The following is a 72,089-nucleotide window of genomic DNA, read 5'->3' as shown; positions in this document are numbered from 1 at the left end:
GACAGTAAAATCATGAATGCATAATCAAAGTTATAAGTAAGCATAGCATAACTTAACATAAAACATAGCATAACTACACATAAAACATCTCATAACTGACATAACTTAAACTGAAACGTGAATTGAACTTGACTTGCTTGACATGAACTTGATCTGAGACTTAACTTAACATGAACTTGATCTGAAACTTAACTTCACATGCATTTGATCTGAAACTTGACTTAACATAAATTTGGAATCTTGCTTCTTTAACTGCTTAACTCAACTTCTTAACATGAACTTGAATTTGAATTGAAACTTAACTTAGCATAAACTTAATTTGACTTCTTTACTTAACATGAACTTGGACTTGAATTCTAACGATTAAAATGATTTTGCCAATCGTTTCGTCAGGAATAGTGAACAATTAGAATGATTCCACCCAGCATATTCTATTAGAGATACTCAAACAATCAAAATGATTCCATCATGAGAATTTTAAATCACGTACCCTAACAATTAAAATGATTACAACAGGAGTACTTAGTGATATTTTGACAATCAAAAGATTACATCACGAGTATTTTAAATCACGTATCCTAGTAATCAAAATGATTACAGTAGGAGTACTTAGTGATACTCTGACAATCAAAATGACACGAGTATTTTAAATCACGTACCCTAACAATCAAAATGATTACATTAGGAGTACCTAGTAATACTTTGACAATCAGAATGATTACATCACGAGTATTTTAGATGAGATACCCTAACAATTAGAATGATTACGACAGGAGTATCTGCATAACTGAACTTGAACTGAATTCTGACAATCAAAATGATTTCACCAAAAGTATCTTGTGTGAATTACAGATGGAGATGCTTAGAAATCATAATGATTACATCACGAGTATCCTAGACATAACTGACTTAAACGTAACTCGAAAGACATGACTTGAGACAAAACTATTTTGTAACATGACCTAACATGTAACAGATAACATACTTAACATGACATACTTACAACAGTGAATATTACATGACGTGACATACATGTAACAGATGAGATTCTTAACATGACATACTTGCAATGTATAGCAATATGTGACAGAATATCTTATATAACAAATGAATAAAATGTGACAGAAGAAATTCTGCATAATAGATAAATATGTAATGACTTGGCATGACACATATGATAACATACATAATTAAATTGTAGTTCCTTTACTCATCAACTATGCACAGTAAACTGCAAGTAAGTTAAAATCTAACTTATCTCGGTCTTTGCATTTTTTAAGCAATTTCAAGCACGATCACGAGGAATTAAAAATTGTGATTTTTAAAAGTTAGAAATTAATCACTAACAATTAAAAATATGAAAAATACTAACTGAGAGAAAAATTACTATTTTACTCTCTACATGTGAAAAAATGACCATTTTACCCCTAACTTAAGGATTTTGTATCCTAACTCCAAAAATTATCAAAATTTACATACCTCATATAAATTTTGTCATAAACTCAAATATAAAAAAAAAAAAATTTAAAACTAAACACAACTATAAAAACTCCATAGAGGCCGAAACTTGCATAGGCTTTTTCCTTGGTTTCTGTTGCAATTCTTCAATTCTCAAAACTCATGATCAAACCAAATTTTTGCAACAAAGATCTTCCTATCCTAGGTTTAAAAACATACTTAAAACACCCACTAAAAATTATACTAATTATCACCACCAAACTCTTTAGAAAAAGGATTCAAACTTTTTAACTAAAAATGCAAACCCTTGAATCAAATGATTTGATCTATTTCAAAGCATCTCCAAGAACTTCAAAAAATCCAACTCTTACTTCTAAAATTTTCATAACATATTTTTTAGAACAGCCATGTTTTGAATCATGAACAAAAGTTATCAAAATCACTCAAACCATACTTGAACTTTTCGGTTTCTCTCTAAGTTCAACTTGTTTTGATCAAAATTTTAATCCATGACTTATAAAGATGTGATATTTAAACCAAAACATCACATAATTTAAAAAGGTATCCTAAAATAGACCTAAGCTTCAATTTCAAGATCACATGGTTAAAAATCAACCAAAACATAAATTTAGCCAAGAACATTAACACTTTGGCCTATCCAAATATCTCATTGCATAAAAATTCATACATTTGAGTCTAACATCAAATATCTTCAAAATAATATTCTAACATGTATATAAGAGGTTTAGGGTCCTCCAATAAAATTATCAAAACAATTGGAATAGGTTTAAACCACAAAAGATTTAAACTTTATCAAAACCATTTGCTTAGTCAATAACTCTAAAATATAACATATCCTCCAATTTATCCCCTAGAATGACCTTTCTGGGGTGTAAACAATATTTTACTAACCAAAAGATCTTTGAAACAAATAAGATATACACGTAAACTAGAATAAAAAAGGAACAAATTTCATGAAGAAAACTTTGTGAGAAAATACTTACACAAGTTTTGAAATGGGTGTGCAAAAGAACTCTGAAAATCTGTCCGAGAGAATATTTTAGGAATGTGGGAAAAAGAGGTGGGATAATTATGAAATGGGTTGGAAGACTTCTTAGATAAGTGAGGTATGAAGAGAGGGCTGAGAGTGAGCTTGAGTGTTGCTCTTGACAACCCAAAAAAAAGTGGACAAAATTATCCTAAGAAATTTCCTCAAGGTGAAGTGTTGAGTTGAAATAATGAGGTATCTCTTTAGCTTATCCCTTTTAACCTTCTATGCCCCTTTTTGAAAGATCTGGTCTGCCAAGTGTTGGGGGGGGGGGGGGGGGGGGGGGGTGCAAAACTTAGCCAAAAAGCAATAATGGGTCTAAATCGAATGGGCCTCAATTTGGGGTTTTAAGAGGGTTTGGGTTGTTATCCAGTCCAAATATAATTTCTCTTAACCCAATCAAATATCCAAAATTAAAAAGGTTGGATAATGATGTTCTAACATAAATTTGAAGGATTAATAGCATGTGGAAGTAATTTAATCAAGTGATTAAACACAAAGTTAGAAATCGATTCAGTTAAGATTTTGAGGTCAACTTTAGAATTTGGATAAAATCGTTTAGGATTTCTGTTTTAACCATACTTTTGGGATTCCAACCATATAGGGTTTTACTAGGATATAAATTCTCTTTGGTTTGGCACAATTTGATTGGTCAGATGGAATAAAATTTTTGCTTAGGTGGCATGATCTCACACCTTGATTCCTTCAAATCTATCAATGTTTCTCATGGTACCAAGTGTCTAATACTATTCATCATGTGTGGTTAAAATCTTGACAAGTGTCCAAATAAAACTTTTCTAACTTAATTTGGACATTCCATACTGTGATTTTGAAAACACCACACTTAGTATGCTTATTGAGGTTACCATTCACTCCAAAAAAGTGAATAATAAAATTAGTACTGAAAATCCTAAATATTCATATGAACTTATAGTGAAATTTTTTTTATTGAAATTCAACCTCGAAGTATCCCTAAAAATAAATTCACAGTTTCGAACAGAAATTTCGTTCGAAAATATGAAAATGGGTTATTGTGCTTTAAAATCCTAAATAATCCACTGAGTCTAATGACACAGACCGTAACGTAATCTAACACTTCTAACTACTTCAAATAATTAAAATCGTATTTCTGGCACTGTAGTGAGTGATAACATTGACTATATTGACAGACTAAAATCTATGCGATTGATTGGTTAGTGAAAACTTATGGGGTTTTCACGATGTTACTAAAGTCAATAGAAATTTTACTATTGAAAAATCTTCAGTGCAGCCCCTACTACCCAATCTCGCAAGCCAATCTGGTGCAGATTTCTTCTCCCTAATCACATGTTGATACTGCACATTCATCTCCCTAAGTAGGCTACAAATTTCCTCCCGAAATTCCTCCAAATACCAAACATTACATCGACCTTCTTTTAGCCAGTTGAATATCAAAAGCGAATCCAATTCAAGGACAACATTATTAAAGCCAAACACATTACAACGTCGCAAATCAACGAGCGCCATCAATTCTGCTCGATTACTTGAACTGATACCAGCATATTCTGCAAACGCAAATTGCAAAATACCATCATGATTTCTTAAAACACCACCTGCACCAGATTCTCCAGGATTATTAAGGATGCTCCCATCCACATTTAATTTAAACAATCTTGGACTTGGCTTATGCCAAGAAATTGCATGCACCTGTTTTGAGCAAGAATCGGCAACTTCAATTCTTGCAAAATAGTAATGTCCCTCTTATTCAAATGATCGAAAACTTGTAGTCTAGTACCAATCCAACTAATCCAGTATTTAACAGACCACCATAATGCATCGAAAGGCTCCTTACGACCTTCCATAAGAGTAGAGCACCTTCAGGACCACAACCTCCAAGTCAGAATCATTGGAACCAAACCAACCACACTTCCCACTTGTGAGGACTTCTTGGTTCTTTGAAACCAAGCTTCCATCGACTAAGACCAAGAACAATTTTGTACATATGGAATACCCAAAAAATTTGAACAAGTCTTCCATAATTTAGAAGCATATTGACCCCCATATAAAACATGATTTAAATCTTCAATGGCTCCCTCTTCAAAACATTCACAATTGGACACCACATGTATTTTGATGCACCTTATACCATCATCCACACTCAAACTATGTGAAAAAGCTTTCCACATTGCAATGGAAAATTTCTTTGGTAAATCTGTATGCCATATCCATTTGGACCACTACTGTTTTGGAGCAGCTACACGAACCAAGTGCCAAGTAGTAGAGGTAGAGAACCTGCCACCCAAATTACCCAACCACATTAAAATATCAGAACCAATTTTTGTACCCCCTAACTTGGACCAAATCTTGTCCGATAATTCCCAACCCACAAGTTGCACTAAGAAATCCACATCCCAACTAATTTCCACCATGCATTCCTTAATTTTCAGATTCGGGAAATCAACAACTCTGAGCTCATCACATATCGGGCCTGACTCTAACCATTTATGTTTCCAAAAGGAAATCTTTCCATGTTTTACAAGCCATGTGGAACGCCTAAGCACAAACGGAATTGAAGCCATAATCCTCTTCTAACAATGGGTCCCCTTCAAAGGATTAACTAAGGAAATATATTGGTCCTTCACAAACTTGGCCTTAAAAAAATTAGCCCACAAGGAATTTCCAGTAAGCAGTTTCCATGCAAATTTAAAATGCAAGGATTTTTGAACCTCAAGTAGATTCCGTAGACCAACATCTTCCTCATCAATTGGTTTACACAATGACTCCCATTTCACCCTTTTTTTCTTTGGCTTCCCCTAAACTTATCCCCAAAAGAAGGTGCTAAACAGCCAATTAATCTTAGCAAAAACTGACTTCGGAGCTTGTAAAATAGCTAACAAATGAACCATCAAGCTTGATAAAACATGCTTTAAAAGGATTAACAGGGCCCCCTGAATACACAAGCTTGATAAATCCTCTAAATACATAATCTTCACCAACTAGAGATAATAGGGACACCCAAGTATTTTACCGAAAGCTTCCAGTAGTAAAACTTGTTAAGCTCCAAATTTCATGGTGTCGTGTAGATGAAATTCTGGAGGAGAAAAAATGGAAGATTTTTCTTCATTGACTACCTGACTAGACCAGCGAGCATAGACATTGAGAGTTTCTCTGATTGTCTTAACATACCTTTTACCACCATTAGCAAAAGTCACCATGTCGTTTGCATAGAGTAAATGGGAGATTAATGGACCATTACACGACTGGGAAAATAAACCAATCTGGCCATCCTAAAACTTGCAACGCAAAAGTTGTGTGAACACTTCCTTGACAAGAATAAATAAATAAAGTGATATAGGATCACATTGTTGAAGACCCCTTCTACCCTTAAAAAATCCTTTTGCTGTGCATTCATGACCATTGAATACGAAGGAGTAGTGAAACATTATTTAACAAGATTACAAACCTCAGCAAAAAACCCAAAAGCATGCAAAACTTGGAATAAAAAATTCAAATCAATTGTATCATATGCCTTGGCCATGTCGATCTTCATCATAATATTTCCACCTCTGACTGGCTTGTTAATAGCATGCACCAGATCTTCATCATAGTATACTTGTTGTTGAACATGACCTATAACATGTTTTGATTTGTTTTTTTTTTTTAATGTGATTAAGAAAATTGCAAATAATTTTAAATGTTCTAATTTCAGCCAAATTATAATTTTTCTATGATTAAAAATTCTAAAACTAATTGTATTAGGACTTATAATGTGATCATGTTAGTTAGGAATTGTAGTGAGATTAGTATAATTCGTATTTCAAGTAAAATTAGATATCCTATATTATTAGAATTCTAATTTGATTAGCATTCAATTAGGATTGGGAAGAAAAAGTTAAAAGTGTGATGAAATCACATGTTTTACGAAAATTGAAAAACTCAAAAATATGAAGTCACTACAAGAGAATTGGTTTTTGAAGACATAATTTTGTCTCAAAAAACTCAAATTTGGTCACTAGAAGTTTTTGGAGATGAAAAATTTGTCTCTAAAAAGTACTTTTAGGGATGAAATTGGGCAAAACTAGTTGAAACCGTTCGAACGGGATTTTGTTTTTTAGACAAAAAAATGTCATCTTAGAATCAAGTTCAAATGAAAAAATTTCTATTCAAACTTACACTTTTGTTCAAACAATATGAAATGTTTATTTGAACTAATAATCATATTTGATCCTGTTCGTTCGACCCAACACATTTTTCCAGTGACTTTTGTTTGAAGATAAATATTACCCGTTCGAACAGACAATTTATTTTCAAAAATCTTCTTTTCGAACGGAGTCTTGAAAAATAACGTTATTCGAATAAATATTTAATTGTTCGAATGGACGTATGAAATGTATTTCTCCGATACTGTTTGAATGGGTTGTTTTTGTTCGAATGAGTCTATTTTTGTTTGAATGGATGCATAAATGGTAATTCACCATTCGAACGAGTTATTTAATGTTCGAACGGTATTGGTCAAACATATCAACATTTAATTAAAAAGGACATACTAATATTACACAAATTGTAATCATATATACATTAATTGTTCAAATGTTTACGAACATCATAAATAAAGGCAATTAAAAAAATTAAATGAATTATGATTGCGGTGATGGTGGTGGCATAGAGTTTTGGGATATCATTGATTGAAATTATTCAAACATTTTTTTATTATTTAATTGTAGTCTCTCTTCTAATCTTGCCTCTAAATCTGCTACTTGATCTAATTGGGTCAGCAGCTCTTTTTCCTTCGACCTCAATCGTTCTATCTCAAGTGCAGCTTCCTCTAATTCCTTAGTCTTGTCGTCATTCGATTTGGCTTTAGAAGAGGATGATGATGTTGAGGATGGCTTCACAAAACGTCCTAAGCCCCTCAAATATCCAAAACGTGATCCAAGAACTTGAGAAAAGATTTGAGCATCTTTGATAAATGATTCATCAAATAGATCCGCAGCAGTTTCCTTAAGAGATATCATCTTGTCCTACAAAAAAATAAAAAACATTAAAATTAGTATAGGTAACAAAAATATCTTTAGACAATGGAGTTAAAGAAACTTAAACTTATATAATTTGCCTCTGCCTCAGGATTGCTCCAAACACCATCACGATTTTTATGTGTTTTAGCATACAATTGGGTCAAATCATAGTCAGCAGGATTTTCTTCTTGCTGAAAATGAAAATCTATATTAGAACTTAGATAAAAAAAAGTGTATATGTTAATATTTAATGGGGACTAGAATAACTTACTATTTTTTTTGACAAGCGATGAAAAGATCGAGAACCTGCATGATGATGTATCGTTAAATTTGATCTATTTGCTTTGTTCACCGTACTTTTTTTTTTTTGAAGTAAAAAGGTATTTGTATTAATCAAGTAATTGTTTTAGAGTTACAATTTTTTTCATTCTCTATGCATTCGGCTATACAAGCTGGTGTTTCTTCCATTCATATAACCTCTGTGTCTAGCTTTAGAGCCTCCTTAGCTAAACTATGTGCAACTCCATTTGAACTTCTGTGTATGTACTAAATCTTCCACCCCTCCTGTTGCACTAACAACTTCTTCACATCCAACACAATGCTTCCATAGAATGGGAAATTTGGCATCTCCTCATTGACAGCTTTGACTATTGTCTGAGCATCACCTTCAAACCAGACTCGGTAGAAACCAAGATCTCTACACAATTCCAAGGCTTTCCAAAGAGCTAAACATTCAGCCATAGCTGGAATTTGGACATGAGACCTTTGATCACAGCATGCAGTGAGAACCTCTCCCATTTCATCCCTTATAACAATCCCAAAACCAGCTTTACCTTTTTTTTGATCAAGAGCTGCATCCCAGTTGACTTTCACACTCCCTGCAGTAGGTTTAACCCATCCATCTTGTCTCATAAGACCTCTATTAGGATTTGGGTGTTCTGCCACAACTTGGGCCATCTGAAATTCTTTGAGCTGCTCTCTTGCTATATTGATAAGTTGCTTAGGTGGCATAAAACTGTTTTAAAAAACGAGCTGGTTCCTTCTTAGCCAGATCCTCCACATTACCACTGCTACTTCTTCCATTTCCTCAGTTGTTAGGTTCTGTGCCATCTTCTCTATCAAGTCCATTAGGCTCTCTTCCATTATACTCCATTTCTGAACTCTAACACTTGATTCGGTCCACACATCAGAGGATGCCACACACTGCCACAAAGCATGCATGACTGACTCCTTATGCACTTTGCAAACTGGACATAGATCACTTTCCATGACTTTTTTTAAAACCAGGTTGCTTCTTGTGGCTATATAATTGTTCCCTGCTTTCCATAAAAAAAGCTTAACTTTCTCTGGCACATTCAGTAGCCAAATTTTGCCCCATCTCTGATCTGCAATGGCTTCTGTTGAAGACTCCCCTCTAGTCCTTCTTCTTCTTTCCATTTCAAGAAAATAAGCACTCCTAACAGAGAAAATTCCTTTCTGTGAAGGGCCCCACACCATCTTATCTTCTCCACCCATCTTACTCAAAGGAAGGCTGAGAATTTGCTCCACTTCAGTTTCCACAAAGATCTCTCGAATTAGGGCCTCATTCCAGATTTTTTCCCCTTCCACGATCAACTCTTCCACCTTTGCCTCTCTTTGTAACTTTGATACTGGAGATTGTACACTGAAGCTAGTGGGAATATTAAGCCATTTATCTTCCCATATCTTTATGCTCATCCCATTTCCAACTCTCCACCTCATACCTTCCCTTATTAGATCAGAAGCCTTACAAATACTTTTCCAGATGAATGAGGGTCTTCTTCCCACTTTAGCTTCCAAAAAAGAGGACTTGCTGAAATATTTTTGCTTGAAGATCTGGGCCACTAGACTTGTAGGGTTAGTAAGAATTCTCCACCCTTGTTTGGCTAGCAATGCCAAATTGAATCCTTCCACATTTCTGAATCCCAACCCCCCTTTATCTTTTGGTTGCCCTAATCTGTCCCATCTAGCCCAATGCAAGCCTTTTTTCAGTTTTCTGATTACCCCACCAGAACTTGGCCAGCAGACCATTTAACTCATAACATAGTTTTTTTAGGAACAAAAAGACACTCATGGTATAAGTAGGTACAGCTTGAAGGACTGCTTTGATGAGGATTTCCTTCCCTGCAGCTGAGAGGAAGGCATTTTTCCAATTTGACATTTTTCTCCACACCCTTTCCTTAATGCCTCTGAAAGTGAGATATTTTGATCTCCCAACTACAGCAGGAAGCCCCAGGTACTTTTCATATGACCCCACCATTACTGATCCACCAGCTTCTTTGATTTGGGACTGCACTGTCAACTTAGTATTTGAGCTGAAGAAAATGGCAGATTTTTCCTTATTCAACACCTGACCAGAGGCCTTTTCATACACCTGTAGGAGCTCTTGAATCCTGAACCACTCCTTCATTGTTGCTCTGCCAAATAGAACACAATCATCTGCAAATAATAGATGGTTGATTCTAACTCCTCCCCTGCCCACACTCACCCCTCTTACATCCCCTCTCAAATCTGAGAAATTGAACATAGTTGAGAGTCCTTCGGCACACAGCAGGAAAAGATAAGGAGATAGGGGATCTCCTTGTCTCAAACCTCTTGAGGGATGAAAGATGGGACTAGGCTGCCCATTGACTAGTACTGAGTATGATACTGATCTCACACAGCCCATTATGAGGTTGATCCATTTAGCACCAAATCCCAGTTTCTTCATGACAGCTTCCAGAAAGCCCCACTCAACTCGATCATATGCTTTTGACATGTCTAGCTTGATGGCCATGGTTCCCACTCTTCCTTTTTTCCTAGCTTTCATAGAATGCAAAAGCTCATATGCTATCATTAAGTTGTCAGTTATCAGCCTCCCGGGAATGAAAGCACTTTGGTTTTGGGAAATAATAGCATTCAGGAACTTTTTCATCCTATTAGCTAACACTTTTGACATGACCTTATATATTACATTACAAAGACTAATGGGTCTATATTCACTAACTTTTACAGGGCATTTAACTTTAGGAATGAGTGCAATGAAGGTATGATTAATAGAAGGGGCAAAAGATTTACCATTCAGCCATGAAAGAACTGTTGTACTAACTTCCTCTCCAACAATAGACCAATGCCTTTGAAAAAAGCAAGCTCCAAAGCCATCAGGTCCCGGGGACTTGAATGGTGCCATTTGATGGATGACTTCTTCAATCTCCACTCTAGTAAATGCCTTGGTCAAGCTTTCATTCATTTGGTTGGTAACTTTAGTATCCATCTGAGCAATGCACTTCTCTACCTCTTCTGAGTTGGGATTTGTTGAAGTGAACAGCTTCCCAAAATAATCATTGAAAGCCCCCTCTATCTCTTCTTGGCTAGACCAGCTTCTACCATCTTCATCACTGACTTTTAAGATTCTGTTCTTGCTATTTCTTTGAGAAGCACAGCAATGGAAGAATTTGGTGTTTTTATCCCCTAGCTGGTACCAGTTTTGCTTAGCTCGTTGTCTCCATTTCAGATCCTTTTGTTCCAGCAGCTTTTCAACCTCCCTCTGCAGATTCTTAATTACTTGAATATTCTCTCTACATTCCTCTACTTGTAGCCTTTCTAGTTCTTTTGTCTTTTCTTCTAGTACCTTCTCTGTATTAACCCCTTTATGTCTACTCCACCTTATTAATGATATCTTACTTCTCTCTAAGAATGACTGCAGATTGTGATTCCCTCTATCTTTCCAAACTTGCTTCAGTACCTCAGTACATTCCTCCTCTAATGCCCAACTGGCTTCATATCTAAACATCCTTCTCTTTCTACCCCCCACCTTACTATCTTGGTTAATAAACCATAGTAGAGGTCTGTGATCTGAGCATCTAGCAGCCAACACCTCAACCCAGCTTTCCTTGAAACAACCTTTCCATTTTGCATTGACCAGGGATCTGTCTAGTCTTTCTTTAGTAAAGGTGTCATCTTCATGTCTATTACTCCATGTAAACTTATCCCCCCTCCAACCCAAATCAAACAATTCACACTCCCCTAACACATTTCTGAAGTTTGCCATTTGACTTTCCTTTCTTGGTCTACCACCCATTTTTTCATCATGTGTTACTATTTCATTAAAATCTCCAATTATTCCCCAACTTATGCTCTCATCTGGTTTGAGTGAGGAGAAAAACCTCCAAGATGCACCTCTCTTACCCACATCAGGTTCTCCATAGTAGCCTGTTAGCAGCCATTTTTCATGCTTATTCTCATTTAAGATCCAAAGACTTATATGTCTTTGTGAGTAATTGGCCACCTCAGCAGTTATAGATCGATCCCACAGCATGATCAAGCCTCCCTTCCTTCCCAAAGGTTCCACTACAAAGAACCCATCACATTTCAATCTTCTTTTAACAAATTCCGCTTTTCTATTTGTCAACTTAGTTTCCATTAAGAAAACTACATTGGGTCTCTTTTCCTCCACCATATGGTAGAGATCTTGAACTGTCCAAGGGTTCCCAAGCCCTTGGCAGTTCCAGCTAAGTGTTTTCATTGAGGGAGGTGGGGCTGCTTAACAGCCACCACCTCTTTCTTTTTTAGTCCTTCCATCTTCTCCCCTTCCATCTCTACTTCAATCTTTCTCTGTTTTTTCTCTCTACCCCCCTTCTCCTTTTTACATTTTCTTTTTCTTTCCTATAAACCAACAAACTCACCAGCTTCTACTCCTACTGCCATCCCCCTAGCTTTTCTCTTCCACTTCCCATACCCTTGCATATTTTCCTCAACTGCATTAGCTTGTATTTCCCCCTCCTCTATTCTATGTTCTGCTCGAACTATCACTTCAGCCTCTTCAACTATAACCTCAATTAATCCCTCATCTTGTTCCTTTTGTCCTTCTCTAAAATCTATCTCATTGGACTTCTCTGCTTCTAACTGGAAATTGTCAACAGACTCACCCCTAGCCTCCCTTTCTTTAGAATTTATATTGTCTGATTCTATCCCATTTGTCTCCATATGCTGACTAAATTCCTGCTTTGTCTTACTTCTGAACTTTGAGCCTCCTCCCCTCACACCAGCTCTCAGCCAGGTGCCAAACTGAACCCCCTCCACTCCTAATTTTTCCCCACAGTTTCCATTCTTATGGACAATACAACCACACACAAAACACAGATGAGGGAGTTTTTCATACCTCAAGGGGATCCAATACTTGATGCCCTTAACTGAAATAGTTCTTCCTCTTGCTAACGGTTTTGTCAAGTCCATTAGCAATAAAACTCTCAACACACTACCCCAGCCACTTCCATCTACCTGTGTCTCAACCTCAATAACTTCACCAATGGTATTGCCAATCCTCTTGCCTTCCTCTTCATTCATGCATACTAACGGCATCTCTAGCATTTGGATCCACATTCTTTCTTTCGAGAAATCCATTCTTTGAGGTGGAATGAATCCATTAAATGGCAATATTACAAACATGTAGCTGTCAAACGGCCATGGTCTGCCATCCAATACCCTCAACTTGTAAGCTTCATTAGCAAACTGTATAGCAAAGATGTTTGCTCCTACTTCTTGGAATTTTGCTCTTCGACTGATATGCCATACCTTCCTCATTGTGTTCTCCACAACCGCTGCACTCACTCTTCTATCCAGCCAGATTTTGCCAACCATGCTACACTCAGCCTTTCTCTGCAAATCCTCCGAAACTTCTTCACCTATTACAATGTCACTTGCTTCTTCTTCAGTAAGCCTCAGTCTGCCCCATCTCTCCTCTATCTCGTTCATTTTTCCTCCCAGAACCATCGTAGACCACTCTGGTTTGTCCCTGCAATTACCTTTTCCCTCCCTTAGCAACCGTTATTTGCATACCAGACCACCCCACTCCACTGCGCACCCTCCTTCCCACTACCTGATTCTGTTAGAATCTTGAGTGGACCCCACACACCTCCTCCTTTTCCTAGAGAGAAAAGGAGAGGCGACTCCTGAATCTTGCCACAGCTGCTTTCCCTTAAGTCTGCATTTAGTATTTGATTCTGATGTCAAAAGAAAGCAGCGCTTTGTTCACCGTACTTTGTTGTTAAAAAGGTATTATAATTATATGTTTAATACATCTATTATATATTATTAAAAAAAGATGGCAATAAAATTACTTGATAAGCAGGATCTTCAAACAGATCACAAACTTTCTCCCATTCGTTTGGTGGCATTGCTTGGAATGGACTTGGATGCGCCTCTGTCGTAGTACTGAACTTCTGATAGTGTGTATGGCATCGACCTTGTACCTCCATAATGCATTCGACATTAGTTCCTCAATCGTTAGTCGATCCTCTCGTTGGCCAAAATTTAGTTCAAACTTGTCCTTCAAAAAATTATAAACAATTAGTATAAATACAAAAGTTATTTAAATTAATATGTTATACAAAGTAACTTATTACCAGGTAACGATTTTTGATGTGATCTTTCACATCTTGGAGAACTTTAGCCTAGGAGGATGTAGCCATCGATGCATACGTGCGAGTAAGGGTACCAATGTAAGAAGCAAGCCAAGCTGCTGAATCCCCGGAGGCACTGGTGTGATCATCAGGTATATCAACTTTAATTTTACCCACTTTCCTTATTTTCTCTATGCAGACACCCCTTGTAATGCCTCTAACTTGGCGCTGGTTTACAACAGCTATATATACAATAATTAAGCATATCTTTTAATTAAATTATTTTATTTGAAAGATATACAGTGATAAAATACCTTGTTTTGGTTATGGTGATGTTGGTCCATCATTGTTGGCAGGTGAACGGGAACCACTCAGGGAGTTAGTAAGGGGTGTGCATGGCTCACGTGTTCTTTTGCGTTTAGGAGGCATATATATTTGAAATTATAATAAATTATTATTCGAACAAGATACATTATGGATTTTTATAAGAATTATACCTACACAAATATCTGTTTGAAAATCATTCAATATCAGTTTTGTTGGGCCAGTCCCTCTCATCCTCAATAGACACTTCAGTTGATTCATATTCTTCCGACATTTTACCTTCAATTACTTCGGGTTGAACATCTTCTTTGTGCAATGGGACCATGTCATATTGGCTTAGATCAACAAATAGATTGATGCCTGATTCATTTCTTGATATGCTTCTTCATGGTCTGGACTATCAACTTCTTCATGTGGTTTGTCTGCCTCTGGAATATAATCACAAACTTCTCGACTACTCACCATGGATTTCCATACTCCAAATCATCTAAATAAAAAACTTGATTTGCTTGTAAAGCGAGAACGAAATGATCGTCCTCATACCATTTGTGAGATGTATTGGCACTTACAAAATATTCATCGTTACGCACTCCCAACCTAGGATTTAAGACATCCCACTGGATACATTTAAATAACCAAACCACATATCCCCCCACATACTTTAACGCTATGATATCTTCCACAATTCTATAGAAATCAATATTATCATCCCCATGGCTTCCTTCGACTACAACCCCACAATTTAATTTTGAGTTTTCCTATATCGTTCTCTGTCTGTTGTGTGAAATCTATATTCATGCAACATCATGAATATTGGATGGCCCACTTAGATGGACCACATGCCAAAGCATACACTTCTGGTGAGATTTCACCTGAAATTTCACTATATTTCGATACAACCTACATCAATAAATATTATTCTACTTATATCAATACCATATATAAATATGGTGACATTCATGGTATGAAGTTCAAAGAAATTGTGCATGTTTTTTTAGTAATACCGTATGTTCAAACCACGTGGCAAATTCTTCTTCGTGCGTCTTTTCTATGTCAGTCATACCATTCGTGCGTAATAGTTGTATATGTTCGTTGCATATGTTAATGTGAATTATTAATTTGTATCAACATATACTAGATTTGTCACAACCCCACCCTAACAAGAGCGAGACCGTGATCCCGTACTTGTTCTTTTTTTTTTCCTATTATAATAGTAAATTTAGTTCTAAATGAATGCCCATATTGTTATTATTATTATTATTATTATTATTATTATTATTATTATTATTATTATTATTATTATTATTATTATTAATTTTTTTTAAAGATAATGCGTGACGATTCGAACGCATCACGCATAAATTCTAATTTCTAACTCAAATAAACATCTAATAGACATACCTTTACATTCCTTTACAAAGGACTCTCAGAGTCCATCATCCATTTATTTAAGATAACTTCTTTAAACAAAAAGGGACTCAGTCCCTTTAGTCATTACAAAAGAAAACTAACTTAAAGTAGGAGGGTTTCCATTATTGAAACATAAGAAACATATATCATCATAGAAGAAACCAAACTACCTAGGGACTACTAAACATCGGCCTCTCCCTCCTCAGTAATACTCAGCTCCTCAGTAGATTCGTCTGTACCTGGACGTTTAAAACATAAACACAAAGTGAGTCTAATACTCAGTAAGTAGTATACCATGCTGTTAACTTAAAAAGCATATAGTACTTTCTTTTGAAAACATGCATCCATAAACCAATACTAATTCTGACAATACTTCCATGCATATACTTTCTTTATAACATCATACATACACTTACTTCTTACTATCATGCATATACTTACTTCATACTTTCATGCAAAAATCTTTATTTCTTATTTTCATACATACTTATATATCATATCTTCATGCATACACTTCATTTAATCTTTCACTTTCTTGTGGCCAACACACTATTACGCCCCGTGTGTTGGGGTTAGCGGTCCTGTTGGACCTGGATTCCACCCGTGGCCACAGGTTAGGAACCCCTTTCTGTCAGGGAGCAGCACTGGGTGCACTACCAGTACTACTTACCCGGCATTGCAATCTGCCCATTTCTTTGATATCATTTCCTTTCATGTGGCCATTACATACTTTCATACATTAATTCATTCATTTTCTTTCTTTGAAATCAACATTTTCCATATCTTCCTTAGTTCGATGAATATGCTTTTATTTTGGAAAATAATATTTTATGTCATGCTTACATATAAATAAAATCTTAGTTATTTCAAGAAGCATGTATAAAAAAATTTCATGACTTAGGATCTACATGCATGCATTACCATATACACATACAATCAATTATAATCGATAGGATACTTAACAGGGGCTACCAAGAAAGGCTTGTACATAATATAAACTCATTTATTCTTTAATTAGAAGAACATTTGGAAAGAGATAGAGATATATTCTTCCACAAGAGAACTTGGCGTGGGCGCATGGTCATAGCTACTTACCTCAATCCGCTGAAATTCCTTTAACTTCAGAAAATCCTAATCCAATAAATAACAAGTGTGTTAAAACTCATCCAACATCCTTTAGATCCCCTTTTTAACGATGGCTAAAATATTATAAATCTAACGTCGTTTTCTACCCTTAATGTTACTTCAAATAACTACCATCTCGACAAATCCTTACAAGAGTAACATAAGAAGATAATTAATTTAGTTAACATAACATCAAAATAGCTTCATATATGCATTTAATCACTTAAAACAGAGCATAATTATATATATATACAAAACACAACATCAAAACAGCCCTATATATATAATTAATCCCTTAAAACAGAACATATATGTAGATATACAAAACATAACATCAAAACATAAACTAAACAATTTAGTTAGCTTCGAAAATCACATAAAATCATCTTAAACAATTTACCTTAAGCTCTTAGATTCTTTCAAGAGGTCAGGTGAAGGTCCAAAGCTTGAAGAAAGTGAGAGGATTGATTTCTTGAAGAGGAGAAGAAAAGAGAGAAGTGGAGTTGGCTAGTATGGAAGAGAGATGAAGAAGACTTGTTCTTCATTTGTTAGGTGTAGACCGATGGGTTTGAAAATGAATTTCTTCATCTATTAGGTGTAGACCGATGGGTTTGAAAATGAATTTCTTCATGTATTAGGTGTAGACCGATGGGTTTGAAAATGAATTTCTTCATCTATTAGGTGTAGACCGATGGGTTTGAAAATGAATTTCTTCATCTATTAGGCCTTAAAAATCATGTACTTAATTTATTTTAACAACCCACATAAAAAAAAAAAAAAAAAAAACAAAAACACACCCATCTAAAATGAAATAATAAAAATCTTTACATGAACATATTTAACTTAAGAAATAAAATAAAATGACGTAAAGACTCACGTAGTAAGACTAGGGTATTACAACTCTCCCCACCTTAAAATAATCTCGTCCTCGAGATTGAACGTACCTCAAAGAAAAAGAGTGGGATATTTAATCCTCACGTCGTCCTCATGTTCCCAGGTTGCCTCTTGCTCAGTGTGGTGGTTCCAAAGTACTTTGACCATCGGAATGGTTTTATTGCGAAGTACTCAAACCTCCCGATCTAAGATTCGGACTGGTGCTTCCTCGTATGAGAAATCTTTATGCACTTGGAGAGGTGCATAATCCAACACATGTGTAGGGTCATGCACATATTTTCGAAGCATTGAAACATGGAAAACATTATGCATGACTGAAAATTCTGGGGGTAGTGCGAGTCGATATGCAACTGCTCCTATCTTTTCAAGAATCTCAAATGGGCCAATGTATCTTGGTGTTAATTTGCCTTTCTTGCCGAATCTCATAACTCCTTTCATTGGAGCTACCCGAAGGAATACTTTGTCTCCTACCTCAAAGTGCAGCTCCCTTCTTCTATGATCGGCATATTTCTTTTGCCTCTCTTGAGCTAGGGCAAGCCTCTTTCTGATGATAGCTACTTTTTCTTGCATATTTTGAACTAAATCAGGGCCCAACATCTTTTTCTCACCAACCTCGTCCCAATAAAGGGGCGATCTACATTTGCGCCCATACAAAACTTCATATGGTGCCGCATTGATACTCTCTTGGTGACTATTATTGTAGGCAAATTCAACTAATGGTAAGTATTTTATCCAACTTTCCTTGAAATCCAAGACACATGCCCGTAACATATCTTCAAGAATTTGAATTGTTCTCTCAGACTGCCCATCTGTCTGAGGGTGGAAAGCAGTGCTATAAGTCAATTCTGTCCCCAAGTTCCTTTGTACGCTCCTCCAGAATGCTGAAGTAAACCGTGAGTCCCTATCCGATACTATCTTGGACGGAACTCCGTGCAACCTAACTATCTCTTTGACATATATCTCTGCCAACTTACTCATCGAGTAAGTCATCTGAATTGGTATGAAGTGGGCTGATTTCGATAATCTGTCGACAATCACCCACACAGAATTTTGTCCTCCTTGGGCTTTAGGAAATCCAGTTACAAAATCCATGCTGATTTCATCCCATGTCCAAACTGGTATTGGTAGTGGCTGTAGTGCTCCCGAGGGTCTTTGATGCTCAGCCTTAACTTGCTGGCATGTCAGGCATTGAGCTACAAAGTTAGCCACGTCTCGTTTCATTCCGCTCCACCAGTAGTGTTGTCTCAGGTCTCGATACATTTTGGTACTACCTGGATGCACTGTGTATAGAGACCGATGTGCTTCCCTCAATATTAGATCCCTTAGTTCCTTTTTAGCTGGTACACACAATCTTCCTTTAAACCGCAATGATTCATCACCAGAAATCACAAAATCAGGTTGTTTTCCTTCTAAAATATCCGCTTTGATCTTCTGGAGGTTAAGGTCTTCACTTTGAGCAGCTTTAATTTGGTCCAATATTGTTGGGCCAAGAACTAGGCTATTCAGCCTTGCTTGTACATCCATCACCATTTCCACTCCCAGCTTCTCCATATCTAGAAGAACAAATTTCTGGGGAGTATACATACTCCTGAGAGTGCCAGAAGAAGACTTCCGACTAAGGGCGTCGGCAACTACATTAGCTTTGCCGGGGTGGTAGTTGATATTACAATCATAATCTTTCAATAGCTCCAACCATCTACGCTGCCTCATATTTAACTCTTTTTGAGTGAAGAAATATTTTAGACTCTTGTGGTCCGTATAAATTTCACAATGTTCCCCATAAAGGTAATGTCGCCATATCTTTAAGGCAAATACCACAGCAGCCAATTCTAAATCATGGGTTGGGTAGTTGCGCTCATAATCCTTAAGTTGACGCGAAGCATACGCTACAACTTTTCCATGCTGCATAAGAACACACCCTAACCCTTTGTGTGGGGCATCGCTGTATATTACAAATCCTTTTGTACCCAAAGGTATAGTAAGAACAGGTGCCGTCACAAGTTTCTCCTTGAGCTCCTGAAAGCTTTTCTCACATTCTGTTGTCCATATGAATTCCTCACACTTTCGGGTTAAGGTCGTTAAAGGAACTGCGATGCGAGAAAACCCTTCAACAAATCTTCGATAATACCCCGCCAGACCAAGGAAGCTTCTAATTTCTTGAATAGTTTTTGGTCTAGGCCATTCCACTATTGCCTCCACCTTTGCAGGATCTATGGAAATACCATCCTTTGAAATTATATGGCCAAGAAAAGAAATCTCTTGTAACCAAAATTCACACTTATTCAACTTAGCATATAATTTCTTCTCCCGCAAAACTTGAAGAACAACCTTCAAATGCTTCACATGTTCTTCCGGGGTTCTTGAGTAAATAAGAATGTCATCAATAAATATTATTACAAACTGATCAATATACTCCTTAAAGACACGATTCATCAAGTCCATGAAAGCTGCTGGGGCGTTGGTCAATCCAAAGGACATCACTAAAAATTCATAATGTCCATATCTCGTTCTGAAAGCAGTCTTTGGAATATTCTCCGCCTTAATCTTCAACTGATGGTACCCTGATCGGAGATCAATCTTTGAAAATACTTGGGATCCTTGAAGTTGATCAAATAAATCATCAATCCGTGGTAGAGGATACCGATTCTTAACAGTCACCCTATTAAGTTCTCTATAATCGATACAAAGTCGCAACGACCCATCCTTCTTTTTCACAAAGAGAACTGGTGCACCCCACGGTGATACACTAGGGCGAATAAAGCCTTTTTCCAACAATTCTTGCAATTGATCCTTAAGCTCCTTGAGCTCTACAGGTGCCATCCGGTATGGCGTTTTAGAGATAGGGGCCGTTCCCGGAATGATATCTATAGAGAACTCAATCTCCCTACCTGGAGGTAAGCCAGGTAGTTCGTCTGGAAAGACATCAGGAAAATCCTTCACCACCTCTATATTTTGCAACTTAGGCCCATTTGGTTGTGGCATCACCAAACTAGCAAGAAATCCTGCACAACCCTTCCTTAACATAGTGGTGGCCTTTAATGCAGAGATCACATTCGGCATAATACTCTTAGTCGCAGCACAGAAACGAAACTCTAACTCACCTGGTAGTCTAAAGATTACTTCCTTCTTGAAGCACTCCAAGCTAGCATGGTATTGAGACAACCAATCCATGCCCAAAATCACATCGAACTCCTCCATATCAAATAATATCAAATCAGCAAGGAGATGTCGATCTTGTATCTTTATCGCGCAACCCTTCAGCACAAACTGACAAATCATGGATTTCCCGAGAGGTGAAGAAACAGACATCACTGGCTCAAGAGGTTCAGGTGCTCTCTCGCTCAGGCATGCATATTTACGGGATATAAATGAATGCGTAGCACCAGAATCAAATAGTACTAAAGCACGATGCGAAAACAGGGGAAGAATACCTGTTACCACATTAGGAGAAGCATCAGCATCATCAAATGTTAACGCGAAAACTCGAGCCGGTGCTGGATTCTTCTGTCCTTGATTCTGCACTTGAGTATTAGGGGCCACAAGCATTGTACACTCTCGTGCCAAATGACCTATCTTACCACATTTAAAGCAGATGTTAGTCCCCATAAGGCACTTCCCAGCATGACGTTTGCCACAGTTTTGGCATGCGGGGTGAGGCGCTGTTGTACCACGTTGAGGAGGTTTGACCACTTGGATTGGCTTGGGCATCGAGCTGTACATAGGTCTCTTGCCCTTATTTTGCTCCATGGCATAAAATGGCCTCTTCCTTTGACTGAATTCCCCTGCCCGGACTCGTAAATTCTCCTCAAGTATTACTGCTCTATCTTCCAAGTCCGCGAACTTTCTAATCTTCAATGCAAGAAGGGAGTCCATAATTCTGGGGTTTAGGCCTCGCTCAAACTTCTCGGCCTTCAGTGCCTCAGTGTGGACCAAGTGTGGGGCAAATCTCGACAACTCCACAAATTTTGATGCATACTGTCTCACTGTCATTGTCCCTTGTTTCAAGTCAGCAAACTCTCGGGCCTTGGCCTCTCGAATGGATACAGGAAAGAACCGGTCATTAAATGCCTCTTTAAATTTATTCCATGATATAGGGATAGCTTCGCCCAATTCCTGCTGAATAAATCCACGGGTGGCCTTCCACCACCCATTGGCCACATCAGCCAAGTTATATGCTGCAAATTCTACCTTTTGTTCCTCGGTACAGCTGATTACACTGAAAATTTTCTCCAAGCGCTCTAACCAATTATCTGCATCTAATTCCGTACCCTTGCCATCAAACAACGGAGGATGCTGTTTGCAGAAGCGATCAAAAGTAGTCAGATGTGGGACTTGTACTTGCATGGCGGTTTGCCCACTAGTGAAAACCTCTATAAGGCGAGTTGCCGCATCAACGAGGTTTTCTGAATCTCTAGGAGATTCTTGTTGATCTTCAGGATTACGGACACTGGGCCGCCCTCGACGTTTATTGTTATTGTGTTGTGTTGCCATACTAGAACATGGATAACAATAGCATTAGCAAGAACTCATACAAAGTAGCATACATAACTTGAAATCTCTTTACAAAATTCATATCATGCAATAAGAAATACCATTTGAACCTGCTGCGGAGCTTGGCATACTTTAGAGAGAGGGCCTTAGCCTAGTTTACCCCTAAAGTCTACAGGACTTCTTAACCTTTGCTCTGATACCAAGATTTGTCACAACCCCACCCTAACAAGAGCGAGACCGTGATCCCGTACTTGTTCTTTTTTTTTTTTCCTATTATAACAGTAAATTTAGTTCTAAATGAATGCCCATATTGTTATTATTATTATTATTATTATTATTATTATTATTATTTTTTTAAAGATAATGCGTGACGATTCGAACGCATCACGCATAAATTCTAATTTCTAACTGAAATAAACATCTAATAGACATACCTTTACATTCCTTTACAAAGGACTCTCAGAGTCCGTCATCCATTTATTTAAGATAACTTCTTTAAACAAAAAGGGACTCAGTCCCTTTAGTCATTACAAAAGAAAACTAACTTAAAGTAGGAGGGTTTCCATTATTGAAACATAAGAAACATATATCATCATAGAAGAAACCAAACTACCTAGGGACTACTAAACATCGGCCTCTCCCTCCTCAGTAATACTCAGCTCCTCAGTAGATTCGTCTGTACCTGGACGTTTAAAACATAAACACAAAGTGAGTCTAATACTCAGTAAGTAGTACACCATGCTGTTAACTTAAAAAGCATATAGTACTTTCTTTTGAAAACATGCATCCATAAACCAATACTAATTCTGACAATACTTCCATGCATATACTTTCTTTATAACATCATACATACACTTACTTCTTACTATCATGCATATACTTACTTCATACTTTCATGCAAAAATCTTTATTTCTTATTTTCATACATACTTATATATCATATCTTCATGCATACACTTCATTTAATCTTTCACTTTCTTGTGGCCAACACACTATTACGCCCCGTGTGTTGGGGTTAGCGGTCCTGTTGGACCTGGATTCCACCCGTGGCCACAGGTTAGGAACCCCTTTCTGTCAGGGAGCAGCACTGGGTGCACTACCAGTACTACTTACCCGGCATTGCAATCTGCCCATTTCTTTGATATCATTTCCTTTCATGTGGCCATTACATACTTTCATACATTAATTCATTCATTTTCTTTCTTTGAAATCAACATTTTCCATATCTTCCTTAGTTCGATGAATATGCTTTTATTTTGGAAAATAACATTTTATGTCATGCTTACATATAAATAAAATCTTAGTTATTTCAAGAAGCATGTATAAAAAAATTTCATGACTTAGGATCTACATGCATGCATTACCATATACACATACAATCAATTATAATCGATAGGATACTTAACAGGGGCTACCAAGAAAGGCTTGTACATAATATAAACTCATTTATTCTTTAATTAGAAGAACATTTGGAAAGAGATAGAGATATATTCTTCCACAAGAGAACTTGGCGTGGGCGCATGGTCATAGCTACTTACCTCGATCCGCTGAAATTCCTTTAACTTCAGAAAATCCTAATCCAATAAATAACAAGTGTGTTAAAACTCATCCAACATCCTTTAGATCCCCTTTTTAACGATGGCTAAAATATTATAAATCTAACGTCGTTTTCTACCCTTAATGTTACTTCAAATAACTACCATCTCGACAAATCCTTACAAGAGTAACATAAGAAGATAATTAATTTAGTTAACATAACATCAAAATAGCTTCATATATGCATTTAATCACTTAAAACAGAGCATAATTATATATATATACAAAACACAACATCAAAACAGCCCTATATATATAATTAATCCCTTAAAACAGAACATATATGTAGATATACAAAACATAACATCAAAACATAAACTAAACAATTTAGTTAGCTTCGAAAATCACATAAAATCATCTTAAACAATTTACCTTAAGCTCTTAGATTCTTTCAAGAGGTCAGGTGAAGGTCCAAAGCTTGAAGAAAGTGAGAGGATTGATTTCTTGAAGAGGAGAAGAAAAGAGAGAAGTGGAGTTGGCTAGTATGGAAGAGAGATGAAGAAGACTTGTTCTTCATTTGTTAGGTGTAGACCGATGGGTTTGAAAATGAATTTCTTCATCTATTAGGTGTAGACCAATGGGTTTGAAAATGAATTTCTTCATGTATTAGGTGTAGACCGATGGGTTTGAAAATGAATTTCTTCATCTATTAGGTGTAGACCGATGGGTTTGAAAATGAATTTCTTCATCTATTAGGCCTTAAAAATCATGTACTTAATTTATTTTAACAACCCACATAAAAAAAAAAAAAAACAAAAACACACCCATCTAAAATGAAATAATAAAAATCTTTACATGAACATATTTAACTTAAGAAATAAAATAAAATGACGTAAAGACTCACGTAGTAAGACTAGGGTATTACAATATTATTATAAATGCACTTAAAAATACTATTGATTCAGATGATCATCACTAACCTCAAATAGTGGTAAATCTCTTTACAATTATTCAAGACATACCATCGAGCTCTTTCAAACTCTCGCCTACATAGGTTATAGTTCCCTTGTGTACATATGAAATGTACTTTTTGAGAAAACATGGTAAATGTTGACGAAACTCCCATTTGTCCACCTTCATAATTTCAATTTGGTCTCGTAAATCTAGTATTAACCCCACGAAAATATATTGAACAAAATGTATGCCACTCATTATCAATTTATGACTCTGCGATCGATCTTTCTGGATGAGCCTTATTCCCCATAGATTGCTTAAGTTTTTCCAAAAACCGTTCAATAAGATACATCCATCTATACTAAACGGGGCCAACGACTAAAGCCTCACGAGTAAGGTGCACAGCCAAATGAACCATTACATCAAAGAAAAATTGCCCTAATTATGTGAGAGCTGTAGGAACATCTCAAGTAAGCTTTCTACGCACACCAATTGGCAACAATTGCTGCAGAAATATATGACACTCATGACTTTTGAGACCAGTTATCTTCCAATCATGAGTTCAGACACACCTTGACAAGTTCAAAGTATAACCATCGGGTAATTTGATTGTCATGAACCAGTCACAGAATTTTTTTCTCTCATCACTTGAAAGTGTATACCATCCAAGGGGCATATAGGCTGATGACCTAGTATTTTGCAAATGCAACTTCAATCTTATCCCCAACTCTTTCAAATCTTTACGAGAGTTGCTGTATCTTTTGTCTTCCCTTGTATTGACATCAGGGTACCCAAAATATTCTCACAAATATTTTTTTCAATATGCATAACGTCTAGATTGTGATGTAGTGTCAAGTTAGACTATTATGGCAACTCAAAGAAAATTCTTTTTTTTGTCCAATTCAATTCCACTGCTTGTCATTTCCTCTTTTGACATCTTGCATCCTTCCTAAATCTGTTGTTTGGAACATCTTTCAATTGCATGAGAATATCACTACCAGAATACTCTGGCAGTGATGACCTTTGCTCAACCCTTCCATCAACTATTGCTCTATTTGAACGTCATCTATGATTATGAGGTAGATATCAACGGTGTCCCGTGAAACATAATTTTCGGCCATTCATTAACCATTGAGACTGTGTATCTTTGTTACAAATACGACAAACCATTTTTCATTTTGTGCTCCACCCAGAAAAATTTTCGTACGATGGAAAATCATTTATTGTCCAAAGTACTACAGCATGCATATTGAATTCACACGACAAGGCCGCATCATATGTATTGACACCCTGTTCCCACAACTCTTTCAACTCTATCATCATTGACTACAAATATACGTCTATTTCATTTCCTGGTGACCTTGGCTCTGGGATTAATAGAGTCATCATAAAATAAGGATCCTTCATACACTTCCTTGGTGGCAAATTATAGGGCATTAATTTGACAGGCCAGGTGCTATGAGAAGTGCTCATGTTGCCAAATGGATTAAAGCCATCAGTTGCTAAACCAAGACGTACATTGCGAGGTTCTCTAGCAAACCATGGATACTCGTCACCAAATTTCTTCCATTGTAAGGAATCTGCAGGATGCGTGAGGAATTGATCATTTTGGACTCTTTCTATGTGATTCCAAGTCATATCTGTCGTAGTTATCTAGGAAGTAAACAATCACTGTAGTCGAGGAATCAACGAAAAATGTCTTAACACTTTATCGAGTACATTACGCTTATCTGATATCCATCTTGACTCATGACACACTGGACATGAATCAAATTCTGAATATTACTTCTAGAAGAGAACACAATAATTTTTACATGCGTGGATGATATTATAATGAAATCCTAACCCTTACTTCATAAAAATTTCTAGGTACTACGTTATCCTATGGGAGAACCTCTTTAAATAATTCAAGCAGCATATCGATGACCTTTGCAGAAATACTACAAATAGACTAAATATGAAGCAGCTTGACAGAGAATGACAACTTGCTATGACGAGCACAACCTTCGTACAATTCTCATTGTGCATCCTCCCATAGTGATCCAAAGTCTTCATTTCCCTCAAATGATTATGTAGATGTTCATTCTCCATCACTGGCACCAAATATGCCTGCGCTAAGATCCCCTAACATCTTAGTCATATCTTCTCCATTATCATAACTATCATCAGAAACATCAACATTTATGTCCTCTATGTCGATCTCGTTACATTCGTCCATTTGATTGAACTGATTGCCAAATCTAACTCATTTAAGAAATGGTTTGCCATCTAAAATCCAATGTGAGGATTTAGGATGAATTTCATTTACAAATAAATGATCATCCACTATGATCATATTATATGAACTAAGGATTTTGCACTTCTTGCACGAGCATCTTATAAATCCTCGATTGTCAACAGTCCCACAAGCAAATTCTAAGAAAGACTTCACCCCTTGTGCATACTCGTTATAGTCTCGACCAAGTCTATTTCCCAACAACATCCAACTCTTATCCATCTATAAAAAACCCAATTCATGGGATAAACACTATCAAGAAACTATTACAATATACATGTTTAATTACAATCTATTTTAAGGTAGTTCGTCCTATCCTATTCAAGAGACTATTATCTATATCGCATATATACTCAGTCTAAAACTCGTATGTTAGTAAAAATTTTGACAGCATTTCCCTACAATTCTCCAAGTATGCTAGTTACGATAAGTCGTTGACCATATTCATTGGTCGAGAAACTTACGAACTACATACTCGAAGAATGTAAGAAAATGCTAAATCAAAATTTTAATTGACTAACACAAGAGTTTTAACTAAATATATATGCCATATAGATGGTAGAATCGCAAACTGTCTACTTTGGACAATTCAAGACTTGTACCCAAACATTCTTTAAAAGAATATTTGGCCACAACTCTCGAACGGGTCTAAGGTTTAACTGCATGTAACAATAACTAGCAAATCCAACAGCTCAGTATTAAACATAACAATTGTTATAATCATATTCCAAATCACAAATACATTACAAAATTATATTAAAAATCATTTTAATTAGAGTGCTTAAAGATTTTTAATTATACATTATAGTTTTTTAATTAAAAATTTTATAAGTATATTTTAAGTATTAATCATTTTAATTAGAGTGCTTAAAGATTTTTAATTATACATTATATTTTTTTAATTAAATATTTTATAAGTATATTTTAAGTATTAATCACTTTAATTAGATTGCTTAAATATTTTTAATTATACATTATAGTTTTTTAATTAAATATTTTATAAGTATATTTTAAGAATTAACACTTTAATTAGAGTGCTTAAAGATTTTTAATTATATATTATAGTTTTTTAATTAAATATTTTATAAGTATATTTTAAGTATTAATCACTTTAATTAGAGTGCTTAAAGATTTTTAATTATACATTATAGTTTTTTAATAAAATATTTTATAAGTATATTTTAAGTATTAATCACTTTAATTAGAGTGCTTAAAGATTTTTAATTATACATTATAGTTTTTTAATAAAATATTTTATAAGTATATTTTAAGTATTAATCACTTTAATTAGAGTGCTTAAAGATTTTTAATTATACATTATAGTTTTTTAATAAAATATTTTATAAGTATATTTTAAGTATTAATCACTTTAATTAGAGTGTTTAAAGGGTTTGATTCCGTTCGAATAAATTAGCCAAATGTTCGAACAAAATTCTGTTCGAGTAAAATTCTGTTCGAACTGGGTAAATTCAATTCGAACGAGATTTAGAGTATTCGAATGGGAGCAACCCAGAAACCAGTCACGAAACAGAGCAAAAAACTAAACCACAAAATCCAATATTCACATACATGATAGAATATTTCAATACAATACATTGAAAACTATATGATTATTCCTAAATATGAATATTAAATAATTTAGAAAACTATAAAAACTTATCTCTAATTTGTACAATCCAATAAAAATATCAATCCAAAATACCTATATATGTATAAAACACATTAAATTTCTGTTCTATCTCAAGAATAAATACAACAAATATCAATAAATGTGTACTTGAAAATCGGAATTAAAAATAACAAATGAAAACATATTACCTCTTGGTGCACCTCTATTCTCTCTCAAGAATTTCTTCTCTCTCACTTCTTTCAAGCTCTCTCTTTCCACAAGACTCTCTCAAAGTTGTCTGCCACACTCTCTCTCTCAAACTTCAATCTGAGTGAAAATGAAATGAAGGGACTTGCTTAATAATATGCGAAGTTCCGTTCAAATGGATTTTTTAGCAGTTTGAACTCGAAAATAAAAAAACTGCAAAGTTTTGCCACAAAATTTTTCCGTTCAAACCAACAAAATGGAATATTCTCTAGCATATACCGATAATTTGGTGCAAAATTTCATTCCAAAAAAAAAAAAATACATTCGAACAGACTTTATATCCATTCGAACGTATTTGAAGTTAGTTTAAACAGATAAATTATAGCAATACATAAGTATACATAATACACCCAATATTATCATTAGGATATATTAAAACTATATACACTATATAATACTAGGTGTCACTAATGGTATAATACTAAGTTAGTTATAAATCTATAATATTAACTATCACAAGTAGTATAATATTTTATTTAGTATCACTAATAGTGTTATACTTATTAGTATCACTTTAAGTATAATACTAAGTATCACTAATAGTATAATACTAAGTGATATTATAGTACAAATAGCATAAATATATGAAAACTAATAGTACTATAATACTTTATAATATATTCTAAGTACTTGGTATATTACTAATATACAATATAAGTATATTAAATATAAGTATACTAAGTATCACTATAGAATACACCTATAAGTACATTATATATATACTAGTTAAGTATGTTTTACTATATACTATTTTATTCTCATCTAATGCATAATATATATACTATATTATATATATACTAGTTACTTATAATATACAGGATATATATAATACTCTATACTATATACTTTAGTTTGAATATTTGGGAAATGGGGAGAAGTTTACCTCTCTAGGGTAGGATATACTGGAAATTGATCGGAAATGTTAAATCAAGCACCCATTTTCAGAAAGGCATAACCTGACCTGACCTTCCTTAGCTGACCTGGAGAGAGGGAGAGAGGGAGAGAAGATGCTTGAAAATAGTAATGATGTGTGTGTAGCGTGTGTGTGTAAATATTATAGATAGACATAAATTTGAGAGAAAACTAAAGCAAGGGAGTGGAGGTGGCGGAGGAGCATAACAACAGTAGAGAGTAGAGATACCTCCCTCATTTCAGACGCTGCGAAGGAGAAACAAACCACAGCTAGTGAAAATGGATGGAAACATGAGCTTCGACAACCAGCCTGATCAACAGGGGTAAGTACGTATTGAGTTTTACCAAATTAATCATTTCCCATAACTACTTTGCTTTTACTTTTCCCTCTTTTCACCAACGGTTTTTTCAATTTATTTATGCTTCAATTAATATAATTTATGCCATAAATCTTTCATAAGCATTGAACACTGGAGAAAGCTGGTTTATGGAAGATTTAATGCTTATGTAGGTGATTAGGGTGGAAATGTTTTGCGGCTATTTTTATTTCCGGCGATAGAATTATGGTCGCAAAAAGCCTATTTTTAAACTTTGGTAAATTTTTTGTGTCAATTATAAAAGTAGCCGCAAAAAGCACTTATTTCCGGCTATTTTTGTGCGCCGGAAAAAATATAGCCGCAAATACCCCGTTTTGTAAAACAAAATTGTCATAACAAAGTTTTTGCCGTTAAAAAAGTTTTGTTACGGCGACTTTTTGTATTATTAAGGCGACTTAATAGTCGCCTTAATAGATTTTCTACACTTAATCCTCCCGCTTCTTATTTTCCCACGCGGACACATTTTCTCTCTCTCTCTCTCTCTCTCTCTCTCTCTCTCTCTCTCTCTCTCTACACAGGGGTTTTGGTTCACTGGTAGCCGAGCCGTCTTCTCACTGTCGTGTTCTCGCCGGTGAGTTTCTTTTATGCTCCATCACTCTCTCTCGCTCTCTCTCTCTCTCTCTCTCTCTCTCTCTCTCTCTCTCTCTCTCTCTCTCTCTCTATAACTCATTTGTTTCTGAACACCCAAATCAATCGGTCATATCGCTTGTAATTTTGGGGTTGATAGATGTATCTAGTTTAATTGTTTTACGTTTTGGTCTTTGATTTTAAAATGTATCTCTCGTTATTTAGCCATATGGATTGTCTAGTTTGTTTATAAAAGGGGAAAAAATGGTAAATAAACTGAGACCCACGGTGTTATATCTCTTCCATGATCGGTTGCTTTATGGTTGTGAAGATTTTTGGTTGTCAATGGTTCTAAAGATTTCTAGTTGGATGGTTTGATTTGGACAATGAGTGTTTCTCTCTAATTTTATTTGTTGTATGGGTATTTTAATTCGTTCCAATATATAGCAAAAGCATTTAAGCCCAACATTGAAACTGTATCAAGGGCACTCTACTCGGATCAGTATATATATTAGGGATATTTTAGTCCATGATGGGATCTATAGAAAGGTAGTCTGGGCTAAAGACATCACCTTGGATTCCTATGGGCAAAGATACAAAGATTTGTGATTATTAGCCTGAATCACAGATCAGTTGGGTTGGGTTCGGTGTGCATTGGGTTTTTCATTAGTTGAGGTTTAAACTTGACTTGGCTTGGGTTGGATTGCACCTAGTCTTGATATCATGGACACATTGAGAATTGAAGGAATGTAGTTTACTTATCCAGTAGTTATACCTCTTAACATCAGTTGCTTTATTCCTCAAAATACCAAACCAATTGATTCTTCACATATAACTTGATTTAATTTGAAACACTCACCAGCATATTATTCCATTACTTAATATATATATATATATATATGTATAAATAAACTACTACAAGCAAAGCTAATCCCTCCAAATTTCATACCAAAGTATCAAACAATGCAAAACAAGGTTGTCGGTCTCAATTCTTGCCACGTCTTCTTAACCTTATGTGAGTAAGAATCCTTGATTTCCTAATCATCTCACCCAGCAGGGAAAGTAAAAAGCAATTAAAAACCCATGGAGGGAATTAATTAAATGTGGTGGTGAAGTTGACAAGAAGGCCAAAATGACACCCATTGATCTCTTGAAATGTACCTCTCGTGATTTTAAAATGACACCCATCCTCCATCACATTACCGAATGACATAGCATACAAGGATTCAAAAAAGTCAGGAAACATTCCAAGTTCCCAATCATGAGCCGCTCTAAAAAAACTGATTCCAATGAAAAGAACCATTAGAACACACCAACAAATCAGCCACCACAGCCTCTTTATCACTAGAAATTTGGTAAAGAGACAGAGACACATACTTAAGAGCCCTTGCACCACACCAAACATCATGCCAAAAGCAAACACCATGACCATTTCCAACCGCCAAAGACTCTGGCCAAAAGTAATAATTCTCTTACAAAGGCTATGTTCCTAAAATGACCAAAAGGATAATGTAAATGCTTGTTTAAACTTAAAGGTCACGTAAACCAGTAAATATTACATGGGGAGAAGCAGAATAGATCTGCTTGAGATTAGACTAATGCACACAATGATACAATAAAGTGAAGAGCATTTCAAGCACTCTACAAACATAGAAATACACACTAAGTGGTGACTGGTTAAATAATGTGTGCATTACATTCAATCATTCTGCAAGCAAGCTTTCCCACAGCTCCTTGGCTCACTGGAAAGAACTCCTAATAGAAGATATAAACTACATGTAATGAATTAAAAATAGCCTCAAGACCACATAATTGCAAACAAAGGGCCCTAAGATGCCATCAGGTTTAAGAAATCCAGGATTCCCATGAAAGCCCACATTCCTGGACTCCTACATTTTTGCAATAAGATGCTTCAGAATGTGGAAAACATGTATGAGAAAAATAACAACATTGTTGAATACTTTGATTTATTGCATTTTGCATTTTATTTGGTTGTGCATGCTAGCTAGCTTGTGTTTGATGACATCTCTAAAAGCTCATGACCTATTTTTTATTCTTGTTTCTCACAGGATTGAACCAAGATATCAATAAATAGAGCAAAAACATTTCATAAGCTGTCAAAGATTGATGGAACAGCTAGCTAAACCCATATAGAAAAATTTTCACTTGTAAATTTTTGTTACATTGTGAAATGTTGGATGGTTTTATGTAAAACTTAAAACAATGGCAATGTAGTAGTTAAGCTTTAAATATGTATTTTGAAGTTATATGAATGATGTTTCAAGCAAAAATGAATTTCTCTATATATAGTATTTTTTAACTTATTAACTTGCTTTATTTATTAACAAGAAAGTATTCAAGAAAAAACAACGTATGAATGTACAAATTAAACATGGACTGCTTCCAAACATTTCCAGCGACAATATTTTGCCGGAATAAATTTAACAACAACAAAATTTCACTATTTCTGGCTACAAAAGTAGCTGCAAATACTGTTTCCGGTGAAAAATATATAGTCGGATAATAAAATTGTCAAACAACAATCCAGCACTATTTCCGGCTACAAATGTAGCTGCAAATACTTATTTCTGGCTACAAATATATAGCCGGAAAATAAAAATGGCCAAGCCAACCTAGCGGTAACTATTTTCGGCTATAAAATGTAGCTGCAAATATGAATTTTCGACTAAAACTATATAGCCGAAAAATAAATTGGCGACTAAAAACTAGCCAGTATCTATTTGCGGCTTTAAAAATTTAGCCGCTAATAAATATTTTCGGCTAAAAACTATAGCCGGAAATTATTTTTGGCTATGATGATGGATAATTGGCAAAAATTATTGCGACAATATTTTATTTATTTGCGGCTATTATTATTGTCGGAAATAAGTTGTATTTCTGGCTATTATAAAAGTAGTCGGAAAAGGTTTATTTGGCTCTTTCATATTGGTTATTCGCTGGCGACTAGAAATAGCGGGTAATAACTAATAGCGGCGAGACCATGTGTTTTTTTCGGCTACTGGCCCCCTTGGAAATGGAGAAATTTCCTGTAGTGAAACTACTAATTAAGGATGTAATATTAATCTTGTTTTGGTTTATAATGATCAAGATCAGCCAGCTGGAGGATTCTCCGGTCTATCCATCCAATTTCTAGACACCATCCAAATTTTCATTCAAGTTTTGGTGAACTTTCTTCAAGTATGGTATCATAACTCATGCTCTTCTCCATTTGAGACACATCAAATAATCATGTATTTTTTCATTAGAGTTATATGTGTTCACTTCCTAGCATTGATGAAATTATCTGGACCCATTCCAGATGCTATCTATCGTAATGTCGCTGGGCTTATTTGCTACTTCTTTGGTGTTCTCGTGTGTATTTGTCTAGTATTGATCATCTTCCTTGTATTTGGATGAGCTATTTTATCTCTATTTACCATAAAGATATTAGTACTAGACCATATATTGAATTACTCAATGGTATATCTACCATATTATTCAATTTATATGATTCAATCTAGTAATATTTCAATATCCCAAACAATTTTGAAGTATAATCAAGCTCTCCAATTGTTAATGACAACGTCTCAATGGAGCAAGAGGAAGGTAGCGGTGAGCAGCAAGAGGTTTGATGTCATATTCTGGCTGTACTGTTATTGCCTTCTATCTAGCTGGCTCCAGGTGGATGGGATATTCTTCTATTTTCCAAAAAAATACCATTTTCATACACCAGTTACTTCCACTTTGCGTGTTTATTTTTTTCTTTATATTATTATGTTTTGAAGTTTCTTGATATTATACGATGTTATGCTTTGAGAAAATTTGCTAAGCTCCAAACTTTAATAAACATGTTCATAGGATTAAAATCTTTCTTTGTATAGACTTGAGATGAAAAGTTTTAAAGGATCTAAATGTTTGTTTGTCATTGATGCTTTATATATGTGCCATGTATGTGTGAAGTAACTGAACAAGATGAATGCAAATTAAAGGTCATTCTAAACATTCGGTAAAAACTGATTCCAAGATCTAGTTTTTGACTGACCGGCCCCCAGGTTCCCCAGATGAGTCATTGGTACACGAGTTATTCCTACCATATTAATCGACTTTCTTGAAAATAAAAATAAAAGTCATTCAAAATGGTTTGATAAGTTTACCAAAAATTATCTAACATATTTTCCTTTATACTATAAAAGCTAATTCAAGGGCCCTCTATAGAAACCAACTTTTAGGAGACACTGCTAATTAACACCCGAGTCTGGGAGACAAGTTTTCATAGCAATTGAGCCAAATTAAACCTCCTGCCTTTCATGCAGATATATATTATCTCTCGCTGCTTCATGAACCATAACATATTTTCAAATATATGTATAGGACTTACTCACCTTCTAACTTTCTGTCGATAAACGAAAAAGAAAGTCTTGTTTTCCATAAGAAGTCTCCCTCCTTATTCCTGACATTGGTAACCCTCCTATATATATATATATATATAATCTGATAGATACGTACCTAACATAGAGTGCCTTCAGATGGACGCAAGAATGAAAATCTTCATACATAGACAATAATACAAAAGGGATAAATGGATAATGCATTCTGTCAACCAACAGGATTCACTTAATGCCATTTACATGGACCAAGAGCTTCTTGCATTGATGAAACGGTTAAGAGTTTTCTAAATTTAGGGCACGTTGAATGCAGTTGTTAATAGGGGAAATCACCCTGATCTTCAGACAAATCCTAAATATTATCATCATCTTCCTTGTTGTTATCTGATGAAGTTCTTAATTAGGGCCACCTGGTTACAGAACGAGCTGACAGCTGAGCAGTAAATAATCATTGTAAGGGAGAGATGTAAAAGAAGGAACTCTTGACAAAGCCTAACCCCCTTTTTTTAAAAAAAAAAAGGAGAAGAAAAAATCTAAATAAATTAAGAGAGACAGAGCCTAGCCCTGGATCATCGGATTGCATGAAGTAACATAGAGGTAAATGATGCAAACCCACGTGCATTTAGACCAGCTCTTAGGTAAGAGGGTCACTACCGACCTTATCATGTGAAAGGGTAAAAGTTTGAAAATAGCGAACTGCCAAGAAGTATGTAGGCTGCAGAGTATGCCCAAATCAGATATGCCCATCTCTTACGTTGTACCATTAGCTTTGAGGCAAACCAATATAGGGGAGGGCTGGCAGACAAAAAGCGTGTAGCCACCTGCCAAAAACCAAATCTTCAGAAAAACCCTATCTTTGAATAATGGCAATCCAGCAAATTTAAAATATACTTGAAAACAGCTAATTCAAAATATACTTGAAAACAGCTAGAAGCAAAACAAAGAACTACTTTATACTTCTAATGACGAACCAGGGTGCAGCACCTCAAGTGTATGTCCAGAAGTAGATTGTTATACGCAAGTTTTTATTAATTGAGAATAAGCAACATTTTCAAAGGATCCATACAATGGGATTGTTAGTCACAAAAGATTATAAGGTAACATCACCGAAATTGTTAAGCTTCTTTCCGAAGACACCAATTAAAAGATTTTTTTATTTTTATTTTTTTAATAGACACCGATTAAAAGATTGTAGTTCCAAGGCCTGCATTACGAAGCACTTGGAAGACAGTTGCAGAGTTTCAGTTTTTTTTGGATAGGCAAGTTTGAAGTTTATTTGGGAATAGTCCATGCTTCACAAACTATAAACAAATAAATGCAAGTTTATTTGAAAGCATCTTGTGCTTCACAGAAATAAAGAAATAAAAAGAGACATTTATTTGCAATGTTTTCTTGAGTTATAAGTGGGATATATATTTGCAAAATGGTGCTCAATTTTGTAGAACTCAGGTGTTTTTGTTCATTCTCTTTTGTTATTCTAATAGGGGAGCATAAATCAATCAAGCTTCTGTACACCTCTATTGGGCACCCAATAGACAACCACATATAGCAGGTCAACTTTCTTGCGAGGAGATGAAATCATGAAACTCTGCATGGGTTATGTAGTCACTTCCAAACCTATGAAGCTGTAGACATAACCCCCACGGACCTCCCTATGATTATCAGCAAGCATACCCTTTACATGCTCAAAACTAAGTTGAACCAACACGAGAAAGCAACCAGTGCAAAATAAATTAGTAAGGCCGATTTATAAACGGTATAATCTTCAACAGATCAAAAAAAATAATCAAAGTTAACAGATGAATGAGTCTAACCTGCACATGCATGACAAAAAATGCTGTGGCTGCCATAAATGCCAATTGCAGAATAAATGGGAGACAAGAGACAGTCAAGTATCCCAGCTTTGCTAATGAATCATTTTCCAGTGGGAGAGCAACAGGATCCCCTCTAGTCATATGCTTCCTCTGCCTGAGATTGTGATGCCCTGTTGTAAGCAATCATTGGCTGTAAATGTTGTTCATCATAATGAAAAATGAAGGATACACCTCTAAAGAATATAGTTAGCTCATGTGCCCAATTACACACCGCAAGCATACACATGAAAGTGTGGGCCACAGTATAAGGTAGAAGACATTAGAATGAGCCGAACACTAAAAATGAAAAAAATATGAGTACGCTTCTGGGCACTCTATAAAAAGAGACCAAAACAAATGTCTAACGACAGGTCCACTGGTTATCTAGACAGTGACTTTAACTATTCATGATTTGATGTATGATATATTCCCTACAATGAAAGGATAAGTCAATCAGTGTCAAGAAACACAATTTTTTTAGTAATACCTTGAATCTTAGAAGAAGATTTACCTGGAAAGCGGGCAATACTTGATCTTTGAACTGTCTCCAGAGAGAAAAGCACAGCTGAAGAATTCTTTTCCTCAACAGAAGCTAGAAAGCCCAGTGAGAAAAAAATTTCAGGCCTTGGACTTTGCATAATAGACAATAGAACGAAGTGCCAAAGACAATATAGGAGACGCAAGTAAGAAGTTTGGCAACTGTTTCAGCTGAAAATATCTCAAGAATCCTACCCCCCTGGCATCAAAAGAAACCATCAGTGTGTATAATATTTATATATATAAACGTCTCGTTTGTGTTTTATTATTTAAATAATAATAATATTACAAGAAATAACAGAGAGAATTTAAATATGCATAGAGACGTAGTTCACTGCTGCAAGTTACATGGACTTAAAAAAATAACCATTTTTCTTTTCTGAAAGCTAGAGAAGGCAATAAATTTTATGAGGCTCAGAACAGATATGAAAGAATTGATGATGCTCCCAGTCAAACAAGCATTCATTTCGAGATATTTCTGTAAAGCAAGTCTCAACAAGCAAAAGGAAAATTTTAAATCTATCACCCATCTATCTGCATGATAGGTAAAAGAGTTTCAAGCATTACAGCTGCTTAAAAAGCAATGAGGCGATTAGCAAGGTGAAAACCCATCAACACTAGAAAAAAAGATGAGCATACCAATAATGACTTTGAATACAGTTGTACAGAAGAGGTAGTCTTGCTTTGCACCAGGGCCTCATTTCATTAATGGAATGTCCTAGACATATATTGTAGTATCCATATGCTTGAAACGCAATAAATGGAGTGAAAATACATATGCAGCGCAAAGCACCAGAAATAAGGACCTGTACCGCCAACTGGAATAGAAATAAGAATTACCAAAATCACCATCTTGCCCTCTGCATCAATGAAAAAACTGAACATAGCCTTGCACAAAAAAGGGAGTAATTTCAAATCAACGATCTCGGACTGTACTAATTTCTTCATAAACATAAAAGAATAAACCAAATAACCTTTGATCAATTGATTTCTTGGTCTAAAATGGTGGATGCTTTTGGCTGACAAGAACTACTCTTTCCATTGTGATAGAGCAAAAAGAGTCTATTGAGATGCATGAACAAATAGTTTTATAAGTTTTCTTTAGACCTTAGTTGGTAAATGTAAAATGATTATATGCATATGTCAAGACTAGAACAGTCGATCATGTAAACTTGTTTTGTAGGAGACCGATTCAAAAAATTTGGTTGCTTGAGCCAGTATCTTATTCCACAAAAAGAAACAATAGCCTCAACCATAAACAGAAAATATGTCAGAGAAACAACACGGTATCTCACATAAGCATGTTTTTTGACAAATACAGCATCATAAGCTTGATGTAGCGTCTGAAAACAAAAATAGCCCGCGTTAAGCACTCCGTTAGACCTGGCACAAGTAGAGAGAGCAAGCAGAAGAACAGCAATACTATTTCCACCTGTGACCAAGTGGTATATCCCTCCAATAGAAAACAGGGCATACAGACTCTCTGAATATCTGTCATAACAGGAGAAAGAATAACTACACTTAGATTCATCATTTATTTCAAACATCGACTTCAATAGAATGGGCCAGAACATTACATCGCCAAATAAAATACCAATGCTGGATTGAAGCAAAACAAGATGGAAGCCCACAATGCGGAGTCAGAATCCTTCAAAATAATAACTGAAAGCCTGTAAGAGTGCAAAGAGAACGAGAAAAACAACACGCAATTAGAGGAGGAGAAAAAACAGATATAAATGTGAAGAAACCATGCATGTAGTATGTTAAGATAACTCCGGAATCAGATTATGATTAGAAGCTTATCTTCAGTTTTTGTTTTGCTTTGTTATCTTTATCTTAACAGATTGTAGATTGTATTTATCTTACTCATATAGCTTATCGTGTAAATAGATAACTCTTGTAACAAACATTATCTGTAAACTTCTTTATATAGAGATCAATACAATCAGAGTAATTATTCTGGCCTTTCATCAAATCTGTTTTATAGTATTTTTACATGGCATCAGAGCCCCTAGGTTCACACCACCCATCCATGGCCGAATCATCAACTGCTTCCGCAAACTCCTTTTCAATTCCAAATATTGCTTATCTTGTTTCCACCAAACTTGATGACAATAACTATCTGATACAGGTCTATCAATTTCTTCCCATCTTGCGCACCAATGGTTTCTTGAGCATTGTAGATGGCTCAAAACCTTGTCCCAAAAAAATACATACTATCAACCTCAGATAAAAAGGATCCAACTGTTAACCCTGCATACATAACCTGGGAGTGAAAGGATCAATTTATACCGAGCTGGATTATCTCCACACTTTCTGAGAAAGTGATATCTACTATCTATGGTCTCAACAACTCACATCAGGTGTGGACTGCACTGGCCAACAGGTTTGCCTCACCCTCAAGGTCTCATATTAATCATCTACGTCGCCAGCTGTAAAACCTACGACAAGGTAACAAGAGCTGCTCTGATTTTCTTCATGCAGCCAAGACACGTGCTGATCAACTGGCTATAGTTGGAAAGCCAGTAGGAGATGATGATCTCATCTCCTATATTGTGGGAGGCCTTAACCCACAATATACTCCTCTTATCACTACTATCTCATTTGCCACACGAGATAGATCTTTATCTATTGAGGAATTTCAATCAGAATTGCTCAGTTATGAACAACTCTTGGAACACCAAGCTGCAGACTCAGACAACAGCAACTCTGTTGCCTTTTATACTCAAAAGGCCCTCAACTCAGAAGAAGAAATCTGATGGAAATCAGGGCACTTCCTTTAGGAACTCTAGTGCACAAAAGGCATCCAAAAGGAATTATCATACTAGGGGTCATTCAAGTCAAGGTAAAAGCACTCCCACTTATACAAACCAGAAATCATCTAATCGATCCCCTTGTCAAATCTGTGGCAGGAATGGTCACCAAGTTTTAGATTGTTTTCATCGAATGGATTATACCTTTCAAGGCAGACATCCACCTAAGGAATTAGTTGCAATGGTTGCCCAAACCAAGGCAATTCAAGAGGAGGAAGAATGACTGGCTGACAGTGGAGCTAATAGTCATATCTCAGCTTCATGGGAGAATCTCACCATGCAGCAGCCTTACAAAGGAAATGATCAAGTTGCTATTGGAAATGGTAGTGGACTCAACATAACTCATACAGGCACCTCTTCTTTTAAAACCAGAAACTCCTTGCTTCATCTTAAAAAGATTCTTCATTGCCCAAATGCTTCAACCAACCTACTTTCCATACAAAAATTCTGTCAAGATAATGACTGTTGGTTTAAACTAACATATACTTATTTTCTTGTCAAGGACAATGTAACAGGGAAAATCCTACTGCAGGGACCCAGTGAGAATGGTCTTTATCCAGTGAAGTTGAAGCAGTAAGTCTTCATGAATAAAGAGAGAAGCCATGTAGCCTTTGTTGGAGCTCGAACTACCTCAGCAATTTGGCATAAAAGACTAGGCCATCCTCATGATCAACTTTTTCAGAGAATAACCACATCACATCATTTACCTGTGTCCCGAACCAATAAAGAATCCACCTTATGTAATTCTTGCCAAATGAGCAAAAGTAGGCATCTGCCCTTTCCAATGTCAACTCATGTAACCAACTCACCTTTAGAGTTAGTTCATAGTGATATTTTGACCTCACCAATCATGTCAATAAATGGATTCAAGTATTATGTTGTGTTTGTGGATGTGGATGACTACTCTAGATATACATGGTTGTTTCTTTTGAAATTGAAATCAGACCTCTTTATTTGTTTTGCTAAGTTTAAATATCTCATTGAGAACCAACTTTCCATTAAGATTCACCAACTTCAAACTGATGGAGGAGGGGAATACTTATCTCATCAATTCACTAAGTTTCTGTCTTCTCATGAAATTCATCATAAAATCTCATGTTCACATAACACCTCAACAAAATAGCATTGCTGAGAGAAAACATAGACACATCATAGAAACAAGTCTCACTCTCTTAGATCAATCCAAACTTCCTACAAGTTACTGGGTTGAAGCCTGTCAAACTGCTGTGTATCTAGTAAACAGATTACCCTCTTCATCCATTCAGTTCTCAATCCCATATACCAAACTGTTTAACCTTAGAGTTGATTAAACTCACTTAAGAGCCTTTGGTTGTGCATGTTACCCCTATCTTAGGTCATATACCAAGCATAAACTTGAATTTCGCAGCAAGCAATGCATTTTCCTTGGCTATAGCTCCAGTCACAAAGGATACAGATGCCTTGATCCAATCTCCAAAAAGATATTCATCTCGAGACGTGATATTTGATGAACTTCTATTTCCTTCACTGGACAAGACCATTTCTGGATCTTCTGTCAGTAACCATCCTCCTCCAGGTATATTTCTTGTTAATGACTCCCAAATTCATATTGATCATTCTATTGTTGATTCTTTTGGTGTTGCTATAAATGATAGCATTTCTTCTCAAAATTCTCATGCAATACATATGCCTTCTTCAAGTAATTCACTAGAGAGCACTTCACAGATCAATACACTTCCTGAACTACCTGGTCAACAATCTCACCCTACGTTACAAACTCTACCATCCACAAATACCACCTCTCTAAGCCAAGTCCAACCTCCTAAACAACCATCATCTAGTATAATCACTAGGTCCCAAACTGGCAATCTCAAACCCAAAGACTTTTCAGATTTTCAATTATATTATTCAACCAAGCACCCATTAAAAGCCCTTATTGCAGTTTCATTACCCAGTGAGCCCACTACCTTCCTTCAGGCTTCTTCAAATTCCCTTTGGATGGCTGCTATGGAGAGTGAATTCAATGCCTTGCTGGAAAACAAAACTTGGTCTCTCTGTCCAAGACCGCCCAACAGAAATATCATTAGCAACAAATGGGTTTATAAATTGAAAACTAAACCTGATGGGACCATTGACATATACAAGGCAAGGCTAGTTGCCAAAGGATTTGAGCAAAGAGATGGTATTGATTTTATAGAAACTTACAGCCCTGTTATCAAGCCAGCAACTATAAGACTTCTCTTGGCAATAGCTCTTCAGTTCAAGTGGCCACTTAAACAACTGGATGTTTCAAATGCCTTCTTGTATGGACAACTTTCTGAGGAAGTATACATGGAACAACCAAAAGGTTTTGTAGACTCCCATTATCCAAATTATATGTGTAGACTTCACAAAGCCCTTTATGGCCTCAAACAGGCTCCAAGAGCTTGGTTTCACAGTTTGTCTCAAGCCTTGCTAGCTCTCGGGTTCATAGCTTCTCTGGTGGACACCTCTCTCTTCATGTTGCACAAACCACCAATTCATTTATTTGTACTGGTTTATGTCGATGACATTATTGTCACAGGCACCCATTTGACTCATATTAATCAGCTTATTCAGCAACTGCAGTGAATTCAAGTTGAAAGATCTTGGGAACCTCTCATACTTCTTAGGTATACATGTACATAGGATTGATCAAGGTCTTCACCTTAATCAATCCAAGTACATTGTATACCTTCTCCATCAGGTTGGCATGGTTGGAGCCAAACCTATTCAGCACCTTGTACCTCAGGCAAACATTTGACAAAGTTTGATGGTGATCCCCTCGAGGATATCTCTCTTTACAGACATATTGTAGGGTCATTACAATATTGCACACTTACTAGGCCTGACATTGCCTTTACTGTGAATCAACTCTACCAATTTCTGCACTGCCCCACAACAGCTTATTTCACTATAGCCAAAAGAGTTCTCAAATACTTGAAAGGGACAATAGATCATGGCCTTTGGTTTACTCCTGGTTCTTTGACTCTCCAAGCCCATTGGGATTCAGATTGGGTTGGGGATCCTATTGACCGAAGGTCTACAAGTGGTTTTGGGGTTTTTCTTGGCAATTGCTTGATCTCTTTTCAGTCTAAGAAGCAACCAGTTGTCTCTAGATCAAGTACGGAGTCAAAATATCATTCAATGGCCATTGTCACAGTAGAATTATATTGGTTAAGAATGCTATTCAAAGAGCTTCAGCTACCACTCTCTTCTCCACCAGTGCTCTGGTGTGACAACTTAGGAGCTATTTCACTTGCTTCCAATCCCATCTTTCATGCAAGGACAAAACATATAGAAATCAACTATCATTTTATTAGAGAGAAAATTTTGCATAAGGATATTGAGCCCCAGTACATCTCCACATCTGATCAATGTGCAGACATCTTTACTAAAGGACTAACGTAAGCTCGATTCCTGTTTCTGAGAGACAAACTCATGATCACCCCACTTCCCATGAGTTTGAGAGGGGCTGTTAAGATAACTCCAGAATCAGATTATGATTAGAAGCTTATCTTCAGTTTTTTTTTTGCTTTGTTATCTTTATCTTAACAGATTGTAGATTGTATTTATCTTACTCATATAGCTTATCGTGTAAATAGATAACTCTTGTAACAAACATTATCTGTAAACTTCTTTATATAGAGATCAATACAATCAGAGTAATTATTCTGGCCTTTCATCAAATCTTTTTTATAGTATTTTTACATAGTCGACTTTCACGGGTAGAGTACTTAATTTGAGTCTAAGAAATCGTATATCCTAATAATCCAATGAATTATACATCAACCTATATACAGAAAAATCAGACTGAATAATTTGAACTACAATTCATACGACAAAAAAATGAAATTCTCATACGAGGAAAAAGAAGAAGAAGAAATGCTTTCAAAGAAAAAAATGTAAGTAAATTAAACTCACTTGTAAAAGTTTATCGCCGTGAAGACAAACGTGACGTTATTGATCACATAGCCAGACAGCCCCAGCACCGCTCTATATCCAATTAAAGGTACCAATGGCGCAAATACTGAAAGGAAAAAAAAAAAAATAGCTTATTTTTTTAAAATGATGATAAAATAAGATCATTATCTTCAGAATCGAAAGGGAAAAGAAGTCAAAGTAAAATGAAGGAAATGAACGTCACAAACCCGTGCGAGAGAGGAAGGAAATTGTGAGGGGGAGGAGAGGGAGGAAGGCATAGGACTTCCCGTACTCGTAGCCGCAGTGGGCAATGCGGAGGAAGTAGATTGAGTATTGGTGGGGGATCGCGGTGGTGGGATAGGCAGGAAGGGTTGAGTGGGGCGGAGGTGTCGTAGGGGGTGAGGAGTGTGCGCCAGACGATGGTGAGAGCTAAAAGGAGAAGCCTGGAGAGGATTGACGATCTAAGGACCAGGGATCGGTGGCGCCTAGAGCCGAATGTGGGGGTGATCGTCATGTGGGGGCGGAGGTCCGTAGCTGAACGTTTAGAACTACGAGTGAGCACTGGGAGCATGACTATGGCCTCTAGGTCTATCAGTAGCCACCACCTTGGCAGCCATGGAAGACCAACGGACAGCCTTCCTCGAGTCCTTATTAAAAATAAATAAATAAACCACCAATGTCACTAGACTCTTACTCCTTTGTGTTGAGCTTTGAACCCCTCGCATCCACATTTTAACGGGCTATTTGCTACTTGTTGGGCCAGAACATTTGGGCCTTATGCTCTTTTCCTTTTGTTTGGATGACCTTTTCTTTTGACTTTTTTTATTTGACTATTTGGTACTTACTACGCTCTTCATCTAAAAATTATTATCTATTTATTCCTTAAAATTCAGAATTATCGGAAATTCAAATTATTCCACCTTAAATTAATAATATTTTTCAAATTCTATCATCCGTAGGATCAAACCATCCATATAAATAAAAAACTGATCACACCACACAATCTTAAAGGTCAAATTTTAATCAAATGCACAAATTAATATATATATATAAGTAATTTACTTAAAATTTAGATAATTTGGGTTTTAAAAGGAAAAAAAAATGTTAGTTTATGGCTACAAAGGAAAATTCAATTAAAAAACATGCAAGTTGTGTGAAGTACTCACAGTTTCTAATGCTACATTCATACTTACTATTCCAAAAATTAAATACATGGAGGCCCACCGCTCAAGAAGGAACAAATAAGTACTGGTATTGATAAATTTCATAAAGAGTTTTTTTATTCACAAGTCGGTAAGGAGGATAAATCATCTATACTATTCATATGGCAAAATTTAATTTGTAAGAAATATAATTCTTAAATTTCTCTTCCAAATCATATAATATCATATCGTTAATGGTGAGGAGGGTCATCCTCCATTCTGGCTTGTAAATAAAAATATATATATAAATTAATTATTATTATTATTAGGTGTGGAGATGCATTATAATTATGATCTCCATCCGCTCCTGATTACAGTGTGGCATACAATCCCCCTCCAACTTGTTTTTATGATAAATATTAAATATGGACATGTGCTCTTTAAGATGTGAAGTCGGAAATTAAATTGCCTTCCATAAGTGTTGAGATATTAATTAGAAGACTAAATTCACTCCTTTTTCCATTAATTTTTAAATTCAATGATCTTAATTCATACTCTTAATGTCCAAAAACATCACAGATATCTGGAAGGGGAGAAGGATACATTTTCGGCCCAACTGAGGTTGTTTCGGGCTTGGGTTGGTGTTGTGTGGGCCCCCGACAGTAGTCTGATGTGGCCGTATGGTGTCAGTGCATACATCCATGGCCATAAACAGTAAATAAATGCAGAGAAAATTAAATAGAGATGAATACGCAGATTTACATAATTCGGCACTAGGCTTACATCTACGGGGTTTGGGAGAAAAGAATCCACTATAATAAACTTATTTTATAATCTCTCATTGTCTCTCATTTTCACTGCATACTAGATTTCGAAGGTCTCTCTTCCCAGTCTGGACTCTATCACTGGAACCCCTCCCTTGAGATTGAAGAAGCCTTCCTGGAGAAGCCTTGCTCAAAAGTCCCCCAAGTCGTATGTACCCATGTCCTTTTATCTCTTGCTTTTCCATTACTTTATGTTACTTTACCCCCCCTTTATGTCCCCTCCCCTCTTTTCCTCTTGACTCTCTGACACATTGACTTCCTTTTCTTCTCTCTGCACCATTTTCCTATCTCTTCAGACTCTTCCTTTATCCTCTAGTGATGACTCTTTGATGAGCTGAGCCTTAAGAACTATTTTGGACCTTATGATATTTTACCCCCTTACACATACTCTAAATCTATCTTTATCTCTCATTTCTTTCCCTTTAAATTTAATATTATTGCTTCCATTTGATGAGATGTTTTCTTTAGTTCCAATTTTCCAAATAATGGGCCATCCATTTTGCCCATTTTCCCATCAATTTTCAAATTAACTTAACTATAAGAATTAGCATGGTTATTTTTGTGATTTGTATTCCTAGGGCTTGACAGAAACCACCTCTCCACGGTCGACGGCTGCCTGCTCCATGAAAATCTTCTCAGAGGCTTTAGATTCTTCACTTATGGGTTCTTCCCTCTCTCTCATTCTTCACCTAGAGCTTCCGATTCTCATAGCTTGTCTCTATATATATATTTTTTTAAAGTTTTGTAAGTAGATTAGATGCTCAAAGACTAGCACAAGCAAGCTAAAGACGTTTTGATCTCTCTCGGAGGGACTTTTTTAGCTTTAAACCCTCTCGAGATGAAAGTAAAAAGACATCTTTCTTTGTATCATTTCAAAAATAGTTGATAAACTTGGCGGATACGTAAAGGATATCCTTTCTTTTCCATCACTTTGACACGTATGAAAAAAATATTGCATTTTTTACAGCATTTTCAAATCGATCATTTTTTATATATCGGAATGGTCGCTTCCATTGTTTATAGTCAAAAAGAATATTACCAAGAGGTTTTCCAAACCAGAATATCTCTTTATCCTTTTTATCTTGAAATATTTCTAACTTCGAATTTTCTTGATTCCCATCTAGATAAGAAGTTTCATAAATTGGTCTATTTTTATAGCGTGTCTCTTTAAAGTGGAATTCATCATTTGTTTTTCCCTTTCCATTCATTCGGATCTCTTTTGTTTCATCCATTAGGTTTCTAGTCTTCTGTATCCATAAGAGGGATTTTGGACGTCAGACGTCGAATAATAGCTTCCTCTCGTAGTGGTGTATCTCTGGGTTCCTCTTCTCCGTTCTTGTTGCCAATGTGGTCTGTGTATGGTTTTTTATGGTTTTGTTTATTTTCTCTTGGTTGAATGTGAATCTATGGGATGATTTAGATTTTTTTTTGCCCCCTTGTTGTTTCTAGATTGAAAAACCTGCGTGGTTTTTTTTATTTCTTTTTTTTTTTTGCTTGTTCTGTTTTTGTTTTACATTTTTTTCCCATGTGAATCTGGTTGTTGGATTTCTCTTCATTGCTATGGATTGTTTTTTGTTGTATTTGCCAGTTGCTTGGATGTGAAATTTCTTGTTCGTTCTTATGGGATGCCAACTGGATGTATTCTGTTGGCCATTTGGGATGAGATCGAGCTTTTGATTTTTTTCATTCTAGCATGGCCCTAGATTGTATGAAACTACAAACAATGGCAGAATGGCCAAATTTAATAACCAAGTTTCATCCTGATGTGAGTTTCTTATGCATAGAAAAGGTAGATACTACCAACGAGGTTTATTTATATCTAAGGTACAGTCAATCTAGGTTATAAATGAAACAGTGTTGTACATATGGGAATGAGGGAGTGGGGAACAACCAGCTTTCGCACACAGCACACCTTCCTTTCCTATGTGTTATTTATTAAGTTCTTAAATAAAGTGGTATCTTCTACGATAGAAAGTGAAATGTGATGACAACATCGAAAAGAAAGACAAGCAGTTTATTCTTTAAAGAGAAATGCTAGAATCCCCGCTGGGAGCTACCGCTCCTAGTGTTCTTTTCTTAATGATTAAGAAAATTTTGTTTAATATTATTATGGATTTTTTTATTTTTTTAAAAATATTTTAAAATACTAAAAAATGATGTAAAAAAAATTTCTAAGCCTAGCCGGAGACCCAACGGGAGCCCCCAGCAGTGACTCTAGAAGCGTCCTTCTTTAAATGAGCCATGATTTCTTGCTCCTAGTCGTAGTCTCCCTTCAAAGACAAGAGAATTGTTGCACAGAAAAGATTAGAATAATTATATTTATCATTTTTATGCATCATTTTTATTTTATTTATTTTTATTCTTTATAATAAATGTATGATATATAGATGATAAATAGAACAATTTAATTAATTTAATAAGAATAAAATAATTTTAAAATTTATAAAGTGTGTGGTGTAGAATGATGAGTAGTATCCTTCAAAAGATTATTCTCACAAAATGACTTAGTTTCATGTGATCCATCAGATTTATTTTATAATAAAAATAACTTTACAATATGTCGAACAATATCAATCTACATTAGTTTGTATGATTATTTTCGTATATTTTTTTTGTGACTAAAATGTTTATATAAAGATATATCTAGGGATAACCTCATCTCATGCATTTTGTCCACAATTTTCTCGATGGTAAATTTTTTTATCCTTTTATCATCATCAAATTTACTTCCTTGGCATCCTAAAACTTTATGCTAACTACACTTCTTGTTAGAGGGTTTTTTCCCCGAGCCAAAGGCCTAGAGCTTGAGCACAATACCATGAGGGGCGCAGGTTGACCGAACAATCCATTGGTCCTAGAGCAGAGGTCAATCTACAACCTCAGAAGCACAAGAAGTTCACTCTAGTGTAAAGCAGGGAGGAGCATGCCACCTTTATAATACTGAATCCTATAGAACCTTGAGCGGACATGTGGGTGTAGATCGCGAGGAGCCCTTGAACCTTTGACGGGAGGAGAAGGAAGAGCCTTACGGCGCGCATCCCTTGCCAGAGTAAGGCAAAAGGCCACGCTGTATTAAATATACCCCTTAGAGATCCATGCCGCATTAAATGCACCATCTGGAAAGCTATGTCGAATTAAAGGAGTATGGTAGAAGGAACTGAGGAGGTACAGCTCCCCCTGACACAAAGAATGGGCATCTGATCTCAAGAATCAGGTATATAAGCCAATTCCTAGGTATCAGGAAGCTCTCTAGACTCTCTGGACTCTCTATTTTCTTATACTCTACTCTAAGATGATACTGATTTTAAGATTGGAGACTCCCCAACCACCACTATGGTCACTATCTCACGGTGTTTTCTTGTATTTGTAGGCCCAAGACTAAATATCTGAGTTGCTGAAAGCCCAGCCCAAAGGTGTGCAAAACATGACATTAACAGTGGTGCCGTCTGTGGGATCTTCATAAACTTTGTGTGTCCTTCGTATGTATACAAAAACCTGTTAAAAAATATCTCAGGAGTAGGAGGAAGCAACATCAATGAATATGGAAGCTAGATTAGTAGCGATGAAACAACTGGTAGAGAACTTGACCACTAAGGTGGGTGTCCTTCGAGAAGAGAACAAGTCCCTCAAGGAAACCGACTACGAATCAGGGCATGATGTAGAACCCAACAATAGTGAGCATGTTAGGTCCAGAAATGTTGCTGGAGAAGGTGACACAAATGAGAAGAGGAAGAATATGTATAACAAACTTCATAACCACAAAGGAAAATATGAGAAGATGGCCAACAAAATGGGCACCTCATCGTCAATGGACCAGTTGCTTTTCTCTTCTGTGAATTTTACGTCTATTTTATAATATATATATATATATATACACACATTACACACACACGCTGGTCCTAAATGGAAAAATCTAAAGGAAGGTGATCTGGTGTGGATGAATAATTACTGAATTCTAGATCAAAAATAAAAGAAATGTGATGACAACACCAAAAATAAAGACAAACAAGTTTGGGTCCCGCATGTAAAATGGTGTTGAGTTAAAAAAAAAATTGTGAGTCTCACGTGTAAAAATGTTTTGAATTGAGAAGAGTTTAGTGATTTGAAAGTTATGTGTTTGGATGTTAGGTTTAGTTTAAAATTAGACTAAACTGAATTGATCTCAATGCATTCCAACAACCAAATTGAGCCTTACACTTTACATAAACCATGATTAGCATAATTTTACTTATCAACGTTACACATTACATACTACACCTAATTGTTTTTTCCTATAACAAGTATGTGGTATATAGATGATAAGTAGAACAACTCAATTACTTTAATAAGAATAAAATAAAATAATAAATAATACAAAATAATTTTCAAATATATAAAGTAAGTGTTTTGGGATTATGAGTAACATCCCTCAAAAGATTAATCTCACAAAATAACGTAATTTTATTTGATCTGTTAGATCTATTTGATCCTTAGAAGAACTAATATTTAGTAAGAAAAATGCTAAACTTATAGGTTTCACAACCGGTACCGCATGTGTACCTTTTCCCTATAATTTGATGAAAATTTTAGGGATTTCATTAAAATCACCTCTACATCCAGATCTCCATTTTAGGGAAAGTGTTTGTAAGATGTATAGTGATCCCCTATATTTGGGAAACCACTGTACATCCCAAATTATTTTTTATCAATATTTTATTCTAATCATTTACACTTTCTATCATATTTGTTCTAGTTTTAAATAATAATTTTAAAAATAATTTAAATAATTACGAAAATATAAAAAATTAATTTTAAAAATATTATTATATCCACAAAAAATAATTTAAGTTTTTCTTTAAAATATTCACTAGAGTAATAGTTCAAAACATTAAAAAAAAAAAATTGAGTAGTTAAGTTTGTGGGTTAATTATAGGGGTGGGCAGTAGCGGCCCGTCCCCCGCTACCCCACCCTTGTCCTCCCCGCCCTGCTTTTCCCTTGCCCTGCTCCGTATTTAATATTTATATTTATAAATATATATTTATATTTTACAAATTGTATATATATAAATATATATTACAATTTACTAGAGTTGTAAGTCCTACATTACTCAAGTAAGACTCTTGTATGGCCTTGGAGTTTTATGTAAAGTTGGCCTAGGGTGCCCATGCCATATGCAATCTTGTGAATAAGTCTCACACTTTTATGACTCTTGTGAAAAAGTCTAATAAATTTAAAAATTAATAACATAATTTTTATGTTATTAGTTTTTAAATTATTATTATATATAAATTTTTATTTACGATTTAATTATATCATAATTTGGTTCTAAAAAAAATATTTTTAGACCCAAAAATAATTTTTAAGTCTAATGAAACATAGTGTTCTTGAAGTGGGTGGGTGGCAGGGCTGATGGGATGTTCGCCCTGCCTCCCGGCACTGGGGCGGGGTGCGGGTTGGAAATACCACCCCCCACATATGTGGGGCTGGGGTATGGGGAATGGATGCCCCCGCCCCCGCACATGCGGGTAGCACCCCTAGTTAATTACACTTTGCCTTATCGAACTTTCACTCAATTCACAATGTGCCTCCAAAACTACTAATTGCATCAAAGTGGACCCTCAAACTTTCAAAACTTCCCAACCTCCCCTTCCGTCTACCCGTAGCGTTAAATCTAACAAAATTCACTGCAAATATGTAATTTTCATCTAATTTATTATCATTGATCATATAAAATATAAAATAATATATGCTATCAATTAATAATAAATCATTAATCATTAACCAAAGGAGAAGCTACAGACGAATGACTAAGGCAAGCCAGACTATATGTAGGTGTGGAACGCCGATTCGCTTCCCATGGTTCAAAGAACTTGCGTACCTTAGGGTCACATCAACGCGAACAGTGTCGCATTGTTCCCGTGGCAAGTATAGAAAAGCGTGGGCAGACACCACCAACAGGCCATGTGCATACATGTCACCCTCTAATAGAGGAGACTGACGTGACCTATCGCCTGTCACATCCCATGCTGGGCACACCGCTCTACCTGTTGTGGCAAAGGACGTACAAAAATGAGGTGAACGCGAGGTGTGGATTAAGAAGCGCACATGCAATAAACATCGAAAGATTAAATAAACCAGCCAAAATAAGGGTTGCCTAGTTACCAATGTCAAACTAATAAAAAGCTTTAAAGATGTCTATGGTTAAAAAAAAAAAAGAGAAAAATAGCAAAGCTGAGGGCCCCTCGACCGACTTATGGCTCATCCTCCGACTTGGTAGGGTCCCCCTCTAGAAGCGTCAGGACCACTGTAGGTGCCTCAGGTACACCTGAGAACTCATTAGGAATTAGGCCCACCCCTATCTGAGCTCCAGCCTCCAAAGCGTTAGGACCCAGCCCCGGAAACTCAAGATCTAGCGAGAGCAGATTGCACCTGGGGTTTGTCAGTAGATATATTCTTAGCGCCTCCCAGCTGAAAAGGAACCCATGGCGCTAGGCCTCGTCCCTAACCTACCGCACCCGTGACAACTCCAACCATTGCTACTAGGAGACAGACCTCAGCTTCTCCCTTTTGGCCCTCAAGGCCTTGAAGGTCTTTGTCCTCATCGAGAAGGTCTAGCCAACCTGCAGGAACTTATCTTCGGCACGTCTATGGGCAAACTCCCCAGATTCGCACCTTCTAGAAAGAGAGATGTGTGCAACTCGGAGTTCCCTGAGCTCCCCCGTCCTACTGTCAAGAATCCCCTCCAAGGTCTCTCGCACCTTAGATTCCCACACCATGTCGAGATGGCACATGTCAACCTCCTCCTGGGACCTCTACAACTTAGACTCCGCACGACGCAGGCATTCTTGCAAATTTAGGGTGGAACCTGCATGCTCTACAAGGAACCCCACGTCAGTCGTGGGTTGAAGGGAGACTGTAGGAACCACAGAAAGAAGCGCATGACCCCTAGGGTTGGAGTCCCCCTGATCGCCCATCGCTAGGGTCGGCAACCAACTAGTAACCTATTAGGAAATGTCCAATGAAGTCATGAGAAAAATATTGGAAGGGCACCAAAATTTAGAAATCTGAATTTGGAGTCAGATTGAGCAGGAACACTTGCCAAAGGAGACCCGAGTTCGTGGCGCCCCGCTATGGATGTCGCAAGAGTCCCTTCCCAGCACAGTGGGGTCTGAGAGGAATAGTCACAGGAGACGTGGAAAAACAGGGAGGCTAGGCGTCTCCCCCCTAGGGAAAGCAAAGGGGCGTCGCCAGCAACTGCAGGAGACAAGCGAAGGATGCAAACTCGTGAGGAGGATGTCGACTCCCCAATCTCCTATGAGGTGGAAAGCAACACCCCTAAATGTAGAAGCATATCAATCCCTCCCCCGCCACATCGCGAGTGGGGTTTGTGAGTAGAAGTCCCCATAGAAGACTGACTAGGGAAGTAGGGAGCGTCATCATCATCGGAGTTCGGCTTAATTGGAGAGCTCTACCTTGGCTTCTTCCCCTTTCCCTCCATTGGGGGACTGATGGACCATTGGCATGATGGACGACCAGTAGGCCCTAGTGGGATTGAGGAACCAACCTAACGCAAAGCTGCATGTGTGGGGAGGTACTGCCGCAAGCTACTCTCGCTTAGTAGTGCATTGGACCAAACTTCTTCCGGGTGAACGATGACCCATTCTTGTACAATCCCAATAAGGCAAGTCTCCCCAGATGTTGCCGGCTACCTCGGAAGCCCCTTCTCAGGCACTACATCGCAATTCGGTCGTATAGGATAGCTCTGCTCTGAAGACTGCACTGAAAATGAAGAAAAAGTGTCTGGAGCCCGTGGCCCTCTGGCCATATTCCCGCTCTAGGTGAACCAGTGGGTTAGCAGGATCGAAGCCGCCTATAATCTGACTTAGGCATCAGAGGCTCCGCCCAGTTGTCAACCCGACCGTTGGAGCTTGGAGTGAGTTTATGTGTGTGCAGGTAGCAGAGAAGGCCCGAGCCCCAAATGAGTCTGGTCCAAAGGTGTACGAAACACAACTTTAACACATGCAATTAGCACCTAAAGAAATTCTATTGGCACCCAATACATGTACTCAGAACTTGTGAGAGAGAGGTACACAGGTTTGATCTTCAAATATGTAAAATATTTTAGTAAAATATTTTTTGGAGAGTGAATGAGTAAAATATGTAAATGTAAAATATATAGAAAGAGAGTGGGAGGAGAGAGAGAGAATGAGTAAAATATATTTTGAGAAGTAAATAGTAGATCTTCAAATATGTAAATGTACTGTTCATGACTATGTAAATATTTAAAGATGCATAATTCAATGTAGATGAATTTAGGCTCATATTATGCAAATATGACTTTACATATACATATGCATAGACCAATGTGGATGCTCTTCTTCGTCTCGGCCTAGTTGGATTCAAAGATGAGATGAGATGAAATGAGATAGTTTTAAATAAAACATGAAAATTATATAAAATATTATTATTATTTTGAGATTTGAAAAGTTGAGTTAGAAGTTGAATTGTTTATAACATTTTGTATGAAAATTTGAAAACATTCTAATAATGAGATGAGATAGTTTCCGAATCCAAACGAGGCTGGCTAGGTCATTGCTGGAAGTTTTTTTCATTTTTTTTGTTTTTTATATTTTTTTAATATTTTTAAATATTTAAAATATATATATGAATACATTAAAAATAACTTTTTTAATTATTAAATAAAAAATAAAAAAATTAATCTGAGAAACGGTAAAATAAAACAGTACACCCGAGACATGATAATAAATTTATCTTTATCTTATTTTGGTGGGGGCAAACACCTGTAAAGAATTAAGGCTTTTTCGTCCACTCGTTGCATTTCTTTAGGGACTTGCAAAAAGTTTCTTTCCAAGAGAAAACCAGACTTGCAAAAAGCAGAAAAGGCTCATTTATTTTTGTTTGGAAGAGGGAGCTGAAGTTGAGGGGAAGAACCAAAGTGGATGTGCGTCATTAGGCTCACTTTTTTTTTTTTTTTTTTTCACAAGTGCTGGCTACTGCTTGTTAACCTCCTTCAAGGATCTACCTTGAATATATCAAAGAATGAAAGCTATACCAATTGAAATTAAAAAAACAAAAAAAGGATCTACAGAGGTCAAAGAATGAAAGTCCCAACAATTCTAGTGGAAAACCTTTTATCGTTTTCTTCTTTTATGTCTGCAGCACCTGTTTCCTTGAGTTTTATTTGAAAGTTAAAGAAAGAAAAATGGAAGAAAAGAGATGGATGGTCTTCTATTTGTTCAGTTTTTATTTTTAATAATAAAAAATGACTTGATGTCAGCATGTAAGGAGGAGAGCGCACATTTTTATATCGTACGTGTAGCAAGAGTCATTTAGTAATCAGAAATGCTATATGTCCCGAATTGGTGTCCTGAATAAGTGTACCGAATCTCTTTTTTTAATTTAGTTATTAAGAAAGTGTTTTTAAATAATGTTTTATTTTTTTAAAATGTTTATGATTATTAAAAAATGCATAAAAAAAAAAATGAAATGCACATTTCGGGAGGTTTATTTGGGAGCACCTTTTGGTGACTTTAGAAGTACTCTTTAGTAATTATCATTCGAGTCTAGGAAACAAATTTCATTATAATTTTTTTTCTTCAATTTTCTGCGCTCCAATACGTAAAAGTGTGGCTAAGAGCAGACTAACGACGGCACAGCGGGTATGGTCTTAATGAATAGAAAGTGGGGCTCCAATTTTGGAATGGTTTGTTTGGAGTCCTAAATTAGGACACAACACAAGTGGTTGAAATTTTGAATTACTAATTATTATTTGGTTGAATTACTAATTTGGCTTTGTAGATAAAATAAAACTTTACTGCTTTGAACGATACCATCGAGAAAAGCATCTGCTTTAGTTTTTTTTTGCCCAGAAGTAAAAAATCATGTTCATAGCTCTTTTAAGATTTTGTTGGTTTCTACTGCAATGATGACCGCTATATAAAGTATGTCACCTAAATTTGAAATCCAATGCACTTTAGAAGTAGTTCACGAAAGGCTATTTGTGAGCACCTGGGAAACATAAAGATTTATGTCCATCTCCTTCACATGAGTGGCTGTTAAAGATGAAGGTTAATAAACTTGGTGCCGTTCTTGTCAGATGCATGGCAACATTTTCTATAGTGAATGATTAAGATATTACTACTGTTTTGTGCAAGTCAAAAGTTCTTAGAGGAGTAATAATTATTGTAGACATAGAACAAAATAATTGCCGTCAAAATTTTCTTGCAAAGCAAGTCTTTTTCAAGCGAATTGATCAGCATACTAACAAATAAATTCCTCCTAAATTTTGCTGGTGGCTGCAACAACTTGCTTCATTTCAGGCAATGCATTTGCAAAGCACTTGGCAAGAAAGTTTGGGTCGGATGATATCTTTTGCAACCAAATTTAAAAGCATCATGGTGGAAAAATTGGGGTTTGGGGGGGGGGGGGGGGGGGGGGGGCTGAAAAGTTCAAGCAAAATAGCATCAGGATGGAACACTTTATTTTGAATCGTTGTTCTTGCATGTTGCAGCTCATTTAAGTCACTCTCATATTTTTGAGTTTATGTGGTTGATAGTTTTGTAGAAAACAACCTACTTTGAAAATGCATAAAAGTGACTTGTTAAGACCTTTGGGTTTCTGCGGTTGTGTTTGGATTATTCCATTAAATAGTTGCAAATTGCCATATTAAATTTTTGTTAATGGAAAACCTTTATTTAGTTTTCTTTTGCCATCTGTGTGACCCCCCCAAATCCTACGTACGAACACGTGGAAATTGAGACGTCGGGATGATGACAACACGGGTCACCACCCTATCGCCAAGTGCCAAGTGTGTGAACATGCAACAAATGTACGAATAAAAACACGCAGCGGATAACAAAAATCTCATAACTAAGTACCAGAATTTTTTCTTTGTTTAATACAAACCCGATTAAAACATACATAATAAAATATTACAAGCCACAAATATCGTTTCAAACCAAACTACAAAGCATAAACTCCAAATCAATACTCCGGCGGAGCCGCCTCCTCAGGCTTAGCCTTCTCCTCCTCCTCAACCTCTGTATCAAAATCTACGGTACCAAAATGGTGTTGCAGGTAAGTAAAGATTCAAACGCTACAAGATAAAAACATATTAAACTCAACAATATACATGAAAGAATGCCAAATGCATATATTCTATAAAATCACATTTTTTCCACGCACGCCAAAAATCCCATTTGGCCCCAAAAATGTATTACTTTCCAACTCACGCCAAAAGTCTCACTTGACCTCCCCTAGGGGTCATCCGCACACCCTGGCTCCCATTCTCACACCACGAGTAACGACAATGCGTGTGACTTCGTAATGAGCGATGCCCAGTTCCGCGCCCCGCGCGTGTGTAGCCAAGCATCCTCTAGCCCTCACCAGCGAAGGGCCACGGAGTCGGTATGAGAGCGTTACCATCCCGCCTGCTCCCGTTGTCGCCCAGCGACAACCCAGGGGACGTCACTCAGTATATTAAGCTCCCAAATGATCAGAGGAGTTCCATCGAGATAATACCCCATCTCGGCTTGGGGTCGTGATACACACGTATCCGAAAATCTATTTACACAAATAACACCAGTTTTTCTCAAATTAATAAATGCACATGAATGCATCGTGCAATGCACACCTCAAGATACAAATCATCCAACCAATCACAAAATCAACAATAACAAATAACTCCGTCCTCAATCCATCCGACTCCCGACTCCTTGGACTCAGTCCGGAATCAACCAACCAGTCAAATAAATAATTATTAGAGCAATAATATATTTAAATCTAAAATAGAGTTTGAAAAATACTTACAATGCTATAAGGTATTTTTCAAAGGATCACAACGTTGCCAACGACGGAGAAAAAATAACGTAACAATGTATTTTACACTGTGGCCGTGGGTTGTAAAATACCCACTTTCGAACGGGGACAAACCAAGACTTGGGATTGATAGGGAATGACCTAGAGATGTTTATGAAGCTAATGAAAGTGAGTTTTGGCCGTGGGTGGCGGTGGAAATGGCGGTGGAAGCGAAAAAAGAGCAAATCGGAGTTGAGCTTGTGGGAGCTGCTCCGACAATGGATCGGGGTCAGAAAAGGGTGGGTTAGGACGACAAGAGGTAGGGGATGAAGTGGTGAAAAGATGGTGGCCGGAGGCGGAAATAGCCAAAAACCGTGCGGCTTAGATGGGCTCTCGGCGGCAAACGGTGGCTCTGATGGAGGTAAGATTTGGTGGGGAGGTTCACCGGCCGGAGGGGGAACTTTCTGGGTGTGTGGTACCAGCCACGTTTGTAACGCCCGTCCTTATGGTGTGTCCTTTTTCATATTGATTTTGATAAAAACAAATCGACGGGAATTACGATTCCTTTTAAATGTCTTTTCCATTCATACTAGGATACAAAAGACTCCATGTCATAAATAAATTTTCATTTTTCTTAATTAAAGCTTTCAGCGGGAAACATGACATTTCATAATTAAAGCTTTTAATATGAAACATCTTGCCTAGGCCTTTGTGCTCCTCCCCTTGGGTTGTGCCTGCCCTGACCTGTCATGCTCATCTTATGCCGGGAGGGCACACATAAAAACTAAAATGATTCGATGACTCGTAAGCATTACTTCATACAGTCAAAATATAAAAACATAGCTTTCCAGTCATGCAGTTATCATTCCATACATACATATTTTACATAGCTTGCATATGTCTTTCTCTTCGTTTGAAAAGGTTTCGAGGTGGCGTTTTTTTTTTTTTTTTTTTTTTTTTTAAACATGATTTCTTCTTTAAAACAGTTCCCCACGCATCGCTGCCTTCATCTCTTAAAGAATCTTTTCATACATTTATATTTCTACGTACATTCATGCATATACACGTTCATTAAATCATCTTTTCTTACTTACGTACATTCATGCATTTAGTCCATTCATACATACATACATGCATCTATTCTTAACATGCATTCGTTCATTCTTATCACTTTCATTGGCCATTGCACACTGTTACGCCTCGTGCGCTGGGGTTAGCGGTCTTTTGGACCTGATTCCGCCCGTGGCCTCGGGTTGGGAATCCATTCAGTCAGGGTGCAGCACTGGGTGCACTACCAGTACTACTTACCTGGCATTGCAATCTGCCCATTTCTTTGATATCATTTCCAGTCCAGTCCATGTGGCCCTTACGTATTTTCATACATCATACATTCAATCCGTTCATTTCTTTACAGTCATTTCCTTTTTATTCGTATCGTTTAAAGCATAATTTTCTTTATTTTTTATAAAAGTTGCTTTAAGAGAAGTTTCTTTAAGAGGAAAATGATTTTCTTTCTTTTCCATTAAAGTTATTTTAGAAAGAGTTATTTTATTTTAGAAAAGATAGTTTTCTTTCTTTATCAATCCTTACAGCCCTTAACAGTTCTAACGTCTTTTAAAGCTTCATTTCGTTTCCTTTCATAAACATACATACAATACTTACTACTTATAGCATCCATTCACATGCATACACGTACATACTTTGGGTGCATAAAAAGGGGCTGCCAAGGAAGGCCGCTACGTACTTATACTTGAAAACTTACGTTTCATTTTCCTTTTTACAGAAAAACTTTCGTCTTCTTTTCCATTTCTATAGAGAAAACTCTAGAAGAGTATGAACGTAACACTTACCTGGACTTCATGTCATACTCAATCCATGCAGTCCATTCATATGCATGTCAGATGGCAACCTACATGCATACACATAACTTTATGTCATCATCTATCTAATGCATAATTAACTATTCTAGAAAATAGAACTATGCCTTGCTTGAAATATTCTATATCCATCCCTAGGCTCTTACGTGCTATTTACTATGCTAAAACTTTCGGGGTCTTATTCATTAAAGTGAACCTCTGTGATTCACCTTAAGGTTAAGACACTAAGACCTCCGTTTTATTCTTCTATTTACACAATCCAACGCATGATTCTGACCGACAGAGTCATGCATCCTAACCTTAAACTATATACTCGTCACTATTTTCACGTATCCTACCCCATACTACATCTTCATTCCCATCCACTTAGACTACATGAATTCAAGCCAACTCTGGGGCTAAAATACCATGTAACTATGATCAAGACAGATTACTCATTACATATGATAAATCTGTCTTGTACACTTGTCTTACCAAAGACACATGTATCTCATCCCCTTTTTATCACCTAAGAGCAACTTATAATTCCAATAAACGCCTGCTTGTATAAACAATCTCCAAACTCCAATACCAACTTGTTAAGACCCGGTCAATAGGACTTCCTACTTCTCGACTCTTTATAAGTTCATCCCAACACTTGATAAGAGAGGATCGCATCCATAAATGCACTTCTGTCACGTCACGTAATTCGAGATAAATCTCGAGTCACGTCACGATACCCATCATGCTTCCGCTGCACGCTCTGATACCTTTTTATCACTTCCTTATACTCTTAGCCATAGTCAACCACAAGGTGACACTCGTCACTCTAGACTATAGCCCATATCACCATTGCTTCGGGACACTGTTACACAGTTCTCGATGCTACACCATACACTCCACGCTTCTTTGCTATGCCATTCGACACTCTGTGATACGCCATCCGATATATCACGACCTAATACAGAGTACACTCATGTGAACTCTCTTCCATCTACACTATGACAAACATCACTGCGATACACGCCTCACCGTGCATCGCTACGCGACATGGAGTACGCGGTACGCGTACTCCTTTCACTACAACTCCTATTAACACGATGCACACCACACGGAGCATCGCCATACAACACAGAGTGCACTACACACGCACTCCCTTCATCCTACGCCACACCTTACTACAACACACGTCACACGACGCGTCGCTGCACTACACAAAATACGCTCTACGCGTACTCTCTTCACACATCACGCCATATCACAACTATGGCATCCATTTCATGTCCACACTTCATAGTACAATCCACAATACTACAATTCAAGCCCAACACTTCACAACTACTTTTCGCTTCATAACTACGCAGCGAACTCCACAATTACTAATTACACAGTCTACAATCCAACCAATCAACTACTTTAAAAGTAAATAACTAGAGATAGAGGGTTATACCATCGACGGGCTAACCCGTGCGTCGCTCGCTGCGCATCACGATTAAGCGTCGGAGGAGCGTATGTAGCGGTAACACTGCGTACGGTGGCTGTCCACCACATGAAGTGGCGGTTCAGGCTTGAGGATAACTAGGCGTGGCCTTGAAAAGGCTCATGATGGCCTCATGGTGGTCAAAGGTGGCGGAGCATGGCGGCGTCATGCCGTGAATAGTAAATCCGAAATGCTAGGTGTTTGCTTGAGGTGGTGAAAGACCATAGAACTTCATGGGAAGCTAGGGAAAGGTAGATGAAGATGTGGTGAAGCTGTGGTGGCGAGGTGGTGGCCATAAGGTGGCTCACGGCGGCGGATCGGCCGTTTGAAGCTAGTTTCGGCCTTGGAGAGTGAGGGAGAGTGAGAGCTACACATAGCTCTGTTGGCTATGAAATTTCTTGTGGAAGTTCATGGTGATGAGAGGAACAAGGTGGTGGTGGTGAAACACCGTGGGTGGCCATGGATGGTGGTGCACGACGGTGCAACCGAAACTAAGGCCATGGAGACCCATCGGAGAAAGAGTGAGAGTTAGGGGGAAAGAAAGACATGGAGAGGAAGCCCATGACATGGTGAATCCGTTGGTGGTGCTTGGTGGCCGTTTCAACCGTGTATGGTGGTCCAAAGAGGTGGAAATGGCCTTAAGACCCATTTGCTTGGAGGGAGAAAGAGAGAGAATGGGTTGCCGATTTAACTCACCACCGGTGAGGTTGTGGTCGCCGGTGATGGAGGGTCACGCCGGTGTGGGAGGTGGGGCATGGCGGCTGGAGGTGGCGCCGGCTGGGAGCTTCAAACCGTGAAGATGAAATGCATGCATAGTGAGGAAGCACGGCTGGACGTGCATGAGGGAGAGAGAAGAGTGAGAAAGAAAAAAGAAAAAAAGAGAAAAAGTGAGGAAGAAAAGAAAAAAGCCTAGGCATTTAATCTCAGTCCTACGCTTTGGGATCCTCAAAAGGATCTAATGATGGGTTTAAACATTGATTTGAAAATATTTAGATAAAATATTATTTTATAAACTAAAGTTTATAAAATAATATTTCTTCATCATTATTTAAAATGATAAAGCATCGTTAATTACTCAAAGAGGATAAAATCATTTAAATTGAATAAGAGTTTTCAACGTAAAGTTAAATCTCTTAATATTTTAAAACAACTAAAATATTTAATATAAATAATTATCCACAATTATAATATTTTCAGAGCTCATTAAAATATTATAATTGTGCTACATTAAAAACAAACTTATCTAATAATACTGAAAATATCTTTTATAGATATTTTCATAATATTTAAAATATCCGTAAGCATTAAAATATCTATCTTACTTTGAAATCCGCGGGATAACTTTCAGAACACGCCAACGAGATACAACACATAGGATAAGGTTCAACATGTAGATCGAGGCTCGTCAGATAGACTGACTCTTGACACGTAGAACAAGGCTTAGCACATACACCGAAGTTTGACACGTGGATCGAGGCTCATAAAGAAGAAGAAGAGAGAAGGAGCGGATATTACAACGTTACCGGCGAGTGGTGGTTCTGGGCTGAAGAGCTAGACGGCGACGGAGAGAGGGAGAGAGGTCGTGGGCGCGGGAGAGAAAGAAGAAAGAAGAAAGAAAAAAAGAGAAAAAGAAAAGAAGGAAAGGAAAAAGAAAAGAAAAAGAGAAAAAGAAAAAGAGAAAATAAAAGGAAAAGATGAGGAAAAATAAATGAGGTTCAATCTTCACCTCCGGAGTCCAAAAATTGATCCGATGAAAACAAATATAAAAACTATAAAACGACTAAAATAAATTAAACACCACATCAAACTAAAATAAAACCAATTAAAATACAATAAATTAAAATAAAAGAACTAATATATTAATTAAATTAAAATATTCTTTCAGTGAAAATACACGTAAAAATGGGATATCACAACCTGCTTATTTAACTTGTTCCACTTTTGAAATGGCATGTTCAGTTGAGGGGGTTCCATTTTCACTCACAAATATAACCACTTTTGAAATGTAAGTAACTAGAACCATTAACAACAATTTATTTGAACATACAGCTAAAGGTTTTGGTTCAAGGACCAATATGGTCTCACTCATATATGCTTTGTCCTCAACAAGATCCTAAACTACCAAAACATAGAAGAAATACATTCTACTGCAATATTTTATCAAAGATTGCAAAAACAAACTGCAATATAAGAAGTAGCAACCAATCCATGAATATAATGTAAATGGAAACAAACCACGAGTAAACAAAGTGTTGGCTGTTCAAAGCTGTACAAAAACAAACCACCATTAAGAAAATATTATATTGCACTTTACATAGTGGTTTACTCCTTTTACAGACAAGAAAATATTACACTTCCAGGAATATTACACTTTAAGAAAATATTATCCCCTTTACATATCATATTACACTTCTTGAAAATATTACACTTCAAGAAAATATTAAACTGCCATTCTCATATCTGGCATATCCCCTTTACAAGCCCATTGCACAAAATTACATTAAAAAAAAAACACTTGTCACGCTCATAGACAAGCAACAACAGGTCAACTGATTGTATACACATAATGCACGCCCAATCTTCCATCGTGTATACTAAAAGCATCAATCCTCTGCATGCCCATATCTGATTTTATAAACACGTATACACATAATGCGCACCCATATCTAGTTTATACCTGTACCAACAATGCAAAAATCAAATAACTAAACTTAACAGTAACTAACAGCTTGAAAAAGTCAAATAAAATGTGATTATTTATACATGTACCAATGAAGGAAAAATAGAATGATAACTGAGCATAAGACATGCTAACTGAACATATTTTCACTACCTCTTGAAAATCTAGATATGCTAGAAGATACATTTTAATCACTAAAAGCAAAAGCAAATCAAATGTTCTGGTCTAAAGATTAGATGACTCTCTCCTAAGTGGATGAAAAGCACAAATTCATTATCATGGGAGCCACATCCAAATGTGGCCTTAGACTAATCACAAACTAATCATCAAACACAAGTCTAGATAGGGCCCCAATCAAAGTTTTTCCTTGAACAAAAATACAGAAAATGTTCCCTAGAGGCAAGTATGAAGTATGGCCATGCTATTGAAAAAAAAATCCATTCATTCAACTGCACATTATATTTTGCATACAAATCTGAAAATAGCAAATGGTTTATATATATATATATATATATTCTTGGGAAAAATATACCTTTTACCCGCCACAAACTACTGCTCCTTTTCATTTTACACCTTATTACATGAGTTTCAATTTTGGACCCAAAACTACATGTATCTTTCACTCTGTGCCCTCAATTCAAATCTAACTGTTAAAATCTTTTTTTTTTTTTCTTTTAAACAGGTAGGAATAAGGCCTGAAAATACCATAGAGTGTTGAGCCATTTCTAATTGCTTCGCCAATGTCATCTCTAGCAACTCATATTTCTGAAAACTTGTACGCAAAAGGATATGGTTATTTACAATTTGATAATGAAGATTATGATAAAAATGCTATTGAAAAGGTGAATGGCACGCTGTTGAATGACAAACAAGTTTTTGTTGGACCCTTTTTGCACAAGCAGAAAAGAGATTCTACTTCAGATAGGAACAAACTCAACAATGTCTATGATTGTTTGGTGCTCATTAAATTAAATAAATTCAACAAATTCTACTAAAAAAAAATACTCTCGATGCTGTTTGGTGAGGAAGTTCTGATCATTAAATGCCAAAGTGAGGTGCTTGACTTTCTCCAGCACAAAAGGGTACCAACTGCCATCATACCATAAAGAAAACTTCAGATTTGACTCAATAATCTATACAAATAATCTATAAAGAAAGTCAGGGATTTGGAGAACCTTAAAGATAACATATAAACCAAGAAAATCAGAACTATCACGCTTGATAAAACCTACTATGCAAATGAAGCAATTCCTTTGTCATCTCACCAAAAGTGATGTTATCCCAACATGGAATTTTAGGAACCTTAAAATCCAACATGATCACGAATTTGATTTAAAATCTTTTGTGCATAGCCATTTTCAGTCCATGCACAAAAACTATTACAGCAAATGAATGTAGTTCAGAACAAAGAATATACAAGGCAATTAGAGCATACTAATGATGGGAAAATGAATTAAAAAAATATCTAAGAAGTGACTGAATTAAAAAATTAGTAGTAAATTAGTAATAGGCCATATATGGGATGTGAAAGGCTTTATCTGAAATAGTGCTTCACGAATAGATTGCCCATAGAAAGTGAAGAAAATAGAAATTTCCAACTTCATCCTACAACAGCAGGTTCAACTAGAGCAGAAGGTTTTCTTAAAAAATGGTCAATATCATACTATGTACTTGATCGAGATTGTCTTCAAATGTATAATTAGAGGATATCGACTCAATTTCAAGGGAGTTTCACAACATAAATGCAATAAAACTCATCTTTGTAATTCAAGGGAAACTAACTTTGACAAACAGAAAAGAGCAAATCCAGACCCATATACATATCCCTCAAATTTTTGAGTTCAAAATATAGTGAAAAATCATAAAGAGAGAGACTCTTTTTTTTTTTTTTAGAAAAAGAGAGCAGCCTCATTTTGCGATCGAGGGAGGGAAGAGAGGCAAAAAAAACTAGGATACTTACCAAAGATGGCGTCACGGAGGGCGTTGGCAGCATCGCGGGGTGGCGCTGGTGGACGGAGGTGCACGGGTGCTGGGCGACGAGGGGTTCCTGTGAACGCAAACCTCTTGTTCGAAATGGTTTGTGGGGAAAACAGGCTGGGTGGCAATAGGTAGAGGCAGGCTAACAAGTCGCGGGTGCTGGGTGACGAGAGGGACGACTATGCTTGATGGTGCTACCGTGCTGGGTGACAAGAAGGAGGGGGACGCGGGATGGATTCAAATCAAAATGGGTCGAAGGGTATTTGAAACGCTAGAAGCCAGTTAGCCATGAAGGGTGTGCAATGCGTGCTATGCTACAGTGGCTGCTCCCTAGCAAAACTCATATATTATCTCTCGCTGCTTCTTGAACCTTAACATTTTGTCATATATATATATAGAGAGGACTTTCTGTCGATAAAGGAAAAAGAAAGTCTTTTTTCCGTAGGAAGTCCTCTTTATTCCTAACACTGGTAACCCTCCTATAATATATATATATATATATATAAATATATAATCTGATAGATAAGTACCTAACATAAAGTGCCTTTAGATGGATGCAAGAATGAAAATCTTCATACATGAACAACAATACAAAAGGGATAATGCATTCTGTCAATGAACAAGATTCACTTAATGCCATTTACATGGACCACAGGTTTTCTAAATTTAAGGCATGTTGAATGTAGTTGTTTATTGGAGATGTCTCCCTCCTTGATCTTCAGGCAGATCCCAAATATTATCTTCATCATCTTCCTTCTTGTTATCTGGTGAAGTTCTTAATTAGGGCCGTCTGGTTATAGAATGAGCTGACAGATAAGCAGTAAATAATCATGTTAATACCAAAAAATGCACAACAGTTTGGAAGGGGAAAAAGAGTCCTTCAACCAGCCCGCTATGATGATCTGGGCCTTAATTGGTGTAGTTTGGAGCCCCCGGCGTGGTCTGGTGTGACTGTGCGTACGCCTATGGTAGTGAATGAAAAATAAATTCTAAAAATGTAAAAGAGTGATAGACACATAGATTTACATGGTTCGGCATTTTGACTACGTCCACGGGGATTTTTGGGGAAGGGAAAGTCCACTATAATATACTATAATATACTTATTTATAGTCTCTCATAGCGTCTCTTTTCTTACTGTACAATGGAGATCTTAAATATATTTTCTGGAGAATGTCTTCTCGCTGGAGCTCCTATCATGAAGAAGCTGAAGTTCAAGTTGAAGAATACCCTGAAATCGTATGGATGTTTCCTTTTATATGCCCTATCTTTTTGCGTGTCCCTAGGGAGTGATGATAATCGCCGCCTTCCCTTGCATATCTGACATCTTCCTTTACTTTCCGTTTTCTTTATTTTTCCTCTTATCCTAATACCCTCATTTTGCTTGTCCCCTCCTTGTCTCCCATTTCTCTCTCTTCTTTTGTCTTCTAGTGGTGGGACCTCTCCCTTGGGTTAGGCCAAATAGGCTTACTTTGAGCCGTGTATATTTTATCCCCTCTAGTAGCCCATGATTCTTAAGGTTATTTGTTCAAAAAATAACCTTGAGAATTTTAATTTGATCCACTCGTGTATGCTCAAAATTATACCACATAGGCAGTATTATCACTTAGTGAAACCTAGAAGGGAAGCTACCATGCAAGCCATTCACATAGAGTATATTCCTCCACAAATTGGGGCTATAAATGCCATTGGCCTATTCCAAATCTAAAAATTTCTCATATGAACTGAAAGTTACAAGATGGCTTACATTTCCACAATCTTTTTTGGCAACTTACGGGTCCACAAAAGAAAATGAAAAAGGAGAGAGGAAGAGGGGTTAGGTGAGTAATTTTGATAAATTTTGGATAATGAAAACAGAAATCACATCAGTGAAAAGAAGACATAACATGACGCAAATAGAATCTTCAAAGTACCTGATAAGTTAAGGCTCTTCCCCTTTTAACAGCAGCATCTTGTGTTAGATCAGGGCCCCATTTTGTTTTCCTCTACGTCAGTTTGGTACTTTTCCCATTAGACACATCACCTCCTCCCAACTTTTTACCTCCTCGAATGATAGGAATTAATGAGCTTGACAATTTGTTTCTTGAAATAACAAATCCAGATTTTGTAGCGAACATAGAAACCTTTTGGCTACTGGTGCAGATAATATGCTCATTCTAGACATCTGAAAGCTGTGAGGCTCAACAGCATATGTTGTGTCGACTTTTGCACTCATCTTGTTCAGTTACTTCACACATACATGGTATATATGTAAAACATTAGTCACAAACAAATATTAAGATCCTTTGAAACTTTTCATTTTAAGTCTGTCTGTCACAAAGAAATATTTTAATCATGTGAACATGTTTGTTAAAGTCTCAAGCTTAGCAAATTTTCTCAAAGCATAACAATGTATAACAACAAGGAACTTCAAAACATAGTAATATAAAGAATATAATAAGCACGCAAAGTGGAAGTAACTGGTGTATGAAAAGGGTACTTTTTGGAAAATAGAAGAATATCCCATCCACCTAGAGCTAGCGAGATAAAAGGCAATAATAGTACAGCCAGAGTGCCTAATCCACCCGTACGGATACACATGATCTAGAGAATTTTACGGAAGCTGATGAAGTCTGCATGATTCCAACCATAATTAATGTTAGTGCTGGGAGAAGAAACAATTTATTTTCTAGCTACGTCCACAGCATATATGTTGTCCATCATATTGGTTTGAAATACTACAAAGCAACATGCTTAGTTCACTAATTAGTAATCATGCCACAATAGATCCACACCTTTTCTTTAAATTCACTGCAATAGGCCCTTGAAATCTATATCTAACATTCCATGTTTTCAAGTCTCTAAGATTCTTATGCTAATTTGTTTTTCTGCTCTTCCAGACAAAACAAACAAAGGGCATGGTGGTGGAAACCCCCACTCATTCCCTCGTTAAAAGGGACTGGTGAGTGGATATTGTTTTGATAAGTGAGACTAGTGAGTGGATATTGATACCTAATGACATTATTACTAGGAAATTGCAAGCATTCAGGGGAGTATTATGAATAGAAGATGTTTCCTATAAGTTCAGCTTTAGAAATACTTATAAAAAAAAGGTTTAGCTAATGAAAATAAATTCACATTACGATAGGCATTCATTTTCAGTAGTCGACTAGTTCGTACAGCACCCAAACCAAGCACTTGTTGATTGCTATAGATTGCATATATATTGTGCCATGTTCCCACAACCACTCAAGTATTTCAAATATCTATTTTTTTTCAGATATGATTTATCATTTCAGAATACATTATGCTCAACTCATTCACAAAAGCTTGGATGTGGAACTTTGCCAAGGCAAGGCCCTTCAAACATACCCTCAAGAAGTAAACCTGGGATACACAACTACACTTGCCATAACCGTGTATCAACTAATCTAAGAGAATTCTTATTACAAAATCGATCCCAGAATGTTCAAGCCTCCAGTTCATCCCAAGCCAACCCTTTGGCCACTAGGTTACGACAAGTAATTTGTTCACAAAGTTTGGTACCAGTAGATATCAATTGATTGAGTAAATATTTTCTTTCATGGGCAATTGAATGAGTAAATCATCCACTACATTCAAATCTTACATGAAAGTCAACACCAAATTATCATCCAAATAAACTCCTCCCCCAGATAAGCCAATTACTCCAACTTTTCACAATTGTAACTCCAAGAAACCTAGCCATTTCTTTCTTTACTTATATTTCATATTGCTGCTCTTTTCAAAACGTTTTTGATAGATGAAATGATACGGAAATAGAAACAGTATAAAAAGGACCACCTTAAATGAACATATAAATATAGTCCCAATATAAATAACAGCATCATGCTAGACACTAGCATTTGAAAATCTCTTTTTCCATATCCCTAAAATTGTTTTTGAATTGTTTTGGTATGATAAGAACAACATGTAATACGAAAAAAACAAAAATAAAACTCAATATTCAAATCTTAAATACAATCAATCATTGAAGATACCATGAAACAAGTTGCCCCTCTAACTTTGCCCAGTACCAATTTACAGCTCAAAAACTTCAAATTCTACACATGTATTTGCATTAGCTTTCTTAGCAACCAAACAGAAGTAAAATACAAAAATAAATCAAAAAAAAAATATATAGAGAACCCTATCTGTGGTAGAGAGAGAGAGAGAGAGAGAGAGAGAGAGAGAGAGAGAGAGAGAGAGAGTACCAGCGGCAAGCAGAAGAAGGTGTATAGTCTCAGAATGGGGGTGCATGAAAGAGAAAAATAAAATGACGCATTTTGAGTGATATTCCATCATTCCGATGCCTCCCTCTCTCTGAACAAATGAAACGGTATTACTTGAAGCTTTGTTTTTCTGACACTACGAGGCTAGGTTAGGATGGGCTGGGCCCTTCTTCAGAGATTATTCTGTTTTGTTTTCATTTTGGGCTAAAGAGGTGCCCATTGAATGCACAACAAGGGGTGAGCAAAAACTCTAGCAACTCCAACTTTGACAAAATTGAAAAACTTAGAGGTCAGAATCAAAGTCTGATTTGGTGTAAAAAGATAGTCGAAGTTGGAGCCGATATAGGCTCCGAACTCAGAATATCGACTCCAACTCCAACTCCTACTAATTTATTTTTTAAATAAAAAATTGTAAAACAACGTTGTTTTATATCTAATAGTGGCCCACAGTGAAGTGTTATTGAACAAAACAACGTCGTTCCATTTCAAGTGGAACAATGTTGTTTTAGTCTGGAATGGGGTCCAAAACATGGGACCCCTCTTCTCCCTCTTGGCCCTCACTTTCCTGAAACTCCTCTCCTCTCCTCTTCGTTTCTCTAAGTTCTCTCTGTGCTGTGAGTCGTCATGCTGTCGCCTCCTAGCCTTATTGTGGAAAGTGCTCTCCAATGTGATGTAAGCCCTTCTTTTCTCTTTGTACATCTCTGTCACCCTATTAAGGGCCTATTTTTATTTATTCTCTTGATTTTAAATCTGCCTACATTTTCACAATATTTTTATTTTTAGGGTTTGAAGATTTAGGAATTGAGGACAAGTTTACCTACCTCTTAATTCTTAAATTGCTCTGTGTCTTCACTAGCTTGCTAGTTGCTATTTATCATACCTTACAAGTACGGTGAATTTCTATTATGTAAATTTGTTGGTGAATTTGTAAATTTGTTTGTGAATTTGTACCCAAGTTGGATGCTTAATTGAATATATGGTGAATTTGTTGCTTAATTGAATTTATGGTGAATTTGTTGGTGAATTTGTGAATTTTGCTAAACTACACTTAGCAGTGCCTCTTAGGCCTCAGGGAGTTAGGTTATTGATCTTTTCTCATGGTACTCTTCAAAATGTTTGAGTTCGGCAAGTAATTCAATAAAAAAATAAGATCATCAGATGTTACAGTATACATTATAATTTATACACATATGCTAGATAATTATTAATGCCACAAAAAATGTGGGGCCAACTTAACATATATATATACACACACTAGGTAAGGAACAACATGCAAAGCAAGTTTGCGTAGTTGAGAGAAAATAACCTAATAATACATATGAACTATATACGTGACAAAATAAAATCATTTACAGATCAATATTCATAGCATATCAACTATGCATGTCAAAATAAGCTAATATACAACTCAATCATAGTAATGTAGATGGCAAAATAAAAGAAAATAATCATATATGTTAACTATGCATCTCAAAATAAAGGAATATACGCATCCATTATAATAATATACCTGAAGCAAATGACCCTGAGTATATTTGTTGAGCGACAATATACTACATCAGTAATACTACAAAATACTTATTATGCATTCACCATATAGTAAACACAGTATAATTCTCTACATGTGATATAGAATTCGATTTAGGGAGGAAAAATTAATCTCAAAGAGTAACCAACAATAAAGTCTAACCAGAACTTTAAGTTCAATAAAAATTTATGTACTTTAAATTAAAACAATCATCTTATGACAAGAGGATCATTATGATCCAACAACACAGTACCCAGCAGATGTGGTAGTGTCAAGTTTCAGTCCATCCCCAAAATTTTTGTATGAAAGGCTGGTGATAGACTTGCAGCCAAATAAATCAGTAGTCAATTGCCAGTGAATTCTTGACTCAAATGACGCCTTCTCAAGTAAGAAAAAGGTGGAGGGTGAAATCACGATTCAAGACCTAAGA

The 72,089-nt window shown here is 36.4% G+C and overlaps 1 pseudogene; it reads right to left on the bottom strand.

The window, feature by feature from the left end:
• Window positions 1-35,201: 35,201 nt before the first annotated feature.
• Window positions 35,202-44,836, bottom strand: LOC122307856 (annotated as a pseudogene).
• Between the last annotated feature and the right edge of the window lie 27,253 nt (window positions 44,837-72,089).

This window comes from Carya illinoinensis, chromosome 4 (assembly GCF_018687715.1).
Source record: "Carya illinoinensis cultivar Pawnee chromosome 4, C.illinoinensisPawnee_v1, whole genome shotgun sequence".
Lineage (NCBI taxonomy): Eukaryota > Viridiplantae > Streptophyta > Magnoliopsida > Fagales > Juglandaceae > Carya > Carya illinoinensis.
This window is presented reverse-complemented; position numbering and strand designations above follow the sequence as displayed.